The sequence below is a fragment of the Melanotaenia boesemani genome, chromosome 6, assembly GCF_017639745.1.
Source record: "Melanotaenia boesemani isolate fMelBoe1 chromosome 6, fMelBoe1.pri, whole genome shotgun sequence".
Classification (NCBI taxonomy): Eukaryota; Metazoa; Chordata; class Actinopteri; order Atheriniformes; family Melanotaeniidae; genus Melanotaenia; species Melanotaenia boesemani.
Genome location: NC_055687.1, coordinates 15637597 through 15692895, shown reverse-complemented (window position 1 = coordinate 15692895; position 55299 = coordinate 15637597). Strand labels below are relative to the sequence as shown.

The following is a 55299-nucleotide window of genomic DNA, read 5'->3' as shown; positions in this document are numbered from 1 at the left end:
ATAACTGTGTGGAGGCCTCACATCTCAGCTAGACCGTTGGATCCCGGGCATTTTTTCAAACATTCGTCCAGTGAGAAGAAGAAATTACTTCCTGACATTGTAGACTGTTTCCTTTTGATTCTGAGGGGATATTTTGACTTTTATTCAGTTTCTGAACTATTAAAATAACATAACAGAATACTTGAAATTAAAGAAATAACAGAATACAAAATAAACAAATATGGTCATGAGGAAATGTATCAGTAATCCCTTTCAGTCACAGCAGTTTGCAAATCCACTAATCATCCTCAGAAATCTACGGATTGTGTGTATGACAGTCATTTACAGGTGGAAAAGTTCACGTTTGGAGAATTGAGGATGATGACGTCAACCAAGAGACATGATTTTGCCTGCTGTTTGAAAAGATTTAGTTTCAAATGTTACTTTAGGCTCAAACACCTTATCAAGCTGGTCAGGCTTGGGCATTAAAACTAATTAGTTTAAGAAAAAATATCATGGCTTCTCTTAAAGTGGCACTATTGAACTTTGGGAGATTTTCACACTAGGGCACCCCCTAACGATAGGCTAATTCAGCCACTGTTCTGCATCCTGTCTCCTCTCTGAGCTCTCTCCAGCCAGTAAAAGTTAGTCTGATACTGACTTTCATCTCTTCTTTCTTTCTAATCTTTGCTTCTTCCAATAATGTCCTCGTGTTTCTTTGCTTAATTATCCATGGTGCTTGTTTAAAATTGTTAGTGATATTTTGATATCTCACAGCCTGGTGTTATGAATAAATCATGAACTTTACAAAAACCCAAACGCATGGTTTTATTTCCTGAACATGACCAACAAGCATTATTTTTCTTTCCAAAAATGGAAGAGAAAAAACAAGTACACAGTACTTAAAAGAAACTAACAATTGCACACTAAAGAAAGGACCAGCTATTTCTGTGATTACTTTTATCTTACCAGGCAGGTGGATTTTTTAAAAGTGCCACAAAATACAATGTCAAGAATTTTTCACGAAATTTCTTGAGCTATTTATTTCATAACCAAAACAGGAAAAGCCCATCTGTGGCGAACCACCAATCGCTCTGCCCTCGAGATAGTTTCTTTTCCTGTTAAATGCAGCTGTTCATATGTCACCATTTGAGGAAATGCTGTGACACCTCATTATAGAGAGTTGTTTTTATACAAATTAGAAAAAAGAAAGAAAAAAGCCAAAAATCTCATTGCCAGAATATTAGCTAAAAAAAAAAAAAACAAAAACAAAAAAAAAACAAACAAACAAACAAAAAAAAAACTGTTTTTTATGCATCAGTAGTCTTAAGAAAGTGGGAATACCAAAATTATTTATGCTCTCTCAAAGTGTAAAACAACTGTGTTTAACTCAGGCTATGAGACTGCAAAAAGGAAAATGTTTTAAACAGGCAGTGATAGGGTTATTTTAATCTGAAGGCCACATTGTTAAGCTACAAATCCCAATAGTCAAGCGAAGCATAGATGGAAATCTGGGGGGGACACAGGGGACTTAGCCCTCCTATTGCACAAAATATAGCACGACACAAGGGGTACAAATTATAAACATAAATGTGTTTTTTAATTGTTGAAAGATTATGACCCCCTTATTCCTCAAAGTGGTTTGATCCACTTGCTGTTTTCCAATGGGCAGGGCTACCGGCAGCTCCGCTGTGGAAACCGCTTTTTTTAGTTTTTTAATCAAGACCCCGGTTAACCAGCTGTTTACCAGCAGCACGTTACGGTACTGTAATGTACCATATATCAGCGCAAAGCTGCGCTTCTCTCCGTTCAGAATCTATTTAAAAGACATTGATTGCGTAAGCAGTGAAAGAGTGGCGGTATTTCAAATAACGTAAAGTAACATTGCTAGATAGATATCCAGATTTTGAAATGTAAATAAGTATTTTTTTATTATAGTTTGATGCCAGATTTTTTTTTATTATTTTTTGTTGGCCAGCAGTTATCACCATGTCTTAGATGTTCAGATTGACAGATACGTCATTTCTTTTTAAGTCAAACATTGTAAAGTTTTAATTGTTAAAAAAAAACTGGTTACAAAACATTGTTCTGATTTTCACCCCTTTTTAAATCAGACCCATCACATGCCCCAAGTTTAACTTTCTTTATATTGTTATGCTTTTTTTCTGTTTTTTGCATTTGTACAAATGATCGTATCAGGAAACGGAAGAGGGACGGAGACACAGGGAGTGATATGTGGCTGTGTCTCCTGACTGTTGGACTTACAAGCTTGAAAATAAACAAGTTCTTTGAAGACAAAGAGCTCATTGACTCCCGTATTCCGTCTCACTCTCCCACTCCTTATTCTCTTCAGCTTTGCTCTCTTTTCCTGCCTCTCCCTCTGTCTTTTTTTTGCTCTTGTCGCTTCAAAGTGATGAAGTTAGGGCAGGCAGGCGGGGTATTAACCGCCACCCTGCCGCACTTGTCCCCTCAGCTGCCAGCTTTTTCTCTGTTTCTTTTATCCAGTTTGCCCTCACCCTCTATTCCGTTTAGTCCAACAACTCATCTTCTGTGTGTTTTTTGCTGTACCACAAGAAATGAAACCTTATTCTACTCACTCCAGGTTCTCCATATGGAGAACTGCAGCTCAACAAGGATAAAACTGTTTAAGTGTTGTTTTTAATTCTGTCTGAAGTTAATTATGTTGGACAATTTCCTAGAAATCAAGTCAAAGACTGTGTGAAAGAGAGGAATGCAAAGAAAAGACAAAAAAACAAACAAAAAAGTAGAGCATGTGTGTCCATTTGCGTCACCAGTTGTATGAATCACCGGATACTCTATGTACATACTGTATTGCACCTCTGTTGGCTGTTTAACACCCCGTCCAGGAATTATAATCCTGCCTGGCTTCCACTGGTTGTTGAAATCAGGTTCTGCATGCACATGAATTGTGTATGTGTATCTGTGTGAGTGTTTGTGTGCCTCCACTGCCTGCGGTGGCACTGGTTAGTGGGCCACCACACCCATTGTCCACGGTAATTACACAGACTCAAGCCATCTGTGTTGTAGTGCCGTAGTCCAGAGGAAAGCAGTGTGAGTGTTATAGCCAACTGGATGATGCCAATAATGTCTGATGAATAAAATGTGTAGATTTTAAGTTTTGCAGTAGTTATAGTAAAAAAGAAATATTGGCGCTTTGTAAATAACTGGTACAGATCACAGTTATTTAGGGTGATACATCTCTTCACTCCTTTAAGATGAAGGCTGGAAATGTGGGGGGCGGGTAAGGGTATGAATCTTCAGGAAAGATGTCTTGGGATGTTCACACCCACCCAACTGTGAGCATTCATATACACACAAACACTCCAGTGACAAAATCTCGGCTCTCCCTTTCATTCTTCCTGTCTTTCTCTGCGGAGCGTCTGTCTGTCATTCTGATTAGGAACGGACATAGTCACATAAAGCTGAGAGAGGATGAAAAAGGGCGGGATAGGAGATAGAGGGAGTTACGGATGATGTGGAACCAATGAGACAAGGCTCTGCTGTATTATGCTGTTTGTCAAGCACATTATCAACTTCACTTCGCAGCATTTAATCTAATAGTTAGAAATTTTTCATTGTGGGTGGACAGAAACATGTCTCCCTGCACTTCAAAACAGCTTTTCACACTGCTTTTGTTAATTTTTAGAATTTTTTCACCACTGCAACTTTATTTTGTTGACTTGTAAGTCCATGTGGGTTCAGTCTTTGTACATAAAACTGTTAGTATTTTAACTATATAGCTTATTGTTAAGTTTAGAGTATTTTTTTTTTACCACAAACTATCAAAAGACATTTGATAAGATTTTGTCTTTCCAGTTCTTCTTTAGTGTAGAATTTCACCGTCTCAACAATTCATGCTTCTTTTATGATGTGTTTTTTCCCCATATTTTGTCAACAGGTGAGCAGCAGGCCAGTTTAGCAACACTTTTACTGCAGCACAGTCACAACATTTCTGGAAACCTCTATTATTTATCATATTTAATTAATTAGCCAAAAGAGCTGTAGACATTGAGATGGTTTGTGATAAAAACTATATTTTCTCATCTAGCCCTAACCCAGTATTTTATTTCTGAATGTTAACCAATTGGCTTTGTCATGTATACATAATTTAAAAAATGTTTTTAAATGAGAGAGAGAAAAAAAACCCCACAATATTAGCAGGAGTTTTAGCGAAGCTGTGGTCTTTTCTCAAAACATTTTCACCAAAGATGTCCTCATTAAGTTGACAGTGTTCTCCTTTGGTAAGTCAGACAGACTGAACAGAGGTGGCCTTGTAGCATATATTTAGTGTGTGTGCTTATACAGAAGGCAGTGTTGTGGAAACAGTTAAGTACAACTTCACCATGAGTAAGAGTGGTGTGTTCCACCATCCCAACCTGCCCTTACATGTATTTGCCAATTCAGCTCCAAGTGGCAAGACTCATGCGTGCATTTTCCTGCCTTCATGTTTTGTTGCCAAAATAATTCTGGGTCTGTTACTTTACTTTATAAATGTGGCTTTCAGTGGAAACTTGACAATAGCTCAACTCATCAAGTGGCAGCACAGGAGCCAGCCAATCGATTCACCTGACCGAACACATATCTGATCTTGTGAGTGATTTTTGATCCAGTTTTAAACATGGGCCAACCCATCTTTGAGCATTATGTGAATCCTGCTAAACTCGTCTATGTTGCCAGCTGAGATGTTTATCAGTGTTGCATCAACTTTGACCTCCCCATTCTTAGTCTGTACTTACCCAAAAGACACTGGCTTGCAAAAACATTAATACACAATTAAGGCAGATCAGCATGTGATCCAAAAGTTGGTTTTTCACTAGTACCCCCCCAAAAAGAAAACATAATTAAATAAAATAGCTCTATGATTAGTGTAGACATTTTTCCTAATTGTGGTTTCCTGAGAACATAAGATTATGAGAACATATTTTCTTAGCAACTACTTTGCGTTCTCTCATAATATGCAAACTGTATGATTTTGGTCACATTGTTTTAAAGAAGCAAGGCTTTCCTTTTAAAAAAAACATGTCTGCCTTAATTCTTTGTGGCATAGATTCAGCAAGGTGTTGGAAACGTTCCTCAGAGATTTGGTGCATATTGACATGATGGCATCACACAGTTGCTGCAGATTTGTTGGCTGCACATCCATGATGAGAATCTCCCATCCCAGCACATTCCAAAGGTACTCTATTGGACTAAGATCTGGTGAATGTGGAGGCCGTTGGAGTACAGTGAACTTATTGTCATGCTCAAGAAAGCATTTGGAGATGATTTAAGCTCTGTGACATTGTGCATTATCCTGCTGGAAGTAGACATCAGAAGACAGTACACTGTGGTCATAACAGGATGGACATGGTCACCACCAGTACTCAGACAGGCTGTGGTGCAACTGGTACCAAGGGGTCCAAAGTATGCCAAGAATATATCCCCCACACCATTACACCACCAGCAGCAGTTCACATCTGAACCACTGATACAAGGCAGGATGGATCCATGCTTTCACGTTGTTTATGCTAAATTTTGGTCCTACCATCTCAGTGTTGCAGCTGAAATGGAGATTTATCAGACCAAACAATATTTTTTCATCCTCGGTTGTCCAATTTCGGTGACTCTGTGGGAATTGTTTTCCACTTTCCTGTTCTTAGTGGAGAGGAGTGGCACCCGGTGTGGTCTTCTGCTGCTGTAGCCCATCTGATTCAAAGCTAGATGTGTTATGTGTCCAGAGATGATATTCTGCATACTTTTGTTGTAACTAGGGATACACGATATATCAGCATTAATATCGGTATCAGCCGATGTTAATAATTTTTTAACATATTGGTATCGGTCCAATAAGCAAAACTGGGTCGATAGTAACAGCCGATATTTATTTTTGTCTAATTGCTGTTTTTGTACAGGTGTCAGGATGAGGAGGGGGGTTTGGCTATGCGGCCATGTTTGGACATGTGACAGCGATGCAGCACTACATTGTGGGATGTAACTAAAGCTATAAGCTGTGTAGTCATTTTTCACAGTGTCAAAAGAAGATACTCAAAAAGCTGTAGGCACTATTTGCAAAGTCGAAGTGATGCGAGAAGGATGCCATGTCAAATCATTCAACACACACATTTAATATGCCATCTGGAAAACTGTCATCTAGAAGCTCACAAACAATGGCGGGAAGCTAACGCCACTAATGTTTGCATCATTTTTACTTTGTACAGGCTTTGATAATCTTAACCTTTTGAAACAATATATATATATATATATATATATATATATCGACATCAGTAAATATCGGTTATCGCAATAACGACAATATTAATATCGGATATCGGTATGAGCCAAAATTTTCATATCAGTCCATTCCCGGTTGTAACCAGTGGTTATTTGGGTTACTGTTATTTTTCTATCTTCTCCAACTAGTCTGCCCATTTTCTTCTTACCTCTGGCATCAACAAGGAATTTTCATCCAGACAACTGAAACTCACCAGATATCTTCTCTTTATTAGATCATCCTCTGTAAACCCTACAGATAGTTTGTACATGAAAATCCCAACAGATCAAAAGTTTCTGAAATATTCAGACCAGCCCCTCTGGCTCTAACAACCATGCCGTTCAAAATCCCCTTTTCTCCCCATTCAGATGCTCAATTTGAAAATCATCAAGTCATCCTGACCAAGTCTTCATGCCTAAATGCACTGTGTATCTGCCATGTGATTAGTTATTCTTATTAACAAACAACTGAACACTTAATATGGTGGTTATATATAGTATGTCATTACGTTTACTCATGCTGTCATCACATATAGGTAAGTTGTCATGTGAACTAATGCACACAGGACTGGTGCATTTAGAGCTGATAACAAGCAGGATGCTCTGTCTGTAACTATAAGTTCTTCTGGGCCGAATACTTGACAGTCCATTATAATTATATTATATTATATTATATTATATTATATTATATTATATTATATTATATTATAATTTATTACATTATATTATATTATAGCTTAATAAATGAATAGTTTTAAAACCTATTTAAATCGGAGCAACATTTTTTAGACCTTTTCAACTCAAAACACACCAAAGAAATGATTGAAGGTTACCCTGATACGGTTATTAATAAAAGCCTGCCTAAACTTTTAATTAAATTTTAATGCAGTTTGATTATATAAAGCAGAATATTATTTAAACTCTAAAAATCTCTAAAATTTGACTCTTAAATATTAACTTGGATAAATGCACCCTAAAGGCCATCTGTTAAGGAAATTAAGAAACGTACTATAGCAACAACCAAAAACGTAATGAACATTAATTGTAGGATAAATACACTGTGTGCCTCATTTGCCTAATTGCACAATAGGACAGATCTCATTGATGCTTGATCACATTTGAAATTATAAGCTGAAAATTAACACAATTGCTGAGATTTAGAAAGTCTTTTGATTAAGCAAAAATTACACAAAATGTCTATGACTGGAACAATGACCAAAGGAAAAAAGGTGGGAGATGATGTGAGGAAGGAAAAGAGATGGAGGCATGGAGAGGTGGCAGAGGCTGAAGAGGGAGGAAGAAAAGAAGAGGTGAGAGAATGAGGGAGGTTGGACTGATAGACGTATGTATGAATGGGTGGTAAAAGATGACTGAACAATGTAAAGAGGGAATGGGGGAGAGAAAACGAGAACAGCCAAAGTGCACGAGGAGGAGGAAATTGAGGAGGAGGAGATCATCGGTACAAGAGGGACGGTGTTGAGTGAAGTACTGTGTTTATCTGTGTTTAGAATGTACTGTGCTGTAGATTTGTCTGTAAATGTCATCTCCAGTGCTTCAATTATAATACAGCAGGCTCACGCGAGCACACACACACACATATACACACATTCACTATGAAAACAGCTGGAAACAGGAAAAGAAGAGCCATTTCTCCACAATGGACTAAATCACCCTTATTTGATGATTAGTTCTTTCCTCCATCTCCCTCTAGAAAATTTTCCCTTTTTTTCATTTTTTCTCTCTCATCTCTCCATCTGTATGAAGAGCAAACTAAAGATTTCTTTAATAAAAGAGGTATCAGATAATGTGATCATGCAAATATATCTTAAAGGTGACAACATGTCAAAGATCTCTGCAAAAGGAGGAAAAAGAGATGTAGTGCAACGCTTTTGTTCCAAGCTGATTGTCCTATTGTCAGCTGCAGTGTGAGAAAATGTCACACGGGTCTGTCCATGTGGTCTTCCTGCCTCTAAAGAAGACAGAACAGCATGGCAGTCCCCGAACCAAAAGGTTCAGTGTGCAATTTAATAGTTTTCTTTAAGTCCAGTTTCTTATCAGGCAGAGCAGAGTCAGTTTCCTGTGCTTGTCAAAGAATGGGCAGTGAAGGGAGGAGAAATCCTGTTTGTAAATCACACCACAGGGACACTGCTGCTGTCAAGGGACTCTGTTTACTTTGTTTTACTACCACTGTCTTATCCTGTTGATGAGGCAGGGCAGTGGTGCATATCGCTGATGTAACACTGTGGTTTAAAATGCACCAAAACACGCATTAAGCCTCCATCCTGTGAACCAGGTGCCAGTGTACAAGAAGGCAAAAAAAGGAGATGCACTTCACCTCCCATGTTTGACGCCTCACCCATTCACTATCAGCTCAGGAGGAAGCAGAAGGTCAGTGTGTTTGAGGTGACAGGAAATGAGTCTGGGCATGACACTGTTTTTTTTGTTTTTTTTTTTAAGTGAACAGGTCACGCCGATAATTTGATCCAGTGAATTAGTTTACAAATTACATGGCTGTATATCTCTTCACTTTGAGGAAACTTAATATGCTAACATACAGCATGCTAATGCACACTCTGGGTTACTGTTTGTGCCTAAATATGAGCTCAAGACAAGCTGGGTTTTTTCGCTGCATCTTTAAGAAGTGTAAAAAGGAGCTCACTTGCGAAATCAGCAAGTGCGCAGGCTCATTTGCAAATTAACCAAAAGTTGGTGTGTTTTTTTTTTTTTTTTTTTTTAATAATTATTGATTGGATGGTTTTGTGGAAATTCAAATAAGGGTGAATGGTGAATGTGATTGCTGCTCTGGGCACTATAACCAAAAACAACAGTTACTGTGGCAAAAGTAAAATAGCACATATTGTACAACTAAATTAAATGAGGTTCATCTTTACTTCACATTTGTTCTTTTAGGATTTTTTTCTCAGTTACAATTAATGGTTTTAATTGAGTTCAGTTAATATAAATTTAGTAAAAATGCAAATAATTGTAATTTTGAAAGTTTAACTGCAGGGCACAGACTGTTTCCTGTTTCACTGACAGGTGTATTCTTAGTCACATGGTTGAGTCTATGTTTTTGGTGCTAAAAAATATGATATCCCATTTTTAAGTGGACACAACACATTTTACACTTAGATAAATGTACTACAACCCTTTAGTATCCAAATCTGTTTGTACCACATATGCAAAAACAGGATAAAAGTCAAACATTCACACTAAAATGCATTTTTGGTAAACAGTGAATACTTTTCTGCATAAAAAATGTTAAATATGGAATCTGTCACCTATAAATATATATATATATATACATATATATATACACAAATTTCCCTGAGGGTTCTCTGAAGGGATTAATAAAGTATTTCTATTGTATATATATATATATATGTGTACATTATGTCCATATATACATATATATATATATATTAAAGGTCCAACTATCCTAGATTGACGTAAATGGACTCTGCAAGCCCAGCCCTTCTCGCGCCACTCTCGATTCGGAGGATTCGAATGTGATGCGCTGACGGTCTCCCCGGCAACGCCGCGTGCAGCAGTGACGCCAGACCAGGCCCCGGCTCGTGGTGAGTGGGCGTGACTCGCCACGTTAGCCCTCCCTTGTCTCCCGTCAGTGTGGGCGGGCCCCAGTCAGAAGAGAGCGAGCGAAACACGACACCCCGAGAACTGAGAGAGGCACGGGTTGGGGAGGGGGGAGGAGAGTGTACCGCTGAGTGTTGTGAGAGTGAGTGGAAGACTAAAAAGTCTGTGAAGAAAGACGGGGCGCTTTCTAACGTTCATTTCTGTCAAATAACTCAGAGCTTTGCGGCGGATAGATGCCAAACAGCGACGAAGATGCGGCTGAGACGGAGTAAACAGCTACCGGACAGTTAGCGAAAGAACTTGTAGAGGAGAGAGAGAAGGGCTTTCCGGCTGGTTCGAGTCGGGACGGTTGGCCGTTCCCCCCCGCAATTTGAGCAGATTTAAACGCTGCGAGGTACCAACGAGGTCTCAGCGGAAAGCAAGTGCTTCGTTCGGTTTGGCCGGTGGGCAGAGAGCCGAGGAAACAGGAAAGAGAGCGAGCGCGGCGGATCGAGAGAAGACAGAGCCGCTGAAGTAGAAGATACAAAAAAAAAAAAAAAAAGTTTCACCGATTATCTTCACTTAGTTTTCCAGACTGGAAAGCAGAACGGGAGGAAGAGGCCGAGAGACTTGACTTTTCTCTCCACAAGCAACTTCGTGGAATTCTTCCAGTTTAATTTTCCTGTTCTGTCCTGATTAGCAGCTAAAGCAGAAAGAATGAAAACACCTGGAGATACTGGTGAGTCCTGGTTGTTTTCAACCATTGTCTTTCATGTTTACTTGTCGGCAGTGCTAACAGTATCTAGGCTACATTGCTGATTGAGCCAGATAACTAACTCACAACACCAATCACAAAACCTGTTGATTGTATGTGCTTTTTGGAGTAGTGCAACAGACGTGGTTTCCCTTGATAAGTAACTAAATCTGGTGCAGGTATAGTACTGTACTCCGGTTTAAGAGGAAGTGGTTAAACTACTGTATAGTTGTTAAAGCGACATCCTCTTTGTCACCGTGACAACCTTATTTCACCATCCAGCAACTTTCAGATAACTGACTGAAAAGCCTACAAGCACTGGGTGTTAGATACCGAGGTCAAAGCGTTCTTCGTTTACTTGAAGACGTCTCTTACTAGCAGCGATGTTGAGATGATTGGATCTAGACAGGTAAACACGGAGGGAAGCTGATATTAACCTAGTAACTGGGCGCACATTTGTCAGGTACTTGGCCTGTCAGCGTATTGAAGTAAGGAGGGGGGATTCCCAGCAGTCAGCTGAGGTCTGCATGTGTGTCTCTTTGTCTAATTCCTGAAATGCTTGCATAAGTTTGTTCTTGCTCTTTTCTCTTGAGGCCAGTGCAAGTTTTCTCCAGAAAGAAGGAAGTGGAAGTACTGTCATGTGTGCCATCTATGCAGTTTTTAATTTCTCAGTCATCAACTGCCTGCTTGTCATGATTTTTGCAAGTCTTTAACTTGTTTCCCTCAGCATACTCTGAAATCTGATTTTGTATATAGTTTACTGGCATCTGTATAACAAAATATACATATTTAATTAACCCCCCCTTCCAAATAGCTACTAGTAAGCAATTGGCACAGGGCCATGTGTGTGAATGAGACTGACAAACTGTGCAGGACCCAGTTCATTTAGGATGATCCCCTCCCTTCCCCCACCCTGTCCCCTCCTGACTCTGGCTGCACCCTGCCTCAGCCCTTCAGCCCTCCACATTCCTGCACACACACCCACACTCCACAGCAGCCCCAAGGAGGCTGCCATGACATCACACTACATCCCACCACTACTACTAGCTCTTTTACAACAAGGAACTCTGTGTTTTTGTGGCAACAGATAGCTGGGGCCCTTCTGGGAAGCCAGTAAAAATTAATTGTGTTTAGGTTTTGATGCCTGTAGTTGTTTTGAGTGTTTGTGTGGTATGTTGGCTGTTTTTAATTTGCTCACGTAAGAGAGTTATCTTTTACCTTTGATATTCTGATTTGTTTGAAGCTTGTGCAGTCTTGTAGTAACTTGGCATTCATTTGCTTAAATAGTAAAAGATTTTCACATATGCTTTATTCTTCATTTGTTGTGTGGTACTATTAAGCCAAGAATTAAAGCATGACATTGTTTATTTATTCAAGATGAGGAGAGGTAGTTTGAAAAGTTTGAAAATTATTTTAAACACCTAATTGTTAGGTGGCAACAGTTTTCTGTTGTGCAGCTTTTGATGTTATAGCCATTTGTCATCTTGTATTTCAGCACTAGTTAATACGCAGATAAGCAGCTGTCCTGCTTAATGTCTGTGTGTGTGTGTGTGTGTGTGTGTGTATATATGTATATATGTGTATATATATATATATATATATATATATATATATATATATATATATATATATATATATATAATGTGTGTGTGTGTTACCTAATTTATCTTTGGTGTTTTTCCTGATCTGCTGTTTCTGCTTTTGCAATCACAACATAGGCCTTGACCCCTGAGTATTTACTATTTTTTGGTCTGAATTCAGTTGTTGCATTCTAAATAATAGTCTGTGAATATGTACAGGATAAAAAATGTAATCATTATTTCCTGGAATGTTTGATCTAGGATCATGCCTTATAGCATAAACTGCTGCCTTAATAACGTTCACCTCTTTTCCTCCACAGCAGTGTACACTTCACTTATAACTCTTTTTTTCCCGATGATATATTAGCCTAAATACATAAAAGGATTATTGGTTAGAGAGTGAATAGTTGCGATCAAGTAGTACATGACAGGATTTTCAACTACTGCTGCTTCCAGGTAGGTTTTATTTTTTGCTGTGTTGGAAGAGTTAAATTAAATTTCAGTGACTATCTAATCACGATTGTTTACCTGGTCTTTGTCAGTGATTGATGACATCTAGGGGACCAGTTTGAAGAAAAGTATTCCACAAGTGGCATTAGTCAGCAGGGAGGCAGTGTGTATTGTCTACGTTTACGTCGTTGTATACCCACCTTTGTGTGTGCCCTAAAGGCCGTGCTAATGATTGATTAAGTTCTGGTGATAAGGACTTACATAAATGCACACACACACACAAAATAAAAACTTTATCAACAGCCCACAATGTGCACACATACACTGCTCTCCAGATTTGCATTTCATTCCCCTTTCTCCATCCATCTTTAAGGGTTACAGTTCTTTATCCTGCCACCTCCATCTTTCTTTTTTCTTTCTGGTGGACTAAGGACTGGTGTGTGTCTTTGTGTGATGGAATTGCACAGTGGGACCCCTGGCTCTCGAGAAGCTATTGTGTGTATGTGTGTGTGTGGGACAATAGTTGGAGTGGGGCAGGGCCTGGGACTGATTGTGTGTGGACTTGTGGGGCCAGGGACCTCTCATTGTGGTAATAATGGTGCGAAGTAGCTATAGTTTGGTGGTGCTTTTGACACTTGAAGAGACCGCACTTCTCTGTGTGTGTGTGTGTGTGTGTTAAGTGGAGTGATTTTAGTCTGAGAAAAAGTTAAATAAACATATCCTTAGTTGTTTTCTTAAGTTCTTTAAGTGTAAACTACAAATTTTGAATGATTTCTTATTTTGCCCTTGTCGCTGCTTCTTGAATGTGATTGATGTTCCATAAGGATGTGTCGCCATTTATGCTAAGTATACAAACACACACACACACACGACAGGACACAAAAGGGTCACTTGTGAGCAATGAATTATGAAAGGTTTTTTCACCTTTTCTCAGTGTGGATTTATGCATGCAGTAATGAGCATATGCTTTTCAATCTCAACAACTGCTGCGATGATAAGCACGGCGATTAGCTTTATCTGTGAAAACTCCCTTCCAGTGCTGACCGCAGCAAAACCACTACCTCCTACTATCCAAATACAGTTTTATGGCTAGGTTTATTGAACATTGTCGTGCTGTGATCAGGCTCAGCCAACATACTTAAAGTCTAAAACAGATAATGTACCAAAACATAGCTGGTTATCTTCCATCTTTAAAAGCTGCCAAATTCTGCTCGGGGCTAAAAGCTAACTGTGTGTTTGAACTTATCAAAGTGTAGATCAAGTTATATGCAACACTTTTTAAAGTTTTCTATACCCTTGTGAGGAAATTTTTCCCAATGTAATCCTTTAAACTGTAGTACAACAATGATTTTTTTTTAGAATTGGCAGAGCAAGGATTTACATGTGATGTGTTTTCTAGTCAGAACGGTTCTTTGTAAAAGTTTTGATACTAAGTTGACAAATGATTCTGGTTTGAGGGATGGCCTCACTTGTGGAAATGTACACATTTAGCCAGGAATGTGACCAAAGGGAACAATATGCTCAGCCAGTCGACAATAATGGACCTCCCCACCATTAGTCCTGTCGCCCTTGACCACAGAGACCACTGCCAGCAAGGCAGCATTACCCTTGACGGCCCGGATGCTTTTGACTGCTCTCCACCACTGCTGTCTGCCCATTCACCCCTCCCCAAGCCCACAGGCCCACACATTAACCTCGGATCTGCAGATTGAGCCCTATAGATTATCAACCACTAAGCCTCATTTCATCAGCTGCATGGTCTTGAGGTTTGACACTAAATAACTTGATTTAAAATTTGCTTTCTACCTCTATAAGCCAGCAGGAAAAGTAGAAGTGTACTCAGGACACGTGTGTGAAAATGTAACAGTCATTTCTGCAACAGCAATGATTCCAGTCAGCATGACCCACATCGATTTTATTGGTTATTGTTCAGGGATGGCGTTGGGGTGGGTCGGCACGGCTGAATGGGATGGACTGTTAACAGATAGCTGTAGCAGTTTTCACAAACACATATGAGGCTACGCATATGTACGACACACACATGCACACACTGCTGCTTTTTATTGGAATTCTTGGACCTCCCACATTCCTGCTTAGAAGGTTAATAGTTGCCGGCTGTGTTACATTACACACGAGTGAAAAACACAACAGTTAGTATCTCTTTAGGTCTTTTTTGAAAAGCTGTCAGTCATATGAGAAGGTGTATCCTTATTGATACAGATTTGTTTTTGACACATCATATGAATACAATTAATACATCTTGACTGTGATTTAAAAAATAATAAATAAAAAACAATGTCTGTTATTTACAGAGGAGAGAAATTGCATTCTGTCTTAAAGCTAACGGCATGAGAATGCACGCCATTCCACCATCCACACACACAGCGCACACACATATGGGTTTCTTTTCAAATGGGTATCAAAATTCATGTTGAGAATGCAGTGGGGTGTGCTGGTGTGCATGGATTGACCTGCACTGTTCTGCAGCTGTTTGTGTTTGCACATGATGGGTATTGTAATGTAATATGGGGAGTTTACAGAGCTTCACTGTTCATTCTTCAGTAGAGGTGACTCAGTGTGAGGCGCAGAGTGGCATGTAGTCGTGAAACAATATGAAGTGTGTGTACATGCAGAAGGCAGAGTTTTCTGGGTGGGCAACTCTGTAAAGGTAGTACTTGTAAACAAAGCCTGTATATCCGTACCTGTGGGTGTATGTAACACAGCTTCTTGGTGACGGTGGCGCCAGTGAAACTGATCGGAGTCTGACAACACACACGCACACACACATGTAAAGATCAGGTAACTCTGTACTTCTGATCCTTATAGATGAGAGGTTTTATTTTGGATCCTGACAACACAATGGACTGTCCTTTAGGTTAGAGTCTGGACTGTCACCTTGCTGCTGGTTAGAATATAGTCAGGTTGTAAGTTGTCAAGATCATGACGACATGTAACCAGACATCCCTGTCTCCATCAGTGGGCCAACACCGCATCCACCTAATGGTAGGGCCTGGCCTGAGTGGTGTTGTAATCTATACTTCTAATCTTCTTAGATTAACCTCAATATTACTGTTCATGCTAAGGCCATCTTTACAGTAAAGGATCAACACCTGGTGTGGCTACATGTACATATCAGGATCAGAACAGGACAATATCTTCTTGGAGTTCTTTTTTTTTTTTTTTTTTTTTTTTTTTTTCCAGTGTTAAATTGTTAGCTACTTTTAAACAATCTTGCAGTTAGTCTGAATAAAGTCCATGTTTGATCTCAGCCTACATGGTAAATTATACATAAACTGTTGTGCTTTGTTCGTCTGTTACTCATCATGCAGATAATTTGTCACTTTACATTTAATATGTGTCTGACACTTATTAGCAGTTTTTTTTTCATTTTTTAAAATTTATTTTCCTGTTGTTTTTTTTTTTTTTTTTTATCAGTTTTTGTGTTCATAAGTGAGTAAGTGTTGTGAAAGTTGGCCTGTCCCCTTGTCCTCATGCTCTCTGATTTAGGAAGGTGATGAGTGGAGCTCCTAACCCCTCTCTAACCTCGTAAGACCAGTGCAGTCAGCAGACACTCCCTTCAGAAAGGCAACAGTGTTTGAATAGTTCCTCTGGCTATTTTTATCTGGGAATCTGCCTCTGTGTTGGACCCAGGGAGTAGGGGTGGAGGGCAAATATCTAATCTAATTTTGGACGATGGGAAGTCACCAAAAGGACTTCTGTGCCACTTGCAGTGTCGATATTTGGTGTGCGTGTCTCTGTGGTTGGCTGTCAGGTCTTGAAATGCTGTCTGGCGCCAAGTTAAACTTTCTCCCTTGTCACCCTCCTCCCCCTCTCTCCTTTTTCCCTTCCCCCATTCCTCCCTCCCTTTTCCTCATTTCTGTCTTCTTCCCTTCACCCCATGTAAGGAATGCAAAATCACGTTTAGTTTTCTTTTCAAACGGCTATTGCTCTTCCTCGGCCTGCCTGTCTTTCATTGTGCTGCCTCTGTCTTTATCTTGTTCCTCTCCCACTCCATGTTCAAACCTGTTCTCTTTTGTACATAAGAGATCATTTTAAACTTTGAGTTAACTCTTCCCTGCTGATGTATGTGTGTAAAAAGGGTATGTGCATTGGGAAGGCAGGAGTTTAGAGTGGAATGCTGTGTTGGAGGCAAAAAGTTTCTTTGTGGGAACAAAGTGTCCCAGACTGTTGTTAATTAAGTCACAGGAATTTTTATCTATATTTTGAAAGCCACTTAATGACACCTAAATGGAAAGGCACCTCTTTCAACTCTTTCTACATTTTAGCACAAGCAAATGGAGCAAATTAACAGCTGGAGTGTTAGCAGGTGTTCATATACAGATGCCATATAATTGCTAACAAAATGACACACTGTCCGGTAGCAAGCTGTGTGTTTGTGTGTCTGTATGTCCCTGTGTGTGTGGGAAAGAGGACATCCTCTGTTTTTTATCAGCCGTGACTGCTTGATCTAATTTAATCTTTCTGTACAACCCCATACGCAAGGACTGTCTGCAAGATTTAGAAGCACAAACACGCTGTCTCAGACAAAATTAGACCAATAATTGCTAATATACCTTTCGCTGGAATCAAAGGCCTCTTGCTGAATGCTGCTCTTTAGCAGCCTTCTGACTTCTCAGCCAGATGGGACCATTCTGTGAAGTGTGTATGTGTCTGTGTAGGAGAGAGAAAGTGTGTTTTTATTTCAAACAGAGTCTTGTGTGTTTGTCTGTACACAGATGCACATGTCCCTGTAGGGGAGTGAAACCTTTTTAAGTATCAATTGACCCTCCCATCCCATCATCCTCTCTTTCCTCTCACTATCATTTCTGTGTCACCAATCTATGAACCAATACCCTAGTGGCAGCTCTTCTTCCATTATCCTTCCACTTTGCCTGCTTCATGACACCCTACCCCCTCTTTTTCTTTCCCTGGCCTGATTTTTCTGGCCAGCATAACTGAGTTTGTGGATACTTCATGGTTGTCTGCTAACATGGCTCAAATAGTATAAAAAAAAACTTGTCAATCACTGTCGGATCACATCAGCAACAGATGGTGGCATGTGTTAGTTTAATAATAAGCTCAAAGTCAGATATGTACAAAGCTAGATGAAGTGCATGTCACAGTTTGAACATATGTATATACAAACGCATAATAATCTTGAATTTCCTCCCAACTGTGTGATCATGGGTTTAATAAAGTATGATGGTTTTTCAGTCTCAGCAGGACAAACATTTGACTCTACTTTAGCCCACAGGCCATTCTTGTCTCAAATGTTCAAGACTTGCTCTCTTTAGGACATGGGCATTTTCTGGGTTTTCCAGGTATGTGTTTTATGTGTTCATCTTTTTCTGCTTGTGTGTCTTTGTGTATGCTGGCTTAAGAAAAGTTGAATAATGCATTGGATCATTGGAAAGGTATTTATAGGAAAGCACAGTGATTAAACTTTAATAAGAAAGAGGGCCATCAGTGCTGCACATCATGTAGCATATCTTTTTCTTCCACAGGCGCACACACTTCTGGAAACCAGTTGAAATCATCTCATATTTCTCAGTGTTTGTCCAAAAGAGTGTGTTTGCAAGTTTTCTATGTTGTACCACTTTCCGCTCTTTCAGTCTCTTGACCCAAACATGTACTATTTTAGTTGTGCTGATGGTAATTTGTTGATGTACAAGTAAATAATTTATGCCAGAGAAGTGTTACACTTACTCAAGAAAAGTGATTTTGGGAACTTTTCTGTACTCTCTGCAGTTATTGAACAGTAACAGTTCGCTGTGGTTGTTTTCTTCTTTTGTCAACCTTCTTTTGCAACTTTACCAATTTTTTTTTTACCCCATTTTTCTTACCATAAAGTAGAGCCAGGTAGGTAGGTATATTAGTTTACATTTACATTAGATTAGTTATTTGGTAAGAGCTTGGCAGCCCATTCTATTTTTCTACTGAATAAAATAATGTTTCTGGCTTAAATACTTAAATACTTAATACTTAAATACTTAAATAGCAAAATTCACCAGAGTTTAGTCTTTTAAACCAATTTGATTATGTTTTACATTAATATGTATGTATCTACATAATATAAATACTTGATTTATTTGAATTTTACTTTAAAGATAGCTATGTTGTATGAGTAAATTTTCTAGGTCATTTCATTCTGAACCTTCAAAGACTGATCCTGTTGTTGAATGCTAGTATGCCTTGGGTTCAACTAAGGGAAATGTCTCAATCATATATTTTTTTTTTTTTTAGTCCAGGGTTAAGCAGTTTGACCAGCTGCCAGCATCTGTTTGTACATGCATGCTGGGTGCACTCTTCCCCTGTACAGTAAGCCTGGCCACAGTCACAATAGTTTTATCCATGTCCATTTTTAGCATCAGATGTGGCCCTATGATATTATGTAACCAGGCAGTTGAATCTGGGTGGGTGCACAATATACCATACAAATGTGCACAGTGATTGTTGTTTTAGGAGATTAAAGCTTTTGAGAACAGTGAGCTAGATCCCCTGACCAGTCACAGGGTGAGAGAGAAAAGGAAAGTATGGGGGAGTGGATCAAGAACAGCAGGGGGATTTTTAAAGCCTCCAGGCAACATATTTAACAGGGGTAGCCACAAGTTTGGAGGTGGAAGAGAAAAAAAAAAAGGCAGAATGTAGTTGGTCATATGGTGAGATAAGAGACCACTAACAAAATTACTTGTGACTGTTTTGTGATTTTGCATAATAACACGGCACAGGTAGTGTCTGGACAGCATATCAATAGTGGCACTTAAGCTAAAACGTTATTTAAGATGTGGCAACGTTATGTTTAATTATGTAGGTATTGTGGCTGTTGTCAGAGCAGATTGTGTGTGTTTTTTGTTTTTTGTTTTTTTTTTTATTTGTTTGTTTTTTTCACAGTCTGCTTTGACATGGTGAGTCTGGTTTTCAGCTGGCAGCTTGAGCATTTGTGGTAAACAGTAATATTTTGTATACATGTTGCCTTGGAAACAAGACCTAAGGGCATCATCAAGAACCTGCCAGGAGATGCCAATCAAAATATTACACCCTTGGCTTCAGGCTCCAGAAGGAAATTAATTAGAAGTGCTGTAACCATAATTTAGTGAATTGCTTTTTCTCATATACACACTAATGTAGACATGGTCTTTTTAGTCTTTTACACATGCTCTTTAGCTGGCCCCCAGCTAGTATCGTCACTGTGTTTGTGGGTGTTTTGTTAGAAGGATTATAATGCTTGTCTGGTCTAAGAATTAGCCAAGTTCTGGGCAAAGGTACACCCTTTCCCTGAGGTTAGTTGTGAAAGTGTAGAGGTTTCCATGTCACATGTGTCTGTGTGTGTGTTTGATCCATCATACCAAAAACTTGACTTTTAAACACAAATGATAGAGGAATTTAGGCACAAGGCTTAAACAACATGGATGCACATTCTTTCTGCAGTGTATGTATGTATAATTACATTCACACACACCTGCCACTCTAATGCCCAAAATTTTGGGAAATCATTATGGATGTTACACAGATAATCAGTCATATGCTGCAATTAAAACCAGTGTGTGTGAATGTATTTAGTTTGAAAAAAAGGAGGTTTAACTTTAAGCCGTCACTTTATGGGGATCTCCCTGCTACCTCATATTTGGGATTTATCCATTCAAAGAACAATAGTTTGTATGCATGATGCCTGTTCGATCTTCGTGCATGAATTGTAAACTGATAGGTATCACCATTCTGTGTTCATACACATGTGCCCACATACTCACCCACTAACATGCACAGACCACACATACAAACTGTGAGAGAGTGCCTCATGTTATGAGTTCCACCAAGCGGAGGTAATCGGTGTGTGTACACTCAGCTCTTGCATAACACCACCCAAGCAGTATACTGATGGAGGGGAGAAAGTTCATCGCTCTCACCCTCTCTGCCAGTCAGTCATTTATCTCAGTGATCTCGCTTCCTTCCCCGTTGCTCATTCATTCCTTCATTCCACTTCCTTCCAGGTTGTTTTTTTTTTCTTTCTCTTTTCACACTTGTTACTTTTGCTTTTAACTTAAAGGTCCCATATTATGCAAAATTCACTTTTTAATGGTTTTGGAACAGTCATACTGGTCCCCCCGCATGTGTAGGAGACCCGTAAGTGTGAAACTCTTTCAGGCGCTCTCTCTCCCCCCTGCTCCACCTCTAGGGAAGTAAGCGCTGAATTGAGCGAGTTTGAAAGCCTGTACGTTAAGACGTCATAAGGGACAATAACCACTCCCCACAGAGCGATGGACCCGTCTACCGGCTCTCAAAGCCCGCCCTCTAAAAATCACCTAGCGCCCAGTGTTTATCCTTTTCGGCAACCCTCGTTAGCGGACATGGCTAAGCGACAGAAGCACTGTTCTGTTTGTGGCTGCATAAATGAACACGAAAACGTTTTTTTACTTCCATCCACTGAACCCACGAGGACTGAGTGGATTAATTTTATTTTTGGAGGAAATGTACCCGGAAAACTTCCAAAGGTTTTTTGCATGTCTGTGGCCAGCATTTCAAAGAGGACTGTTTCCACAACATGGGGGCATGGAAAGCAGGCTTCGCCAACCATTTGAAGCTGAAGCCAGGTTCAATACCAACTGTCCGTGACACAGCTGGAGAGGTAAGAGCTGGCAGTTATTTTATCGTTTCGGCCTTATTAGTCTGATAGCTTGAAAATATATTAGCACTGTTGTAAATGTAGCCAAGTCACTGTTTCTACTGTTTGTATCCGGTGCCATTGTGCATCAGATTGATGAGCGTAGCTAGCTGTGTTCTCCGTGCGTCACGGTTTGGGTCGGTAATGGGGGCTTCAGGAATGGGTTCCGGTGTTCCGGCGTTTGTTTATCCTTCACTACGCTGTAATCAGCGTCTAGTAACCGCTAAGGCCTAACCTGTCAATCACCTCATGACGGGCGATGCGATGGGCGGAGCCAACAGCTGAGCTGCTCCACCAGGGTTCCGCCCACCATAAACGGCACATTTCTGAAGCTGCTAAAAAGAGGGAGGTGAGGAGAAGCCGCTGCACTCAAACTGAGGGTCGATTTGTCCATACCATGGCGGAAATATTTCATTTAGATATTAATGAATGGTCTCAGATTGGGAATAAAGTGTATAATATGGGACCTTTAATATACACAATCTAGTTCACCATCTAAAAAATGCTTTATTAGTAAATAAAAAATGACCACTAACAGAATCTGGGATTGAGTTTAAAAAAAAAAAATACAAATAAGAAAAATTTCATTCTGTAGCTGAAAAGAGGTGAGATGTGTAGCCCTGAACTATTTGGCTTTTTAAATCATGCAATTAATTCTCTGTTTTTTAGCGAAAGCAAGACATTTGCTTCAGGATTGATCAGTGGTTTAAGGTGAACTTGTTACTGTAATCCCACTTCCTGTTATGTTTCTTGTTAAATACATGTAAAACTGTTTCCCCCAAATTACTTACTGTGAACTTTTTTGATACTTCAAGCATACTTTGCCTTTATCTATCTATCTTCTGCACGGGGCAGCATCCTTATAAAACCTTAATATGGCTTAGGACTAGCAGTTAAAACTGTCATCAAAAATAATTTTATTTCCAGGTCCTTGCTGAATTATAAGCCATTAGCTGTCTCAACATGTTTAAAGTAATAATGTTGCAACATGTATTTTCTTTTTAAAGGTGGTCTTTGTGCAGCATAGTAATGCAAATAAAATGACAAATGATTCCATTTGGCCTGATGGTTGTAGATAACTTGATAGTTTAGTTTACTGGATCAAGTAATTCTTCAGCAAGGCAGGTGAATTTACTCCATCACATTAACAAAAGATAATGTCTAATATGTGGTGACCACAGGAATTGTATGACAACCAAGTATAGCAGTGAGATTGCCTTTTCATTATGTAATCTGATTTGTGTGTGGCAGAGGCAAGAATGCAGGAGACTCAGGAGGGCTGGTTTCTGCCAGTGCAGGGCAGCTGTGTGCTCACAGCTGAGCTCATTGCCTTGCAATGCAGATCAGCTGCCTATGTTTAGATGGGTGGCTGGCACTATATCGGACAGTAAGGTGCATATAGCAGGCTGCAGTGACACAATATTGTGTCTTTGTGTAGAACCAACTGCTTCACAAAGTTTTGTCACACACCTCTATAGCTCTTTTCTCCCCATCTTTCTCTTCCTTTTGCTTTATCTATCCATTTTGCTCTTCTCTGAAGTTACATCATCACCAGCCTTTCTCTCTTCCTCCCGCTCTCCGGCTCTTGCATAACGTTCAGCTTTATTTGCTCCAGCTGAGGATTCTAATCTTTCCCACGAGGCAGAGTGCGAGAGCAAACCAGGAGAGGAGAGATGAGGCGCTGGGTGAACCGACCTTTCCAACCTGCCTGTGTGCATTGCTTCGTTAGCTCAATCACTCTACCAATTAAGTCAGTGCAGAGAAGCATTTTTTTTTTTTTTTTTTTTTTTTACAGGCACAACCGACAGTGTTTAAGTAAATAAGTCTGTGTGCACTCACGGTTATAACAATTGTTTTCTCATTGTTAATGCCGCCAATCTGTTGTTTTAAGTGGCTTCTGCATATGTATCCCAACTCCACTTGGCAGCCTCATGCTAACTGGGGTATAGGTAGTGATTATCTATTATCTAATATCCTATCATTCAGCAAGAGTGGCTCATACATTTATAAAAATCTGGGAAGATGGGTGATGTGCACATTCCGCCACTGTCCAGATATGCTCATGTCAACAACACAAGGCACCAACTCGGCTGACTAACCCAAGAGGATACTGTGTTACAGTAATACATGTGAACAGGCTCAAGTAGGTGTGTTTCATCAGCAAATACTTAATGGAGAGCAGTGTTCATTTAAGCAAAGTTTCCTCTTCTGAGTTCTCTAAATCTCTTGTGCACACACACACAAGGCACAAAAGCAGTATGCTGGCTGGCAGCGACGTCTGTGCGAGGTGAGTGTTATGTAAGGCTGATCAACACTACTTAATCAGCTTTAGCAGACATGCTTAACAAGCTGACCAAGTGGGGCTGGGGTTAAAAAAAGGAAAGGGAGGCTGGGAGGAGGCGAAGGGATGCAGGACAAGGGCCAGGGTGCAAGAAAAAAAGGGCTTGAAGGAAGACGGGTGGAAAGTGAGTGAAGAGCGAAACAGTGGGGGGAAAAGAAGAAAGTGGTGACAGGAGGTGACACGGCATGTGTCTGTTGTCCCTGTTTACGATGGGATAAACACACACACATAAACACGCTGTGCTCTGCCCTCTGTGTCCCCCTCATAGCCCACTGTGACGCACAGTGGTGATTGCCAGAATCCTGTTTATGATCCCAGTTGGCATTTCCATGCCTGTGTGCACGTGTGCGCTCTTTTTCTGGACATTTGCTCCATTCGTCTAAGGTGCTGTCGATGACCCCCGTCACACCACACTAGTGAAAACAATACAAGTCTTTGTTGGGACAGAAAATACACGTTGCTATCTATTGACAGAAACCTGATAATTGCACAATCTTCTCTAATGATGTTATGAATGTTGAATCGAATGAAACGTGTGCTGTTACCATTCCTCTCATTGGCACTCTAAACTCCAAACCTTTCGGGTTAACATGTTGGGGGGGAGAGAAACTTTATTTTGTTTTGAAAGTCAGAGCCAAAGGTTGTGTATTTTAGTCTATCATGTATTTTGGTCCTAAAGTTCTTCAAATTTAGATAATCCTTGCTCGTTAAAGAGAGGACTGTGTTCAAGTGCTTTGGCTTTACATTTGTCTTTGCTTTTTGTGGTAAGCTGCTCTTAAATCACGATGTTTTGTTTACTTCACATTCTCTTTATTCATAATGGCAGTGACTTGCGCCTGTGGTTCACCACTACCACCTAAATGTAGAGGAAAGCTCTCCAAAACTAAATAATAGTAGTTCAGTCATTATGAACATTTGTACAGGTTGTGACAGTTGCTGTCTTTGTCCTGCTTGTTTTGTTTCCCTTTATTTGGTCTTCTGCACTCATTTCACCACCTCCCCTTTCTTCTTTTTTCTCCTGCTGACCTTTTCCTAGTTTTCCCTCTCTCCCATTTCAGTCTTAATTCTGCACTCACACACACACACCCACACACACATGCAGACTCACACACATCTAGAATGACTAGCAGATGTGGACAGAGCTTTTTCCTTCATCTAAAATTAGCTGCAATAGAAGAATGGCAGGAAAGCACACAGGCCTGGATTGCCAAAAGGGAGGGCTTCAGTGGCTATGGAGTGTGTGTGTGTGTGATGGTGGTGGGGTGGGGGGTAGACATAAGTGGAGAAAGGAATCAGTTGATGGGATACACTCAAATAGTATGCATTTTTGGTGGTGTTCAGACAATGCCGACGCACAGGAACCAGTAAAGACTAAAAGTCTGCTGGCATCTGACACTTGACCTGCTGATGTATTTCTGTGTATGGTAATAAGGCTGCACAATTAATTGATTATTTATTTTATTTTTTTTATCTTGCTCATGATTTTGACTTCCCAGATTGCAACTAGCATTATTATATGCCATTGAAAGTATATGCTCTGACAATAGAATGCAAAGCAGAAAAAATTAAGCCTCCCTAAACTGCTGTATGACTGAGAGGTTGCTTTAGACTAGGGATGCACCAATCCACTTTTTTCACTTCCATCAATGTTCTTTTTACACCCAAATGCATCTGTATGGCCAACTGGCTCAACTTGTTCCATATTGCTAAACACCTTCATTCCCCGCCATCATAACAGAGAAATGACTGATGTCTGGGGTTTGGCTTGTAGTGCATGCGGTAAATACTTCTTACTTCTGTGTTTTCTGTATTCAGGCACAAACACTTTTTCATGAAAAGCTGTTCAGCTTTTCATTTTTTAGTTTCTTCAAAAGAAAACAAAAAAAAAAAACATGTGTGTGTGTCTATTTGTACCTTACTACTCACTGTGAATACCTTGTGAATTCAAGCCATTATCAGCACAGTTAGCAATAGCAGAGCAGTGAGAAAAACATGATTCCCTTGGGCCTATCATGTATTCCACTCTCACCTCTAGTCTGAATAACATACAGCTCATAACAAACACTCAGGTTTTTAGTATATCTCCAGGCTTCCCATTTAAGTCTTTGAAGATGAGTGTGAAGATTTTTTTTCCCTTTGTCACAATCTTTCTTTTGCCATTGGAGAGTAAAGTTGCAAAATATTTTTCGATGAATAGTTGGAAAAAGTGACAAGAATTATTTGGGGCTAAACACAGCTTTAAATAAGCATTAATTGTAGTTTAAAATATACATTAAAGACACTGCAGTATTAAATGGAATAGAATATATTATATATTATATCAGTATATCTTGAATATTTTCTTATTCAGGCCAAAATTTCCTCATGTCTCAGTAACTCGATTCCCCTTCTGTGCATGTACACTGGAACAAGAATGGTGAGCCAATTAAATGGTCAAGTCGAAACCGTAGCTTGACTCCAGTGAATGACAGAGGCACACAGTAACCATTTTAATATGTGATTACCATGTAATACAGACAGAGAATGACAGTGTGATGAGAGTCAGGGCCCATAGCTTTTCCAATAAACTACCCAAGGTTAACAAAAAATCTTGCTGTGATGAGATCCATTATTATTATCGCAAGGATTACAGCTGAAATAAATATGGTCTCATAGTTGTTGGCATACCACCATATATCGCTTTTATTCCAAGTTGTAAACATTAGTGTACCTGCACTACCCAGAGTTGTACTGTACATTCAGAAGTCACCCGTTGATTTGATGAGTAATTTTCTGCATCCTTTTTATATTTACTTATTAAGTTTGAACCTGAAATATACTATACATCAGTGTGTTATGTACTGCCTTCACACTTTGAGGTCAACTAAGATGTATAGCGATGCATGTCTAAAGAATAAACTGGATCTTCTGGAGATAAAAAGAAAAAAAGATGCCAAGCTCTGTAAATAGTTATTGGTTTGAGGTTTTACCACTTTCGCTCACAGCAGCTGCCATCTGAAAACTGTGAAAATTAAAGTCACTAATGACACAATTATTGTCATTTAAATCAAGCCTGGTGCTGTTGCTCCTGTGTGTTGCACTTTGAAACATACTGCACATGTAGAAAGGACCTAGCTTAATCTTTGCACTGAGTTTAATAACTTTAAAATTTATAAAACTTTATGAACTTTAAAATAACTTTATACTCAAGGCCCTGATGTCCCTAGCAGCACATTTCAGATCCTTCCACACAGATATGCGATTTTTCAATCAACATTTTAAAGAAAAAAACATCTACAGGAGCAGAGAGGCCGTAGTTTCTTTTTTTTTTTTTTTTGGTCTGAAAGAAACTAGTCAGATCTAACAGGAGCTACAAGCACACTTTCACATGACTGTTTCTTCCATTTGGGCAGCAATCTAAAACGTGTTATTAGTCTGCTATTGGTCTTAACAGATGTAGAACTGTTTTGCAGTGTAGTGACGTATTAAGAACAATTCAGGTTTCCCGTACATCTGAAGTATGTACTATTACATGTTCTATGATTTTCATTCTTCATCCTCTTTGTGATTAAATCTGTAATCTTTGCTTTTGACCTTTTCATAGTGTCATGTTGGAAAGCTGAACATTTTTAGAGGACGTTTGGATAGCTCATCTGGATTTATTGTATACCTATAATTCTTCCCATAACTTGTGAGACATCTGGTGTGATGCTCAGCTTGCTGTCACACATCCAGAATGTAAAATCACTGAGGAACATGTCAGCCTCAGACTGCTAGGCTACAGACCACTTTGTATGTGTGTCCATGACTCAGTTGTCTTTTACTTTGTTTCTTAACAATGTTTATTTAATGCTTAGGGGAGAGGAGAATAACTTGCAATAGAAGCATTCACAGCCACAGAGAGAGCCCTTGCTAAATCTTTAGACACACAACACACTAGTAGCTGCAACCAGGCAGTGTATGACGTGCATGTAAACACCCGCAGATTTTTTTTCTATGTTAGTATGCACACTACTGTCAAGTTACTGCACATCGACATGGGTTGACACTAGCTGCCACTGGGACATGCACCACTGTCAAATTTGCATGAGCCTTAACTCTTAGCAAGGCACCATACCGTGATGCAGATGATGCAACATGAGAAATGTCACAGGTAAATAACATTAAAGATTAGGGTCTGGGTATCGTCACTAATTTCCTGAATCGATTCCATTCACAACAGCCTAGTTAAATTTGATTTAGATTAAATTTGATTCTATATTGATTCATTTACAGGTAATTATGTAACACCACATATTTTTCTTGAATATTAAAGACGTTCTTAGATATAACTTTATATTCAAGGCCCTGATGTCCCTAGGAGACATCTCTCTCTCTCTCTCTCTCTCTCTCTCTCTCTCTCTCTCTCTCTCTCTCTCTCTCTCTCATTTATTTATTTAATTATTTATTTTATTTCTCTTTATAGAATTAATTTGGGGGATTTGTGGTTTGCACAGTAAGCTAAATCCAAACAAGCAAATGGTTTTGCTTTCTCCTTAATGTTAATGGTCCAACATTTGTGCTAAAATTGTGTAAAAATAACCAAATGTGCAGGTTTAGTCCTATGTGCTTCACACTGAGACTTCTGCTCCCTTGGTGTGAGACTGAGAGCAAGTGTCTCACACCAAAAACAACAGTGTTTTGAAATCATGGTGATAATTTTAGTAGGTATATGTGACTACACGTTTCTGCATTGTATCCTCTTTACAAATGTGTCTATTAACCAAAATAATTAAGCTATAAATATACTTCATTATATGTAGCAAAATAAGCTTGTAATTTATTAATATGTTCAGGTGACTGTCACTTGTGAAGTTTGCACAAACTTTATACATGTTGTTTCTCGTGTGTGTTAAAGGTGTCATGTGATGCAATTTAGGCCGCTTGTGTTCCTTTTTATTTTCCTTAAACTCTTTAACTGCAGATGTTTTATTTCAGCTATTTGCAGGTCTGTTTGACTGTTTTATGCAAGAGCTTGTATTAGCCTTGAGCAGCTACAGCATACACACACTGTTATGTAGTGCAGAACACTGTCTCCTGACAACTACCTGTTGCTGGCAGATTCAAATCCCATTTTTTTTCTCTCCATCTCTCTTTGTCATTGCCTTGCTCCTGCCCTGCTCTTTCCTCTCTAATACCTGGTCTATTTGAGTCGGTGTTCCAGGCTTGAATGGATTAATTGCCGTTTATGCTTTATTTTTTTGTTCTGTTCGTTTCTGGGGGGTTATTTTTAGGCCTTAAGTGTCTGGTTGCTAGGAGACAGAGAGAGAGAGTGAGAGATCGAGGCAAGAGAATGGAGGAGAGTTTGCGTTGTGAAGGCTGAATTACAAACACATTCACGCACTGAGTCAGCACTGACGCACACTCACGCTGGGTGTCTTAGTCTGTAGCTGTTATTGTGGACTTGTTTTTCTGGTTCTATTCTATCTATTTGTCCCTGGCTGTCATTTATGTTTGAATCCTAGCTTACTTGCAGTGACTACTGCCACATGCAAACAAAAATGTGACTTTACATGTATGGGTAGTGTTTAAGTACATAGAACTGATTAAAAATAGCAATAACTTAAACCCTTGGCACACACGTGGCAGGTTTAGTGGCTCGGTTATGTTTTGAGGATGATTTTTTTGGCATAATTTAGATCTACTAATCCTCTCTCAGAGCAAGTTCACTGCAAAGTGGTATAAAGTTGTCCCGGATGATGTTTTATGCTTTGTGCCTGATGAGTGGTTTTGTCCAGGAAGACAGTGACCCCATCCATAAGGTGCAAGAAGTAACTGATTGGTTTGATTATAAAACTATGTCAATCTATATGCTTAGGCCATGGCAGTCACCGGATCTCAACCCAGTGGAACATTTTAGACTTGGGTGTTGTATCAAATGTCCATCAAATAAAGAAATATCTTTCATTAGAATAGTGTCCCTTTGATTTCCAGAGACTTTATTAATGCATTTCAAAGTTTTTCTGGTTGCATGTGGCAGCCCAACACATAGTTAAGAGACTTATAGACCTGGTTTATAAACTTAAAGAAGATGGTGGTCGCACTTATTCCTTGCTCATTTGTTTGAAGTTTCAATTTTATACATGTTTTCATATGTTGATTTTCTGATGAAACACAAATGTATTTTTTTTTTTTATCCTTCTCATTACGTGAACAAAACTTTAAAAAAAAACAAAAAAACATAACCATTATGGTTATTTCAGGCAGATAAAATGATTGTGTAATGTTGTATGCAGCAGGGTTTTATTCCTGCCAGATTTAATTGTGTATCAGAAGTGACACACATCCACACACAGGAAGCAGCCCTGTTGTTGTGGTGCGCATACAACAGTTGCTAACATCCTGTCCCACTATAGTGGCATATTCCTGGAAACCACCCTCCAAAAGTGCCACCTACCTCTTAGACGCACACAAACCTTCTTTACAGGGTAGATACAGTTTGATTGAGCCACATCTAATTTACTCCTGTGTGGCAAAGTCTTTTACCCACTGACCTTACAGACATAAGCCATTTTCACACATGACCAGCATGTTTCTCTGAAGTTTCCTGTTCACACATGGACTTCATGTTGGGAGACCCACAAGTATACATACTACACCGTGGTGCCTGAATAGAACACCCGGGAGTCGTAAAAGATTAAAAAAAAAATTAATAATAATCATTACAGCATTTTGAAAGAAGATGTTGATATTGTAATGATGCACAATCGTTTTCTGCAGCTCTAATCAATGCAGCATGCATGTGGATTTATCCACAATATCACTCACTAAACAGTAATTGTATACAGCATTAATGCGTGCCAAAGTGAGTTCTGTCTTACCTTTTCTACTGTGTATGATCACAGTTCTCATTTATTGATTTACAGTTTTCATGTGTAAATGAGTAATGTGTTGTAAAATATGAGGAAAATATATGTATTTGGAGGAAAAAAGCATAACTGGCCACCTGGATGTTTCTTAGTTCATTATGTTTTTATAATCAAATAATTTCTCCAATCAAAACAGTGAATAAAAACATAACATGGTAATAATATTTTTCATTTAAGTTAAAAAGACAATTTGAAAAATTTAGACCCACAGCTGTGCTTATACTAAAAAAGTTGAAGTTCTCATTTTTATTACTGATGTACTGATGAATAGTTACCCAGCACATGTACATGACAGTGGAAAAAACAGTTGTTACTCTGACTAAAATCAGACTTTAAAATAATGTAAACACATAAGTCTGACTGAAATAGCGCTAAATCTAATCTCTCAAAACCTCAATAAAGGCTCATTTATGCTCTATGCTAAACACAGACATGAACAGAGCTTTGTGTCTGTCTTCTGCTTTACTAATGTCTCTTTTTGAGAATGGACATTATCATGTTCTCTTCTGTCGTTGCCATGTTTGATATTGCCTGAAGCTCTGAACTCTGCACTTCCCTCTGGCGGAATTGTTGCCTAACAATCATGCTCATGTAAAAATGCAAGGGAGTATGTGGGCAGTGACATTTGACAATGTTAGACATGGAAGGAACTATTTACATATGTAAAGGAAACATAAGGCCTCTAATACACCCAAACAATGTGGTTGGAGGTCAGTTAACGTATCTATCTACATGCTATACTAGTTCCATATTTCTTTTTTATAAAAACGGTAACCGTAATTAAGCAACTTTTAATTAAGTCAGACGTTTGCAACTGCAGCAATTTCTTACCTGCAGTAAACAGCAGTTATCACACTAAAGCTAACTGATGCTCAGATCAAGAACAACAGAAGATCAGTTTTTCACAATCTAAAAACTACTTAAACTAAAAAAATATTTACAGCAGTCTGAGTGAATTCTGTGTTTTTTTTTGTTTTTTTTTTGTTTTGTTTTTTTTTTTACACATTTTCTGGACTAAAAATACTAAAAAGATAACTTCTCACATTGCATGGTTTGTGTTTTGTTGCAATGCAAGCAATGTTGTGTGATATAACCCACAGTGCGTAGAAAGTTTTTCGGCATTAAAAAGAATATCCTGTACTAATGTACTTATGTACTAATATATTCAGTGCCAAACAAGGTAGAATTTGGCTGTTTTGAACAAAACTTGAAAGAGTTCACATCATAAAAATCCTGAGATGTCGCTGTAATAATATTTATGTATCAGTCGTTGATTTCAAACACTCCTACATGCAAAGGTGTGCATACAGTATTACAGGCTTAAGTGACTGGTGAGTGTAGGCAGTGTGTTGTTGAACCAGAGGTGAGATGTCAACTGGCAGCTCTCTGCCAAGCTGTTGGCTGCAGAAGTACATTAACACCAGGCTGTGAGGTAGGTAGACTGAGCAAAGGAAAGGAGAGGCGCCTGTGGGCAGTAACATGGTTGTGTGAAGGCGTAACAGCTTCAAAAAGAAATAACTTTTGAAGGAAATTATTAGCTTAATGTGAGAAAATTGTATTTTACATTTTAGTGAAGTTACATGCTTATATTTAATTATATGACTTTTTTTTTGTGGTCTATTTGAGTTATCGACTACCTTACTGCTGCAGAACTTTGCAATACATTAACTTCCCTACAAATTTACATGTGAGGTTACTGCAGGCTATATTTTACATTTAATCTTTTTTTTTAACATTTTATTTACAGTTTGGTATGCAATTTATTTAATTTCTCTTTATATTTAATTTTACAGGTGTATGATCACATGTACCAGAGTTCATAAAACACCTGAGACAGTTGCAGGCTCATTAAACGGGATGTAAATAAAAAAAATACCCTCTAGTCGCTTCATTACCTGATATAAAGGTACAATTCCCAGCAGTCTGAACAGATCAGAATGTTAGTAGCTTTCATATGATGTTATGTTCACTGATATATTTGAATGAGTTTGACAGTGCGTGTGCTGGTCTTTCTCTCTTCTTGCTCATGGCATGTTTTGTCAAAAAACTCCAGCAGATTGAATCTTGCACATTTCGGCTTATCTCCTTTTCATGGCAAGACAGTGAGAGTGATTCATATTTTCATGTATTCTTGTTGAGTTTGTTACGTTTGTTTGATATTTCTGTGCCGGTGTTTCAAACATCTTATCTTTCATTGGCAAATGTTAAAATTATGTCCAAACTTCATAACAAGCCAAACAGAATTGTTGCTATTGTCAGGGTTTGATACTATCTGACAAAAGATGCAGTTATTTGTTTTGGAAAACCCACTTTTGTTGTCAGACAAACTTTGTTTTTGGGAAAGAGCATCAATTCTGCCACTGCAGACTTAATGTTGATTCACTTTTCTGTAGTCACAACAATTCAAACAGAAAAAAACATCAATTTTTCTAAAACAAGGCTGCTAGGTCAGAATCTCCCTGTTTAACTCATTATAACTCTATTTAACCTAAAAAATTTCAGAGGGAGCATTTTAGTTTCATGACTTCAAAAGTTAATGTAGTTTTGATCTTAGTTGTTCAGAGGATTCACATGCTGGTTTTACACTGAATTAAAGAATCAGTTTTGATAAGTGATAGCCATTCATTGAAATATATTTTAAAATATTTTGCATTGGATCTGCTGTATCGCCGTCTGAAATTAGAACATTGGGATGTAGGTGTATGTTTTCATCCTGGCAACTCGGCCGTTGTGCCGTCGCAGCTCATAGTAGCTGTGTGCATGTTGTGTGCTTTGATGTCCAAGGAGAGAACTTAATGTCCTGGGAGCAGTGTGTCACTTTGGTGAGAGTAAATATACCTAACATCACCCTGAGAGCAACAGGACTCTTCTCCTGGTGACACAATATTATTCTGCTGTTCTTAACACTCTGGGGAAAACGCATAAACACACACACACAAACACGCTTTCTCCCACCAGGCTTATTTATGTGTGTGATTACAAAGGAGAGGTCCGGTCGTCCAGCCCACCTGGCATGGTGTTTGGTGCAGTGCCTCAGTGCTTTGAGAGTGATTGTGCTCTGTAAATTTTTGTTCACAGGGTGCTCATTCTGCATTCTTCTGTGTAATTCTTATGTAGGAAATCCAGATTGGTGTGTGTTTGTCTTTTCTTGGTGCCACCATGTTACTGGAAGAGCTCCCTGTTGTAGGTGCGGGTTGGTGGTTTTGTGCTTTCTGTAATGTAATTGTCCCATGTGGTTTTATGTTGCATTTCTTCAATTTACTGTACTGCTTTTACCGGCTGTTAATAAGTTTAGTGGCAGTACATGTTGTTCTGAAAATTTCAATCCCTTATCTGCAAATCATCTACATTTTACTTTACTGTTGTCAATCATTTTTAGCACACTTTTTAGAACGCACTTTTCCATCCTTCACACAGCCAGATGTTGATATTTATTTCATTGCCATGTCAAACTTGTCAGCATTTTTTTTTTGCCAAAGTTACAAGTAGTATCACATCTGCAGGTGACTGTTTAATTGTTTTCTTCCCTGAACACCATTAACACACTGTATTAAAAGTCTAATGGAACTAATGGATTGTGCTCATGTGACAAAAAGAGCCATTTACAAAGTCTTGCTGTCCAGCAGGTAAACTGGATGTGGAGGGCTGCATGACTGGATCTTGTTCTGGGATTGATGGTCCCTGTAAGCTTCTCTAGTTTTTTTTTTTTTTTTTTTTTTGGTCTTGTTCCTTCCCTCAATTTCCTGAAAAAGACATCTGTCTGTTTGCTGTAAGATAGCACTGAGCTGAGAGACCAAATTGTTAATCTTACATCATGTCCTTCTCATTCTCTATCCCACATGTGCCCCCATCTCCTCCTCTTCTTCCTCCTTCAGCTCTTCTGTACTTCTGTCCCTCTTTTCCCTCTCCCTGTTGTGTGTGCGCGCGTGTGTGTGTGTGTTCTCACTCTCTGTGTTGAACAATAACCCCAGTGTGTGTAAGCGTGCATGTGTGTCGCTCTATTTTTGGGCCATCCAAGGCCACAAAGCACTCTCCTCTCTTTTTCCCTTTCTCTCTTTTTCTGTTTCTCCCTTCTCCATCTCTGTCTGTGAATGAGAGCCTATAGAAAATGTAGGCTGTAGTGACCTCCAAGAATAGTTGAACAGCCTCCTAGGCTTACATGTTTTTGTGTGTGATGTGTGTTTAACCCTTCATAGCACTCAGGTGAAGCTGAGGGCGTGAATGTTCTTGGCTCAGCTAGGCCCTCCAGCAAGAACTATTCCTCCAAGGGAAATTAGTCCTGTCTGGATTATTCACAGCAAGCTGCTTTTCTCTAAAAGATTTGTCCCCTTCAACTAAAATTCCCTCTGCATGTTGCAGCAACAAGGCTTTGTGATTGCAAACAACATCAAACTCAAAAAAGGTTCAATTTAAATTAACCTAAAAAAAGAATCTAATCTAACTTTTTACGCACAGCTTAGTCTGACATTTCCTCTTGAATAGATATGAGCAACTAGTGAATTTGTTCAAAAACACTCTCTCTCTCTCTTATAGTTTAATTCAAATATGTTTAAATAACCTATTCTCCACACATATTAATAATAAGTAAAAACAATGCTTATAATCAGAGCAGAGATGTCATGGGGCCTTGAGTTACATTTATGTTAAACTTTTTTTAAATAATAGAAAAATCTAATAATCTTATCATGATATTTAAGGATAAGTAATTTTTTAAACCTGTAGAAGACATTTATATAAATAATTGAAAGGTTGATAGGTAATCACTATTACCTATAGGCCTCTTTAGTCCAGTGTAAGGCATTCAAGTAATTGTTTACTTGAAACTCATAATTTAATAATATGCAAGTTAAACAACCCTGCAAAACTTTTTCTGTTCACCTTTTTTCCCTTGTTAACTTTTTTCTTTTCTGTCACTTTGCTGTGTCTCTGTCTTTCTCTCTCCTGTCTTCTTTTAGTATTGGCCTAATGAATTTTTAATGGACTTGGTGGGAAGAGTCCAGACACTTTGGGATTTAGGCATATGGGCTCTGATTACCCTCCTCATCCTCTTCCTCCTGCAGAGCCCACCCTTCTCTTTCTCTCCCTCTTTTCACTCTTACTTTCTGTCTCAACCTACTAGTCTTTTATTGTCCCTCCATCCCTCCCATCCACCACTTTGGTCTTGTATTTCTGTGTTCTCTGTTCGCCCCGCTCAATGCTTCAGGCTGCTTCATTCATCAAAGATGCTGTGACAAAGACAAGGCTGAGTATGCTTGTGTATGAATGTGCTTTAGGCAAATACGGACTTCTCTTAACTTTTAGTGCTTTTACTGACTCTCGGAGCAGACTGTGACCTCACCTCTTTTGTTCACACACACACACGCATGCAGGCACACTTGCAGTGTTCATTTCCCACATCCACGCGAAAGCTGAGCAAGGTTAAACTAGTACACTGCCAGCCAATTGCCACTAATGGCTGCTCAGAGGCCCTGGCCCTGTATAAAAAGCCTGAGTCTGCAGCTCTGCTGTTAGTTTGGCACAGGTCTGTCAGTTGATTTGCTGCTGAGTCGGACTCGCAGCTCTGGGAATCTCTCCTTCTCATCTCTCTTCTCACTCTAATGCTTTGACTGACTGCCCGTCTGTCTCTGCCTCCTTCCCATCAGCTCTTGCCCTTCTTGGCACTTCAGTGCCAAGTTCGTGATCCAGTCAGTTTGAGAAAAACTTTAACACATGCTGGCTTTTAAGTGTTATAGAATAGTAGAGAAAAGTGCCATTTTTAAATGTCTTATTCTGGTCCAGCCAGCAGTTCAATACACAGATGTGCAGTCAAAGAGGCCTGTCAAACTTTTCTTGCAGGGAAAATAAATAAATAATCAAAATGCATTTTGTGCATCATGCCACTATGGTTAGACTCGTTATAACAATTTTTTAAATATTAAAGATTTTTGTCTTTTATTTCAGCTGTACAGATTGTTTATTAATGGCTCTCACATGTAATGTTGTCAAATTACTTTTAAAGTAACATGGGAAGGATGAGACAAATTAAGAATGATATTAATAGCAGTGACAGATGAATTAGATATGAACTTCAGTAAAAATTTTCACATGGGGAACTCAAATACAGCAGGCACCTACAAGCAGCAATATTGTCTTTTGGAAATGACCAAAAAGTTGTCCATGTGACCCAGTCTTTAAGATTTAATGACAAATTCTTGCTTTTAATTACACATGTGTGTCAGTGATGTTTGATGTTGAATGGAGCTGACTTGTAGAGGTAGTTTATGGACAAATGTAAGCAGATATTTAATGCTCTTTATTTAAGGGTATTCAATTCAATCTACTGCAGGTTTTGATTTTTATGCCATGATTTTAATATCAACTAAACATTAATCTCCTTCATCCTAATGTTTATTCATTGCTTCCTTCATGTCTGGATGTTCTATACAGTCTGAGTTTGATGGTGCAAAATCCTCTAGTAATTGGTGTAATACACTGACAAGATTTAGCCCCTTTTAACAAAACTAGTTCCAGTGCAGTTAAGAGCTGGAGTGTCATGTTTGTATGTGAATTTGGAAACATATTACTACTGTTTTCTGAGTACTTGCATACTCACAAGTACTCAGATCCTTATTGCTTTAAGTATTGCAAGCAAGCAAGAGACTATTGCAACCGATATAATTTTATATTTTCCCTTCCCAAACAGCAATAAGTTGTGTAAACTTTGCATACACTATGGTTCTAACACGGTTCCTACTTTCACAGCTCAACACCATCATCTCAAGTGTTCTTTCTTACTTGCTTGACTCATTTGCTTCATATCCTCAGTGCCCCTCTCCTGTTGCACTGGTAAGGAGCACACAGCACATAGCTAGAATAGCAGCAGCATTTGAAGGCTGCTCGGGGCCTGCCACCAGATCACACAGAGGAAAGAGTTATCCTCACTCCTAGAGAGGAGAAGTAGAAGAGTAGTGGGAACAAGAGAAGCATGGAGTAAAGAAGGGGACGCTAAGCAATCTGACCTGGATGACAACAGACTACCAGATGAGCTATGATCTCATCGCTCCCTTAATCCCCCTCCACCTCCCCCTGCCTTCCTTCCTTCCATCCACCCCCTCTCTCTTCTCCCACACTACCCATTGTCTCTCTTTCTCTTTACTCTCTCTCTTCCCACTCTTGTTCCCTAGCTCTCCCTCCCCCATCTCTTATTCTCCCACTTTCTTTTCTCTGTTCTTAACTTGTCCTAAAGCTCACCCCATCTCATCTTGCCGTCTTCTCTTTCACTTCAACCCCCCGTCTCTCCATCCTCCTCCTCTTCACTTTCTTTGCATTACTTTCTACCACCTGCTCCTCACTTGTCCCAACTCACAATGCACACACACACTGAAACTCGCTCTCTCTCTCTCTCACACACACACTCTTCTTGACGTACTTGCACTCTCTCTGCTGTCCCAGGGCAGAGATTAGGCGCACCCCTATCGTCAACCCTCCACACCAGTTTCTACATTATTGATGCAGACTCCATACTTATGTCTGTGTGTGTGAGTGAGACTTGTGCATTTGTGTTGTAATGGCTATCTGGTGTCTCCCCAGGGAGGGAGGGAAGGGGGAGATGAGGGAGAGTGGAGGTCAGAAAGGTTAAGTGTGGTGGTGGGGGTTATGTCATACTCTGCAGGCTCTTCTCCACTATTGCTGTCCTTCTCCCCTCCAGCTTTCACACAGACTGAACACTGGACACACACACAGATTCCAAAAATTTTCTGCTGAAATTCGCTAATCGGCCAATGAAATGGATCAGTGTGTGTGTTGTGTGTGATAGCTGATCCAGTGTGAGTATAGACAGCCCAGCCTGGGTTGGACTACTTGTGGATCAAAGGACAAAGACACCTGTTCTTTCTCTCAGCATTCCTTTAAAACATAATCCTTACCATCTCTGTCACACACATAACTCACACACTTGGTGTACACAAAATTCATGCTTCGCTACAAACTACACAATGCCCTGCCATGTGTTTGTGCAGTTGGCATAAATCAGTGGTTCCTAAACTTTTTCTGCAGAGCCCTCTTTTCATCAACAACAGTAATGTCAAGCCCACCCCACCACCTCAGTCCAACTACTGCATGCACCATGATGCTTTCGAAGAAATGCACTACGAAATAGTCTTTAGTTTTTTGACTGCTACTTTATTAACTATGGTTAAAACCATGTCAGTTGCAGAAGGAATGATCAATTCCTTTGCTATAGTGTGAAGCATTTTTAACCAGGAAACTGCAAATTACTTTAGGTCACTTAAGCTTTTGGTGAGACAGATGCTGCTTTAAAAAAACAACTCTGCTACACAAGACAGCTGAGTAGTTTATTTCTAAATTAATCAACAGGCTTTTCTTTGTGTTATGGTGAGCTGTCCTTAAGTGGCGTTGTAACTTGTTTGGATTCATACAGTCAGATGCTAATATTTTGAGACATGCAACACACTGCTCAAGCCCAGGGCAAGATGTGCCTCATCATATTTTCTTGTCTTTTTTTTTTTTTTTTTCCTTGGTTGTTAAAATCTCCGTTGTTGATTCATTATAGTTTCCCCTTTGGTACTTTCCCAAATTTGTCCATGTTTTGCTAGCAGTGCAAAAACTTTTTATTAGCTTTGCTATTTTTTAGGGATCAGATTCACTTAGTTATTTAAAGGGTAAATTTTTTTCTTAGCTTTGTTGGTATTTCTTTTATGTTTTTTTTTTTTTTATGGATCTTTTAACTTGTACGTTCTGTGAGCCGTTCCGTCGAAGAAAAATGTCCACTGCTCTGCAATGGACAATAACTTTTTTCTAAGCCTAAGTCTAATGTGTGCATCTTTATTGCAAACTGATCTTGTAGACATCTGGTCTAGGTTTGAGTTTCCATCTAGTGTTTGAGCTTTGGCTAATTTTTAACATTATAGTTATTTATATGCAGACAGTTGCACCAGACACACACAGTCATCTAAAGTTGGCCACTGAGCAGCTTCAGTGAAGCAGCTGTCTTGTTTGAAGTCACACACAAGACTTGGTGGTTAAGATGTGTCAGCACTATTCATTTATACATTTCACCCAGATGTACTTTTTTTTTGTTTTTTGTTTTTGGATGGGAGGGTTAATGTATATTTCCAGAAGCATGATCAGCGGAGCTGTATGTTTATGCCAAATCTAACCCATTGACCCTGTGACTGTAGTTCACTTTTTGTTTGATCACATCACAAAAAATATCTGAATGTTTGCAAGAGAGAGAAGTATGAGAATGTTAAGAGAAAAAGGAAACAAGTGGCATTGTCATTTGCATCTTAACAGCCACCTACACATTTATGGCTGGAAAATCTGAGAAATTACTGACATAGTTTGCCATTTCTTGCTGTTTCTGCATTCATGGTCATTTCAGACATCGTAATGTTTGTTAAAGTGAGCAATTTGTAGCCTGAATAAAGTAGTTCCCTGCACATCTGCTGCAGGCCTCCTACTGTCTGAATAATATGTAGATCTGATATAACTGTATGAGATTAGGAAAATGTGTAGGCATCTCATACATAGTTTGAGTGATATTAAGGAATCTTTATTTTCTATAGCAAAATGACTTGAGTAGGTTGGAATGATTCATTGACCATGTTTTCACAAATGCATCACTGTGGAGGAAATGGAGCCCAGCCCATTTTCACTAAAAACTGAAAACTTTAATGAGTTTTTACCCAGCTTGATGAAAGACTTCAGCAGCAGTACTTGTATAGCATTTATAAATATCTGTCCAGTATCCTATTAACATTATTCAGTGTTATGCAATACTGGCTAAATGGTGAGGTCATTGCAGAAGAGATTATGAGTGCTATCCCTCTCTGCTTCAAGCTGTCATCCAGGGAATCTGTTGACATGCCCGGACATCCATAATCTAATGTTTCTGACCCCTTGGTCTCAAGCCCAGCCTGTCTCACTCTTTCTGCTGCCATTTGCATGATGTGTTGTTTCATACAGCAAAAAGTGACTTTCTTCTAGCTTTATTCTTCATACATACGGGGTGTAAAAATAGCTGTGTGGAGTGTTTGACAATAATTTGTAATAATTGCTGTCAAAGTGTTGATTTAACTGTACAATGATATTTGAGGTTGTAGTTTCATTAGAGTTCATTACAGTTTTGAACGTTTTTAATATTCTTCTTCTAAATATGTAAATAAAATTAACAGAATTTCAGAAACTGTTCTTATAAATCATATTTAGAGTTGTGTAGCACACTGTATGCTAGCGTTCAGCAGTACTGGTATTGTACTGTGGTTTATTACGTAAGAGTAATATCATTTTTCTAGTCCATTCAGTGTGATGTGTTCATTTTTGTATTGTTTGCACCAAACTGATTTTCAATACATGTCCCACATAATTAGATGTAAGCAGGGTGGATGCTTTTTCTTTTATGAGCCACCGTTCTTGTTTATACTTCTGTCAGTGTTATCAGGGTGACTGTTGATAAAATTAAATCCAGTTGAGTCAAAATTTGGCAAAAGCCTAAACTGTAATAGTCTGTTTTTCTTAGTTGTGTCAAATTTATTGACCACCCAGGCAACAGAATGTTAGTGGGAGACTTTCACAAACATTTCCAAACACAGGCACTGGCACACAGACTGTTTCAAGCTCATGCATTTGGGCTCACACATGAAAACAGTCATATACCAACACCCACACTCTCATTCTGCATCTTCAACTTTACGTTTTCTTCAAACAGAGGGTGGAGAGAAAGAGAGATGGAGGGATAGACATGAGAGATGACTGGCCATGTTGTTTTCCTCTGGTCAGGGGAAAGAGTGACTGCATGGGAGGGGAAATAGGTGGAGGAGAGGTGGAAAGGTTTTTCGTGCACTGAGCTGTTCCATGAAGCCCACTTACACTTCAACTTTCTGTTGTAGTTTCTGTGTGTGTGTGTGCGTTTCCTGTGAAAGATCTGTGGTGAGGCGGTGACCTAATGTCAGTAGAGGAAAGTGATTTAAACAAAAACCTTTGACAGTCAGCATCCTGAGTTTTGACAAGTTGAGAGACAGTTACAGCAATTTTAATGCCAGTGTTTGTCAATATTTTTTCTACCCCTTGTCTAACTATTTAGTGAATCAAATTGTCCATTACAAAAGGAATGGCCTGAGAATAACCAAATTATTGAATAAGAATGAAAGAAAACTACTGAAAAAAAGTCAGGGAATGATGAAGACCGCTCTGTGCATCGTAAAGAGTGAATGAGGACAGTCTATCTGTGATTTATACTCTGCCAGAAGCCCATAATCCTCTCATCTCTTTTAGAACAGTAACCTGAAATGGCTTTGACTGCTGATCCCTAATTGTAATCTTGATCTATTTCTTTGCCTTCCATTTAAAGTTTTTAAAATACTCTACAGAGACGGAAGTGACTCATCTCATGCTCTTGAGTTGCTTGTCCCTCAAGTAGAGGTCATACAGAAGCTTCATGTTTTTGCTTTGAGCTACTTTTTCACTGTTCCTGGTTGTTTTCTTTGACTCCAGCTGACCCTCAAATGTCTTCCTCCATCTATTGCAGGGTTTGCCTTTCCAGAATGGGCATACAAGCCCGAGTCGAGCCCTGGGTCCAGACAAATCCAGCTGTGGCACTTCATCTTGGAGCTGCTAAGGAAAGAGGAGTATCATGATGTCATCGCGTGGCAGGGGGACTATGGCGAGTTCGTCATCAAGGATCCAGATGAAGTAGCTCGGCTTTGGGGGGCCAGGAAGTGTAAACCTCAGATGAACTATGATAAGCTCAGCAGGGCACTGAGGTAGGTTGACAGAGAACTGAAAATAATTTTTTCTGAGTTTTTGTGGGAGTGAATAATCATTCTGAGTTACTTTAAATATATTATATACTTATTATACATAAATATTAACTATAAAACAAAATGAGATGTTCTCCAAAAGACCAAATTGTACTGCAGTGGCGTAATCATGATTATAAGAAAATTCTGAAGCCTTTAAAAGCTGGTATACCAATCTAAATATTTATTGTATTATCAGCTTGGAGTTGTGTTGATTGTAGATGACTATTATGCTTCCTGTGGTTGTTCTCCATCACCACTTGAGCAGCAGAAATCAAGTATCTTTGAGGAGTGATCCACTGGTTGTCAAGATATGAAATGTCATCCTTTTGGTGCAGTGCAAAACGACACACGCCCCCTACTCTTGAGTGCGAGAGCAAAATCACCAGCATCAGCTACACCATGGCCGATCGCACGCAAACGCCGCACGAGCATAAATCCGCCTGTAATGGACAAGAGCTGAAGTTCTTTTTCCTTGGCACCCAGACTGAGAGATATTTTTAGTGGGCCCAGAAGTACCTGCTGTCGTGGCTTACTCCATTAAGTGTTTTTCGCAAGAATATCGAGAAAACATTAACACAAACTCTGAGCCACAGCAGCTTTTTTTTCTAGATTTGTGACTATTTATATATATATATATATATATATATATATATATATATATATATATATACTATAAACAGTACTTTATAGTGTGTGTATATATATATATATATATATATATATATATATATATATATATATATATATATATATACTATAAACAGTACTTTATACTTTGTCAATAAAAAGGCTTTGTAGTTTACATGTAAACAATTTCATAGCAGTTTAATCTATACAATGAAACTGTTTGTAGCCATAATAAAATTGAATATTGCAGTAAATCACAGAAATCCTATGTCCATTGAGAAGTCCCATCAGCTGATCCCAGTTGTAAGCTTCATTCAGTGTCTTGTCTTTCCGGCTTGCTGCGTACAAACAAAGTGAGCCAAGATTGGGCTAAGCACTTTAAAGAAAGCCACAAAGGCCAAAGGGAAATGTATTGGACTGCTTAATTTAGGGTTTGGCAGAGCTTTTGTGCAATGGTTTGTCGGTGAGATTAAGATAACTTCTGTTACAGATGGGGTCTCATGAGGACAGTGAGCATTAACTACTTATGTTTGCCCACATGTAACAAAAATATTCAGGCTCGCAATCTGGATTTAGTACTCCTAAATTAGATAGAAAAAGAATATAGATGGTACGCTTGTGGCCAGGCTATGTATTTATAGCATGTCCATTCTCTGGAGCTGTGGCAGATTTGGAGCTTAGGCTTCAGTTAGTGCTTATATATAGTGTGTCTTAGTGCCGTCTGATGGACCGGTCTTAGAAGCTGATTATCAGCAAGTTTTCTGCACAGTACTGTTATTTCTCACTCTTGTGCTCTCATCTACCTTTTTATAACCAGGTTGTCTTTCTCTTTGTCTATAAATTGAGTCACTTTAGGATTAGACTGAGAAAGACAGTCAACACATCGATACAGGTGCATGTTGCCACCTGATTTGACATCAGACCTGGCGTCACCCCTTCACTGCAACAGACACGATAAATAAATCTTCTCAAGTCACAGAAATAGTAATGTGGCAAGGCGATTATTGGCTCAAAAGATTGTCAAAGTTATAGGAGAGGCACACGATCACACATGTGCATGGTAACAGTCCCCATATGGAGCAAACTGTTGGAGCACAGGCCACCTTGTGCCCCTCATATGGAGAAAACCTGGAGCCTGCTAATAATGGAGACCACAGTCAGCATGTGGCAATTAGCCTACACACACATGCACATCAACATGAAAAGGCGTGCTTGTTTTGAAGTGCTCTTTTTATTACTTAGCCTTTGTAATTATTATTTTTACTCCTATGTTCTTATTCTTTCCTGTCTGCCATGCACATGGTGGAAATTCCCTTAATCAGGCCTGCTGTATTGTGAGTGGACATGTGCGTATGTGTTGGCTTTCCGTTCAGGGGACACAGCCTCGTCCCTTGCGTCATCCTGGCCTCCCGCTCCCACGGCTGCTGTGAAATTCCCACTCCTGTTGAGAGGATTACACTCATACTGTGCGGGTGTGTGTTTATGTAAAAAAAAATGTGTGTGTGTGTAATGGTGCTGGAGGTTAAAAAGTTGGATCATCTTGTTTGTTTATTCATTAATTTTTTTAATGTACTGTGTCAGTACGCTAAAGATGTAAAAAGAAAAACAAAAGCTGAGGATATTTAATGCTGGTAACTGTTGTCCAAGTGTGTCAGATAACCCTACCCTTGATGTTATGCGCCACCGATTTGCTCTGATGAGCAAAGAGGGTGCAGGAAATAAAGCCTGTTGCAATCATGTATTGCAGAGTGCTGGCCTAATGAGTGTAATCATGCTAAGAGGTCCCAGCTTCTTTAGACCTTCAGGCCTCTGTGCCAGCCAGTCATCAGCCAACATTGGCTTTAACGCGATGGTCAGAGGTCAGGGCGACTGCCACGCACAGCTGGCAGAGATTAACAACACAGCACATGTGCTCATTCACATACACAAATGCCCCATTGTACAGACTCTTACCTAAGCAGGCTTGCTTACACACATGTTTGCATTTGCTTCATTTCCAGTATTCATTTAATTTGTGGGCCACCATGGCTGGAAATGCCATCACAGATAAACACATAAAAAAACTCATTGTTTTATTACCTTTTATTACCTTCAAAGCAGGTACTTTATATAATATCCTCTTTTTATAAACTGGTGGTGCCAAGGTAGATTGTGCAATAACACTTATAGTTTTTTTTATTTCTTTATAAAATGGATACACTGAAACTGGTTCTGATATACATTTATTCATAACCCTGATGGCCACATTTACACAAGAATACTGCAGCATAAGCAAAGCGTTACTCATCTAGCTAGCTGGACCTGTTTATAGGTCAGAGGTCATCTATCTAAAGCAGAACATTGTATGGAAACACCTAGGGCCAAAGAGAAAGTGCAGAGGGAGCACCCAGGGACAGTACCGCTGAATGACTTAGTGTCCATCATATGCGTATGTACATTGTCTTCCTATTGTCTGTATCTGCAGCATGTATGTGTTCAGCTTACATGAGGTCAGTGTGTATCTCTTTGTCCCGCAGTGAATGAGGCCTCTATTTTCTGTGAGGGTGGAAAGAGCATGAGCTCCATACACACACCCATACACATTCACACAAGGAACACTGTATTTACACCTCTGGAGCATGTGACTGGCCCATTCGGACCGTGACTTGATACTCATTTTCTCGCAACAACACACACACTCACACGTATATATTCTCAGCCCACTGTGGACACACATACACAGAGCATGCAACATCTCTACAAATCAGACCTTAAACCACGACCAACCTGCCCAGCCCACATAAACATATCTAATTTCCTTTTTGACTCTGTAAACACGTCAAAACTGGCCTTTTCCTCAAAGGGTTTTTACCTCTGAAACGTGTATACATAAACACACCTGAGCACGAGCAGCTGGTGTGTGTTTGTGTGTTGAGGTCGATCTGGCTGGGTTGTGTGTGTAACAGCCAATGCTGACGAAAGAGGCAGAAAATAAACATGGGACGCATGGGGAGTATTGTAATCCCAACTTCCTGTCACAGTCAGCCCCTATTTACAGCCCAACAATGGGCAAGGCACAGGCTGTGCACGCACATGCAAGCAGCCTGGCACAATTCATTTTTACTGCTGTAATTCGTGTGTATGGCATAAATGATTAGTGAGCTTATAGAGATATCATATTAAAGGTTCACACAAAAAAGTTAACCACAGTGGGTATCTATAAAGTCAGGTTTTGTTTTCTTTTATGTTTACTTGTAGTAACCAGTCATCTGTCTATATCAGTAATTATTTGTGTTTACAACTAGTCTGATGTTGTATCCTGATATTTCCTGCTTTAGATCTCATATAGTACCAACGATCAATTTGCACTCACAAAGGTAGTTGCAGAGATATGACACCATGGAATCAGAGGCAGCAAAAATGGTTGTATAGGTTGCATAATTGTGCAAGTAGAAGCTTAAATAATGGCTCATCCTCATTATTACCCTATTGGACCTATTTTTAGCAGTGATGGTCATATCTGAGCAATGACATGAGATTGATGTCACGTCACTACAGCTAACGATCCTAGTTGCAAGAGTGCTGTTTTTAAAGTTAAAGATGTCAAAAGCAGTTTCCCAAAAATAAATACTTCATTGTCCTTGTTCGTTTAAGTTCTTTTTCTAGTTGTTTACTTGTTAAGAAAGAAACACAGAATACAAAACATATTTATTAATGCTTTTGAACAGAATTTAAAAGCAGGTTTTAAGCCCTATATGTTCATCTATTGCAATTCAGATCCTTTCCTCTCTGCTTTGAGTATTACCTCCTGGAACCCAACATGTTTGTATAATTGCAAACTTAATCCCTGGCCTAGAATCTTTCACAGTAACAACTGAGTTGATATAAGGACTCCCCTTTGTCTCTAAATCCACGCTCTCACTGATTGTTCAACCTATGCTTTTTGGTTAAATGGGGAGTGGGTTGACGTTGAACAAGAGAAACAAGTGGGGGGGGTTCACACGTGCGGCCATGTTTTTGAGTATATCTGAACAAGGTGGCATGGGATGCAGTGGCAGTGCATGTGTGTGTGCATGCGATGCGAGTGCGGTGAGCAGCTAAACGCAGGCACTCAAAGAATCTCTTTCTTCTCTTTTGAAGTGAGTTCAAATGCTCTTCAAAGACTGTCTGCCCGTGTGATGGCACAGGAAAGGGGGGGTGGGGGGGACTGCATGGAGAAAGACTGCATGACCATGTGCCTTAAACATGGTCTCAGCTGCTGGAAAAGTGTTGTGTGTTTCTCTGCATTCTCTGCATTTCAGCATTTTGAGTAGTAGTTCTGGGTATATTGCCACAGATTACCTGGTTAAGTGTAGTAGCATTGGACATTGTTGCAGGTTGTTTATTTGTATGCTACTCACTAGCAATTAACAAGATAGTCAAGGAGGCAGTGTCATGTAATTTCAGCATTAGGATTAGATGGTTTTAATAAAGTAGCAACAAGTTGGTTTCAGTCTGTATTAATATTGCATCCTCATGTTGGCCCTAGCACAGCTTGTTGACTTTTCTATCATCAGCTAATTCGATTGCACTCCTGTTGTGGTTTTAATTCTGCTTGACTTCCTGCCCGTCTCTTTCCCGCCCCTCGCTCCCTACTGCCTCTCTCCCCTCCTTCCCAGCCCTGGTGAGTGTCTCCCCTTGAGCAGAAATTACAAGCTGCTTTATGCCTGGCGTAAACAATGTTTTCAACAGTGCAGCCCTGTCCTGTCTCTTGCTGCCTCTCTCCTTCGCTCTCCCATCGCCTCAGGGGATGAGTGAAGAGAGTTGGGGATGAAGAGAAGGCGGGTGCTGGATGAGAGAAAGTGGGAGACACGGGGGGGAGGGGGATAAAGGTTGAAGGGGGGTGGTGAAGAGAACAAGTGAAAAAGAGCAACAGTCTGTTCCCAGAGAAAAAAAGTCCAACAAGTCTGTGTAATAAGCATAATAAGAGGGGGCGAAGAGGTGACACCTCCCTATGACAAACACAGACACTTGCATGTGCACACATGCCGCTATCTAGATAACCACCATTCAGCGTAATGATAGTCAATGGGCTCAGTTTAACTCAACAATACCCACATACCTTTAAGACCCTATCTTTGCCAACACTCATCATTTAACTTAACAAAAAGAAAAGTAAAGTCTAAAGCTAGAAAAGCAGCTGAGACAATGGTAAAAGTGCAGTCTGGTCTGAATCTCAAATGTAATAGTCAGAGGTACTGGTGTACAGATAGGTGGTCATTTTGGCAAAAGCTTTTTCTCTTCCCTGGTTGACAAACACATAATTTTTCCTCTTCTGTTGCTTTTTAATCTCTTCTTTTCTGCACACGGCGTCTCGGTGTGTGATGGTTGGCAATGAGGGATATAAAGGTTACATAAAGTAGATGTGGATCTGGGTAAGAAAGCAGAGATGTTACATAAAGAGCTGTAGCTGGACAAAGGTTAATAAAAATGGAGCCTTGTACTGTAGGCAGGAACCATGAGAGAGAGAGAAAGCTGGGGAAAAAAAAGAGAGAATGGCCATTACATAAACAGATAAAGATGGGCTGAATTATTGGTGGCTCTGCTTTGCTGTTACATAAAGAGATGGCTCCATCTAGCAAAATGAAAGACAGAATGTGCTGTTGAGTGTGACACCACTGTGACAACATCTGATTTTTAATTTAATAGCAGACTCTCTTATACCCAGATACCAAAAATCCAAAAGCCCCATACCTGTTAAACATCCAATGAACTACGCACACACCCTCATGTCCTGAGAATCCATGCAGACGTGAAATACCCTAACTTTCGGCTGCAGCAGTAACACTGCTTGCACTCACCGCTGATCTCTTTTAAGTTTTTGTTTATCCCAACACAGCATCTCCTTGCTGGCCCACAGCTCAGTCCATCCTCTGTTTCTCATCTGTCTGTTTTCTCTCATCCCCTTTTCTCCCTTGCTTTCCGCCTCCCTCTTCTTCTTTCTGGGTCTGCTTTGTGCAAATGTCATACAACATTTGCACAAAGGGGGTGGGGGGCACATGAAAGACTTGTGCTTATTACAGTGTGTGCAAGCACATCTGTCACAGTATAGGGTTAGGGTAACCCTGACAATGGTTTCATTGAAATTCTTCTTTAAACTGAAACCCACTTTTTAAAATGTTTTGTGAAAAGATCAGTGTTTAAATTTGTTGATAGTATAAAGAATATATATATTTTATTTTATTTTTGTGATGTATTGCCTGTCGCCTTTTATCAGTGAACATTTTTTACTTACTGTCTGTTTCATGCATTTTTACAGATATTACTACAACAAGAGGATCCTTCATAAGACCAAAGGGAAGAGGTTCACCTACAAGTTCAACTTCAACAAACTGGTTTTAGTCAACTACCCCTTCATCGACATGGGCTCCACTGGTAAGTCTGTACGGACTAGCGCATTGTGTTTGGATGCTTAAATATCTCATAATCCTACAAAAGGATGGCATGATTACACAGGATTACACCAGAAAACATGGTATATTATTTCTGAGAATTCTACCCCTCTCGCTCTCTATTTTTCATCTTGCCTCTCTGTCCTTAACATCTCCAGGAAGCAGTGTTCCTCAGAGTGCCCCTCCCGTCCCGACTGGTGCTGGGACCCATTTCCGCTTCCCTCCTTCCACGCCTTCTGAGGTCCTTTCCCCCAATGAGGATCTGCGCAGCCCCGGGGGCATGTTCAGCTCGGTGGCACGCCGGATAGGACGCGGCTCTGTCAGTGATTGCAGCGATGGCACCTCTGTGAATTCAGAGATTGAGGAGGGTAACACGGGAGCAGGAGAGGAGAGGGTAGAGAGAGGTGTGACCGGAGGAGGGGGAGGACCTGGTGGTGGAGGAGGATACCGGAGTATCATTCATCCCCGTCTGTCTCATGAGACCCTGTTCCGCATGTATGGAGGGCCAGGTAATCCTGCTGGTCACCCAGGATCCCGAGGCCCCGCAGGACATCGTATCCATCAGGAGCCCCTGTCACCCTTCCCTGTCTCACCTCTGCCAGGGCCTGGAGGGGCCAACCTCCTTGCTCCTCCTCTGTCCCCAGCACTCTCCATGACCCCAACATCTCACCTTCCTTACACTCCCTCACCCACTCTATCACCGATGTTGGGCTCGCACTTCTCCTTCAACCCAGAAGACATGAAGCGCTACTTGCAGGCTCACACCCAGTCTGTGTACAACTACGGCCTCAGTCCCAGAGCTTTCCTCCAGTACCCCAACATCGTAATCCCTCAGCCCCACCGGCCAGCCACAGACAAAGCCTGTCTCACAGCAGATAGAGGAGCTGCCGAGAGAGCTGAAAGAGCCGCGGCCGGGAGCGGGGAGAGAGGAGGAGAGCGGCACCATCATCCATCTCTGGCTCACTCTGCTCACCATCATCCGCATCCTCCTCACTCTGCCCACCCTCACCCTCTTTCCCATCATATGCATCACCCACTTCACCTGGGTGAGGAGCCCCCACACATGTCACCCTTTAAGTTCAAGCTTCAGCCACCTCCACTGGGAAGAAAGCAGAGAGAAGGGCAAAGCCAAAGTAAACCCAGGCAGAGCTCACTGTCCTCAGGCTCAGGATCCGGGTCCATGTCCTCTACCTCTGGCCTGGGCTCCTCACTATCATTCGGCAGTGATTTGAGCTCAGCTAGCGGATCTGGAGTCATCTCTGCCTCCTCCTCTACGCAGTCCCTTAACAGTGCAGGACTCCCTAAAATAAAGGTAAGCAGGACCCACAATGATCAAAGTAGTTCAACTACAGTTTTATCAACTTTCTTTTTGCATTCATTGTTTCTGCTTTCTATCTGACTATTTAGGTGGAGCCCATCTCTGATATAGAGTCAGAAGAAGAAGTGGAGGTGACAGACATCAGTGATGAAGACCCAGATGAAAGAGACAATGACTTAGGGCTGTTCTCCCCTCTCCACCCCAGACGATCTGACCATCGCCACCACCATCACCACCTTGCTAACGGCACAGCCACCACCCATCACCAACCGCACCCTGATGAAGATCTGGATGAGGACGTCTTCAAAGCCCCCGCTCCTCCTCCTCCTGGCCTGCCGTTCTTCACCTCACAGCACATACACTCCACTGCACATCGCGAGATGCCCACCCTCAAAAGTGAGCCTGTAGAGCCAGGAGAGAGCAACAACCCCCCATCCCAGATGGGCTCAGCAGGTTCAACACAGACCAAATGCATCCCCCTCAAACTACGCTTCAAGAGGCGCTGGAGCGAAGACCAGCGCATGGAAGCCTCGCAGGAGGAGTCGGATGACAAAAAAGTACGACCGGAGGAGGAGAGGGAAAGGGAGAGGCAAAGTAATGGATGCATGGAGATGGAGGAGGATGGGGCAGGCAGCAGAGAAGGGGACAGTCCTTCTCCGCTGGTGTACGAGGGCTCTTTAGCAGCACCGCTGGCTTCACATCAGAGGGTGAGCGCCGAGCTGCATCGTGCCACTGCACAGCTTTCTCTAGAGAATAAAGACTGCTGATGAGAGCCTCAGCTCAAACACTACTGCTCCAGCAGTAAAGGAGGTGATGCAGGAGTATGTAAATGGTTCCTCTGTAATCCCTCTCCCACACTGACAAACTAGATTCCTGAAACCTCTAGTGACCTGAGAGCAGAGTCCAACATACACACTCATGAAACTGACACCTCAAAGACAGCCTCATTCTTGTGTCAGACCCACCGTCAATCCTGGATCAGGGCTCCTCTGGGAGACATCTGTAGGGAGAAGGCCTCACTCAGACTCAGCCACACAGACTGTAAAAATCTCCTCCCACTTGGCCAGTGAAGCTCCAGATTGCCCTGCTCCAGTAGCACAGCTCCCACCTTCAGGGCCCCGTTAGTAGGATCAGCAAGCCAGTCATTTCTTTCCTCAGGAGACACATATACTACTTTTCCTACAGGATGACGGGACATTAAGTGCCTGTATCTAACCCTGAGAGTGACGTGGAAGAGTGCATAGGGAGGAGGAAATGACTATATTAAATATAAAAATAAATGACTAGGATAGAAAGGAAAGTGTCTCAGACTGATGAGTGGGGCTGTTGGGTGTTGTCTGACTTAAACCTGGCCCACTCCACTCAGGGAAGCCTATTGCTGTATGTTTATTGGATCCATGCACACAGAAAAACAACCCAGCCAACAGTGAATGGGACTTTGGGGAGATTATGGACACTAAACAGTGTTCACTGCTACGCAAGCCCATGCACATACACAAACCATAAATACACACATAGACTTTGACTCTCTGGTATACTGACTTTTCTATAACCTCCCTTTTCTCCTGTCCTGCCCCTCTTTCTCTTGCGGACCACCTCTGGAATTAACACTTCAGACTCAGAAATGATTTAGACTCTTTAGGGGGGGTGTGAGGAGAGGATAAGGGAAGGATGAAGAGCTGCTGTTAGGAACCACGAGGACAAGTTTGCGGGGCTTGAGCAACTGTTTAATACCCTTCTTACCTCACCTAACATGGCTTGTACACTGAAAAGACTTTTCTCATGTCTCAGCAGCAGAAACCCCTAGTTCACCAGCTAGAGATCGTCTAACAATCATAGTGTTTAACTAAACCAGCAAAACCACACACTTACACTTGCACAGCACTGCCTTCAGCTCATAAACGTGCTCCCTCTCCTCTTGACTGGACCTCCAATTCTCCACGCACACACTGCCGCTGTACGCCTTCTTTTTAAAGCCTGCACAATGGTGCAAACTGAACTCCAATAACATGCAGATTATATCATTATATATTCTAAAATAAATGATTTAAAAGAGTTAAATTTTAAAAGAACCTTAGCATTTTGATGATTTGATTGATTCAGGGTTTTTCCTTTTCGTAAGTGGATTATTTCGTGCAGTAAGACTTGTCATGCCACTCACTGTTGTCTTGTGGGTGGGCGGGCAGAACAGGGAGAGGTAGGAGGTTTCTTGTATATTTGCTTCATAGATAAACAAACCTCAGGTCAGTCCACCAGAGGAAGACCAGCAAGACAAAATATCAGGACTCAAACAGACTGCTAATGATTCAGACGTGCAGTTCACTCTGTTGCTCACTTCATATGTAGGAGCTCGCCCTTTCAGCACGCGGCACTCTGCTCTTTCCTGTCTGCAGTCTCGCTCAGCTCAGCAGGGTTCTCACTGGTTTGAGCTGTCCTGGCTCCGGGCCACCTCTCCCGGCTGTCTGTGTATTTGTGTGTGTGCACGCTCAGTCAGCTCATGGGTTATTAGTGAAGTAGTAATCCTGTACTGTCATAGTCTAGTTAGTGCTCCAAAGTTCAGCGAAGCTCCAATGGAAAGCACAGAGAAGGGGTAAATCATAACTGTCTGGAAGAGCTGAATATTAGAGATCCTGTAATGCCCCCCCTCCATCAATCTATGCACATCCACACACACAAACAGATGAACATGTTTGTGACATGTTTTAACATCCTGCAGTCGCAGCTCATTAACATCTGATTGGTTAACTGAGCCGTGTTGCAGGCGGCCTGTCCCCGCCTGGCCAGTGACAAGGAGGATCTAATAGCAGCAAACTGTGGGATAGATGGCCTCCAGGTCGTCTGTGCCTGTCAGCTGATCGAATTTCCTCATCAGACCCCCCCACCCTGTCTGGACCAGAGCATGTCACAACATGCACACACATAAACACACAGTCACACCCACCAGGCCTTGTGTCTGTATTGAAACTGACAGCTGCCTTACTACTACTTTCCATATCTTAGCAGCAGATAAGACACCAGTCTTAGCTGCTCTGCGCTCTCTTTCCTCATACTGCTGAACTTTTCCTCACTCTGTTTCAAGCGTTTGTCTGACTTCCCGTAAACTGCAGCGTGATCTGACTCAGTCATGATATTGCAGGGTAAAAAGATTAAATGGAGTCAGATTGAAACACAAACGCTCTCTCGTGCTGTTACAGTTAAAGAATAAAAAAAAAAAACAGCACAGATACATTCTCTATCAAAAGAAAAAAGGTTTATTCGTTTATTTTTATTATGTCAATACTGCTATTGATTATTGTTGTTATTGGGTTATTGACCTCTCCACTTGGCATTACCATTCTTATTCCATGGCTGTTCGCTGTTGCTTTTCACGTTGTGTACATCAGTTTGGATGATGTGAAATGCCCTCAAACTCCATTCCCTGTTTTAAACCCTCCAGAACCAGAAACCCTCTCCCGTCTATAGTTTTCACAAATGTAATATAACTGAAATGTGTAACATTAATTATGATGCTGACAGAGAAATAACACCTGGGATTGAGCAGGAAGGGCTGCGGTGGAGGATTTTATTTAGGGGGGGTTACTTTTTTCCTTTTTTCTTTTTTTTCTTTTTTTTTTTTTTTGTCCTGTATTGTAAATCTTATTTTATAATTTGGCTTTTTTTCTCTCTCACTCTTGTATATGATTTCATTTGTTAATGGGAGGGTGGTGTATCATTTTAAAAGAAAAAAAATTGTGTTTTACTGTGTAAAGATCTATCTTCTCCCTCTTTAAGTCTGTTCTTTCACCTCCTCTCCTCTGAGTGTTTACATAACACTCGAGAGGCGAGAGAAAAGTTAATACCATGATGTAACATTAAATTTCTCCACTTCTTTCGTGTTTTTTTTTTTCCCCCAAACTTGTAATTAAGCTGTAATCAGGGTTATTTAAAACCATTTAAAACCCAATATGAATATCAGTTTGTTTGTGTTTGTTCTTTTTCCACACATCCATATTCATTAATGGCACATAATCAGACATTAGAGTTTTATTACCAGGTTATTTGTAAACAAAGAGATTAACTCCTGACATTTTGTCTCAATAATAATCTTGCTGTTGTACATAGATGAGGACATTAAATGTTTAAAGATTGTAATGAATGCAAACTTATGCTAAAAACCACATCCGACAACCAGTCTGCATTGATTGAAGTGAATTTGTTAAAACACAAGTTAGATTTATTTTGCTTATTTGTATTCTACAGAAAATTGATTGCAGAAGATTGGTAGCAGACACATGCTGAAAATGTGTTATTGTAACCATGATTAATTAATCATACCGAGTGAAGAGGAAAGGCTCCGTTTTCTTCCACAAGGTTACACAGTTTCACAAGATCCCAAGCAGGTAAGATGTTTGAGTCTTGGATGAAGTGCAGCGGTTCATCTGTAGATTTATTCTATCTCCTTATGTATCCCTGGGCTGACTTCATGATGATGTGAGCCAGATTGTGTTTGGCACACATCATCTGTGGACAGATGAGGATACCAACAGTTCTGCGTATGTTTGATCAAAATCATGAGGAGTGAATTTACGATTGATCAGATGCGTTGCTGATTGTATCAGAGAATGGATATTAAATTTTAAAGGATGTTGCAACATCTAGTAGCACCACTGC

At 40.2% G+C, this 55299-nt stretch overlaps 1 protein-coding gene across 1 annotated transcript; it reads left to right on the top strand.

The window, feature by feature from the left end:
- The first annotated feature begins 9890 nt into the window (after positions 1 to 9890).
- Positions 9891 to 54603, top strand: erfl3 (Ets2 repressor factor like 3). The gene is made up of 5 exons (XM_041988539.1): positions 9891 to 10561; positions 42021 to 42255; positions 49199 to 49314; positions 49490 to 50643; positions 50739 to 54603. Exons 1-5 carry the CDS (start codon positions 10540 to 10542, stop codon positions 51414 to 51416), a joined length of 2205 nt encoding a protein of 734 aa, XP_041844473.1. The 5' UTR covers positions 9891 to 10539; the 3' UTR covers positions 51417 to 54603.
- Positions 54604 to 55299: the final 696 nt, after the last annotated feature.

Coding starts and splice junctions, on each gene's coding strand:
- erfl3 (XM_041988539.1), top strand. CDS start 10,540: ATGAAAACACCTGGAGATACTG. Junction 10,562..42,020: donor GAAAACACCTGGAGATACTG/GTGAGTCCTGGT, acceptor CATCTATTGCAG/GGTTTGCCTTTCCAGAATGG. Junction 50,644..50,738: donor CAGGACTCCCTAAAATAAAG/GTAAGCAGGACC, acceptor CTGACTATTTAG/GTGGAGCCCATCTCTGATAT.